This window comes from Hippopotamus amphibius, chromosome 1 (genome assembly GCF_030028045.1).
Source record: "Hippopotamus amphibius kiboko isolate mHipAmp2 chromosome 1, mHipAmp2.hap2, whole genome shotgun sequence".
Taxonomy (NCBI): Eukaryota; Metazoa; Chordata; class Mammalia; order Artiodactyla; family Hippopotamidae; genus Hippopotamus; species Hippopotamus amphibius.
This window is the reverse complement of record NC_080186.1, coordinates 46,843,723-46,915,811: the sequence shown is the minus strand read 5'-3', so window position 1 is coordinate 46,915,811 and position 72,089 is coordinate 46,843,723.

Below are 72,089 nucleotides of genomic sequence, written 5' to 3'. Positions count from 1 at the left end.
TGCCAAGGCCACACTTCACTCAGGCTACTCCCAGGCCAAGACTGAGCAAGCCGTGGCACTAAAGCCAATCCACTCCTGCCCCATGTGGAATTCCTCCAACTTTTGCTCAGAGACTCTGCATTGGCCTGGCCATACTCAGAACTGCAGTCAGAGATTCTACCTGATGCTCCTTCATTTCTCCTCTCCTTTCAAAGCTGTCAGACCTACATCACCTACCCTCTCCCATTCCCTCTATCTTTATCCTTCATAATCATTCCCCCAATAAGTCTCTATACATTCTATCTTGTCATCTGCATCTCAGAGGACCTTACCTGACGAAGGCCACATAACTAATAACTGTCAGAATAAGAGGCAGATGCAAAGGTATCACTCTTTCAGTATTGACATTAATATTACTAAAAGTACTAATGTTGATACTACTAATGATAAGTAACATAAGACATATATCATTTATTACATGTTTACTGTGAGCTAGATATTATGCTTAGACTTTCATGCATTATCTCACTCAGTTTTCATAACAACTCCATAAGATAGGTGTTATTGTCTGCGTTTTACAGATGAGAAGACAAAGGCTTAGAGATGTGATTAATTTACCCAGGTCACATAATTATCCAGTGGTATAGCCAGGATTTGCACTTGGGTCTGTATGGCTCTAAAAATTCTTAACCCCTCTATACATTTCATGTACTATACTGCTTATCACAAACCACTCTGCCTTCTTCCAGCTTTCATCACCTTGAATGCTTTAGGACTATGATTTGATGGATATTTTTTCACTTGAAGTTAGAATAAGCAACAACTATTTATAAAATGCCCACTCTGTGCCCAGGTTTTTGGCTATATCCTGAGGATCCAATAGAAGAAAAGGTCTAGTTTCTGTCCTCAGAGAAAATCATTATTAATTTGTCATATCATTAACAATTTAAATAAAAAGAAGTTATTGACATCCCTGAAACAAAAGAACCATCCAAGAAACTAGTGTCAAGTGACACTAACTACTCTTCTGAAAAAAATAACTTAAAAATAAACTCCAAAGTCGATGAAATTTCAAAACAGCAAGGAGTGCATATTAGCTGGAAAAAAGAAATTAGATCCTGAAAATTCTGTAAGATTTGGAAAGGCAGAAAGTGTGGGATACCAAACTGAAAGTGAATAACGAGTTTGCTAACTGGAGGGAAAGAAATTAGTCCTTAAAATAATGGCATACAGAGTGAAGTAAACCAGAAAGAGAAAAGCAAATACTGTATGCTAACTCATATATACGGAATCTAAAAAAATGGTACTGATGAACCCAGTGACAGGGCAAGAATAAGGATGAAGATGCAGATGCAGAGAATGAACTGGAGGACATGGGATTGGGGGTGGGAGGTGAAAAGGGGAAGCTGGGACAAAGTGAGAGAGTAGCATAGACATATATGCACTACCAACTGTAAACTGAATAGCTAGTGGGAAGTTGCTGTATAACAAAGGGAGATCAACTCGATGATGAGTGATGCCTTAGAGGGCCAGGACAGGGAGGGTGGGAGGGAGTTGCAGGAGGGAGGGGATATGGGGATATGTGTATAAATACAGCTGATTCACTTTGGTGTACCTCAAAAACTGATACAAGAGTGTAAAGCAATTATATTCCAATAAAGAGCTTAAAAAAAATAATGGCAGATTCAGGTAGAAATGTAACAAGTAATCTCTCACTTGGCATCACTTAAAACGTTTCCTCATAGAGAATATAATGGAATGTACCATGATGGAAATAATGTGCACTTGGCAGTCAGAACTGCAACCCACAAGTCTGTCAGCACGAACTGGTTAAATAATAAAATCGTGAATTAGGGCAACAAGGAGGATGTTTAATGATGCTGCCTGGGAAGTATAATGTTGTCCAGGTATCTCCCCAATGAGGGAGTCTGTTTTAATCTTGGACCTCAGTCAGGATCTTACCTTCCTAACTCAAGGAGTCTTAAAATATTCCTTGAAAAAAAATTTTAAGACAGGCAACCACATACTAAATCCTAAAAGAAAAATAATGAGGCAACTGGGCTGAGTACACAGACTACAAAAAACAGCTGTTGGATCCTATATTCAGAATCAAGACTCGCTAATTAATAACTCTTTACCTATCACCTGTTAGTGTCTTGGAAGCAAACAAAGCCTCCTTAACAATTCTTTAAAGAAACTTCAATGTTTAAAGTAAATACTAAAAACAGCATGAGCAAAGGTTAAGAATTTTCTGTAAAATAGTGTGGAGAGCTCTGTAGCAAATCATCAGTACCTCAGAATCAGGTTGTCTTAGGTCCACAGTGGCGGAAAGACTCAGAAAGAGATCAGAAGAATTTGAATGATGTCGTGATGAATTTAGACCAGACCAAAATAGAAATTGTTCCATTAGGCCTACCTAGTTAAGGCCTTCCTCCTTAGTGAGAAGGAACTGAATGTTATTTTCACGAACCTGCTGCATAACATGTGCTTCCCTGTTTAATTATGCTTTAGGCAATTGTAATGTAAGGTGCACATTCCATAAAGTTTTCCAGATTGGGCCATCCCCAAGTGTCCACACTGATGCACTGAGGAACTGGGATGGAATGAACTCTTGGGGAGGCAAAGGGAGAATCCCTGGATGAGAGGAGAGACTGAAAGTCTTGCCTATCAGTCTTCATTGAAACATGTTACCAAGACTAATAATCTGGTAGATAATTTTAATAGGAAGCAGCAAACTGAAGGAGGAACAGGGTAACTAAAATGAGAAGACTGGAACAGTGAGTGCTGGGAAGATGTGGTGAGGCAGTTTGGAAGGTGTCAGATCACACAGGGTCTCCTAGGCAGTGCTACAAACAATGGGAGGACATGCAAAGGTTTTTAAGAAGGGAAGTGACATACTGAATTTGCATTTCCAGAAGATCTTTCAGACGGCGGTGTGTATGATGAATCAGGGTAAGATATTGGATATCAGTGTATGAGTAACAAAGTTATAACAATAGTTCAGATAAGAGATAATGGTAGCTGGGTTGGTGGTGGTGGTGAAAGTAGAAAGAGAGATAAGTTGGTTGAGGAGAAAGGGAAAAGGTAAAATTGACAGAACTTGGAGGATGGGCAGGACATGAGGTTGAGGAAGAAGAAAGTGTCTGAGATGGCTGCTAGGTTTCTGACTTGCTTAATTGAATGGATGGCAGTGAATTCACTGAACTAGGGAGCACTGGAGGAGAATAAAGCTTGCAGGGAAAGAGCATGGATTTTTTTTTTTTTTTGAATGTAAGTTTTAAGTGCTTTGAGACACAAAAAATGTAGAAGGTGGATAATGTGTGTCTGGAGTCAGGAGAATGTACTGAATGGGGATGTAATAAGTAACTTGTATGGCTGCAGTTGACTTTACTGAGATTGAATGATAAAATGGAGTTTACCAGAAAGTCAAAGAAAGAAAGAACATTCCAGGTACAAGCAATAGAATTTGTAAATGACATGAAAGTGGGGATATTTTGAAGTTTAATTACTGTTGAAACTTAACACTGTACAGGGGAGAAAGAGAAATAAGAAATAGTTAATAGTGATTATCTCTGGGGAGGAGCTCGGAAAAGTAGAGGGTTAGAGGTACAGTTTTTTATGTTGCATGAATTTATTTCTTACACTGTGCATTCTTAGTAGTTTAAAAAACAAAAATAGAGTTACCATATGATCCTGCAATCCCACTCTTAGCATATATCTGAAGAAAACTCTAATTTGAAAAGATACACGCACCCCAATGTTCATAGCAACACTATTTACAATAGCCAGGACATGGAAACAACCTAAATGACTATTAACAAATGAATGTATAAAGAATATGTGGTACATATACACAGTAGAATATTACTGAGCTGTAAAAAAAGAATGAAATAATGCCATTTGCAGCAATATGGATGTACCTACAGATTGTCATATTAAGTAAAGTAAGTCTGGCAGAGAAAGACAAACATGATATAATTCATATATGGAACCTAAAAAAATGATACAAATAAACTTATTTACAAAACAGAAATAGACCCACAGATATAGAAAACAAACTTATGGTTACCAAAGGGGATAGTGGGGTGAGGTGGGGGGGATAAATTAGGAGTTTGGGATTAACATATACACACTACTATATATATAAAATAGATAACATACTGTGTAGCACAGGGAACTATACTCAATATCTTGTAATAACCTACAATGGAAAAGAATCTTAAAAATATATATATATAATGTATAATGTATAATATATAATATATAAATGACTGAATCACTTTGCAGTACACTCGAAACTAACACAACATTGTAAAATGTACTGCAATTTTTAAAAATTCCAATAATTACTTTTTAAAAAGAGTTTGATAAAATTAGAGAGGCACTTGAGGGAAGAGGAAATTTCTCTACTTGATTCAATTTAGGGACACCTGATATAGCTGTGTAGGTTGGGTTTCACGATATTAGGGGGTACCATTCACATAGATTACAATGTGTAGTATGAAGTCTAAACAACTGTGCACGGTAGCCTTGATTACAATTATTTCAGATGCAAAACATCTTTGAAGATAGCCAAATAGATAATTAAAGTCCCACAAGGGCTAGAAGAGGTTACACCTAAATTTAGACATGAAGAATGAGTAGGCAGAGGTCAGCTGAAGGAACGGTGGAGTTGGAGAAGGTAGAAAGGAAATAACAGTTAAAGTAGGAGGGACAGAGTGTCTACAGATTTGGCGTGACAACATCTTTTTCTTATCAAAGATTCCAGTTAATGGGAAATATCAGATTTTTAATGTTCCGCTCATTCTAAATGGAACTTCTAAAAACAGATTTTCTCTTAAACTTACTGCTATAGATTTAACATTCAAAATACCCTTTCAGATAATTGTCAATTTAGCCTTTTTGAAAGGTGCTATTTATTAAGACCCAGGTCCCAAAAGAACTAGATGTTTATAAGAAAATGTGGTTTTCTCAGAAAGAGAATCATGAACACAGGTATTTTCTCAAAATCACTTTAGTTCTTTTCTCCTTGATCTCTTAGCAAATCCTCTGTTATAAGCTTTTTTACACAGTGATATAATTATTTTTTTCTTTTTGTAGCCTTGTAGACTGTAAGCTAGTTCAGGGTAAGTCTCTTTTACTTATTTAAATGTGTAATGTCTAGCAGAGTATTTAGCATAGAGTGGGTGCAAATGTACAACAGATGAGTGAAGGAATGAATGGAAAGTCTAACAAGAGAAAAACAATGGTTTAAGAAGCAGGCAATGTAGTTTCTAATCTTGAGTCTCCTCTATGTGACTACTGGAAATGCACTTGGTTAATTCATAGCTCAGTTTTCTTATTTTCTTTGTTTAACTTAAACTGTTTGATACATCATGTCATGTGCTTAGTGACTGAATAAGGCATGGTCCTTTGGACTTCGTATGGGAAAGGCGTCACATATTTGCTAGATACCCAATATGTGCTACAACTTTCATCCCGGCAGATACACACACACACACACACACACACACACACACGGTCTCAATGTTAATCCTCATAACCATGCTTTGAGGTCGATACTGTTGTCACTTTTACAAATGAAGGAATTGATTCAAATATATTAACTGATGTCTCAGGTTCACACAGAGTAAGTAACTGCGATACAATCATAGGCTGTCACAGACACAAACCTTTCAACCTCACCATGTGGCCACTTGTTTGAGAAAGTTTAAAACAGTACACACACAGGGCATCACCATTGTTTCAGACATCAACCCAAAGGCACATATCTGTTTCTGTATGAAATAGCCAAACCGGTTTTCATACCAACCCACACAGGATGTGAAGCAACATATTGACTCAAATATTTATTAAGTGGGGACTAGAAGTTCCAGATTTTGCAAAGATTGTTTTGTTTTGCTTTTTCCTTGCGACCAGGCAACTAATAGCAAGTGAAGAAAATGAAATGTTGGCAGGCAACTTGGCTCAAGTAACAGACTTCTTTGTCATCCAGTCAGACACTGGAGATGGAAAAAAATCTGCCTGTTATCTTTGTCTGCTCTGTCCTGGCTGAAAAAGAGGAGATTCTTTAGAAGTAAAAGGGATAGTCTGTTCCTTAGAGTTAAAATGGACCCTACACACAAAGGCTACGCAATATTTGTAAGAGCTGGGGGGAAGAAAAGAGAAAGAAAGAGAGAGAGAAAGAATGAACGGTAGACTCATACAAGATTATTTAGATTAAGAATGTATCTTGTTACACATAATAGCCCATTTTCTAACCACGCAATGTTTGGGAATGCATGCGTGTAGAGTAAATGTGTTGGTGAGTTAAATATATGTGTATGTACTTAGTTTTTATCATAAATTAGTGCTCTTCTTTTCTCAGACATCTTTTTCCATTTGTCCTTTTGAAAAGAAATTTTTTTCCCTCTCTTTTTCCTTTTGACTGTCAGGAATCTCAGAACGGATCCCTATGCCTGATTATAAATTTCCCTTGGCCTGGGGTTTCTAATGTAAGGGATCTATTTAGACAGCTCTATTAGTAGCAGACCTCCTTCTATACCTTTTGTTGTAAGCTACAGCAAATCCTTGCTGGAGGTATAAAGTAAATTCTATTAATAGACTTGATTCTTTACCCATCCCAGCCAGTACATACTTGCCATTGCTTCATCATGGGTGAAGTGTTCTTCCCTGCCCCTTGACTTGAGATTTTGGCAGTGCAACTTGCTTGGGACAATAACAGAAGGTGGAAACAGTACTGTGCTTAGATTTTAAGAAGCTTCAGTGTTTCCTCTTGCCCTCTTACACGTTGCCATCTCCATGAAGACATGCTCAGGCCAGCCCACTGGTCACAGGAGGAGGTTGAGAAGCACGTAGAGAGGCATCGCCCTACCTGAGCCCAGCCCAGATCAGTAGTCAGCAGATCTCCGACATGTGCAGACACATAAGTGGTAATAAATTACTGTTGTTTTAAGCCACTGAGTTTTGAGGTACTTTTATTTTTATGCAGCAAGTTAACCAGCATAAAATATTTATATGTTAAATATACTTATATGTGTTTATAGTCAGTAATAAAGTTTTAGTGACTATGAGGACAGTCTTTTAATTTTGACAAATAGTATGTTATTTTATACTCAATGTCTTTGAACATGTTGTCTTTTTTGACTCAGGCTGGTTAATGAATTTGTATTCAACCTTTAAAACCCTATTATCAGCTGAGAATTCTCTGGGAAGCCTTGCCTGATATCCCTTGCAAACTAACTCACTTCCTTCTCTGTACTGAATGTATAGCTTGAATATATTTCTATTTTTTCCAGCTCTCTCTAGATTTCTGTGACACCCAAAGTCAAAGACTATGTCTCATGTATCTTTTAGCCTATTTAATAGACATATCAGACATTAAAATATTTATATAATTGAATATACTTTATGATCAATTTCCAACCAATACACTTATTGAGAATGCGCTTTCCAAGAAGATGGTCCTCCATGGAATACTGAATGTGTTGATTTTGAAAACAGAAAGCAGTAATGCTGCAAAAGAAACAAAGTACAGTATAGTACACAAAGTATAGTGCAGCAAAATATGTCAATGTAAATAACCCTTTCAAGCCCACACCTGCTCCCAGGCATCAAGATGATTGTTAATAGATACATCATAACAATCCTAACCTTCAGTGAGAAAGGAAGTGTCAAATTAATTTATTTCCATGAATTCCCAGAAGGCCTCAGTTACTTCATTATTCCTAATCATGTAGAATGAAATAATGTGATAAATGGAATAATGCAAATTATTTCCAAAAACATCAAATAAGCTGGGGGGGTGGCGTGGAACATAAGTAGCTCAGTAAAATGTCAAATGTAAGAAGGACATTTTATTTTTTGGTCTACATACCATGTATGGATGGAAAATAATTATTTATAGTTTAATATAGATACGTGACTTGGAGCACAGAATGAGCAAAGAAACTTGTTGACCATAATGGGCACACTGGCCCCGTCACGAGATTTGTTACATTGTCTAGAGAAATTACGATCAAGTGGTCCCAGCTTCCTGTCTTGAAATACATAACGCTGGTGATAGGGAAGGATATGGGGTACACTGAAACTTACATCTTATTCTAAATGCTTTGTAAGTGGTGAAGTGACTGTGCTCCATAAGATGGGACCAGAGTTTTCTGCACCAACAACAAAATAGTCTGATTAGCAAGGGAGTGTGGTATGAGAATTCTAATAATGAACATTTATTGAGCTAGGACTGCTCTCAGCATTTAACATGCATTAACTCATTTAAATCTCACAGCACTCGTTGAAGTAGTAATACTCTAATCCTCATTTTACACATAAGCTTTTAAGATTAAGTTAATACTTAATCACAGTTCATTCCTTTGTCCCTGATTTCTGAGATTCCAATCAAGTGAGGGATAAAACAAGGAATGAGAGAAATAGAATCAATATGTCATATTATTGATAAATATTGATAAGAAATGATAGCTTGATCAATGACAAGATTGACTTCCTATTTTGTTCCCCCAAGTTCAAATGTATATGCAAAGAATTACACAACAAATAAATTCGTTCTTCCTCCACTGACATGAAACAGCATCTATGTTATATACGTAGTTCTCATCAATTATTGGATCTGCTTCTGAGGTTTCTAATCTGTTCCATTGCTATACTTGTCTATTTCTGGGCATATTCCACACTGTTTTAATGACTATGGCTTTAAAATATGTCTTTTAAAAATTAAAATATAGTTGATTTACAATATTGTGTTAGTTTCAGGTGTACAGCAAAGTCATATATATATATATTCACATTATTTTTTGAGTATATATTTTTTAATATAATTCCCTGTGCTATGCAGTAAATCCTTGTTGCTTATCTATTTTATTTGTACCTGTTAATCCCAAACTCCTAATTTATTCCTCCCCTCTCCCTTTCCTCTTTGGTAACCACAAGTTTGTTGTCTATGTCTGTGAGTCTGTTCCTGTTTTACATATAGATTCATTTGTATTATTTTTTAGATTCTATGTATACATGATATCATATAATATTTGTCTTTGTCTTACTTACTTTACTTAGTATGATAATCTCTAGGTCCATCCATGTTGCTACAAATGGCAGAATTTCATTCTTCTTATGGCTGGATAATATTCCACTGTGCATGTGTGTATATATATGTATATGTATATATGTAATATTCCACTGTGTATGTGTATATATGTATATACACACATATACACATATATACGTGTGTGTGTGTGTGTGTATGTATCCTCTTAAACCAATCATTTGTTGATGGGTACTTGGATTGTTTCCATGCCTTGGCTGTTGTAAATAGTGCTGCCATGAACATTGGGGTGCATGTATCTTGTCAAATTAGAGTTTTCATCTTTTTGGAATATATGCCCAGGAGTGGGATTGCTAGATTATATGGTAGCTCTATATTTAGTTTTTTAAGGAAACTCCATGCTGTTTTCCATAGTGGCTGCACCAATTTACATTCCCAACAATAATGTCAGAGAGCTACCTTTTCCTCACACCCTCTCCAGCATTTATTATTTGTAGGCTTTTTGATGATAGCCATTCTGAATGGTGTAAGGCAATACCTTTTGATTTGTTATCTAATAATTAGTTATGTAGAGCATCTCTTCATGTGCCTATTGGCCATCTGTATGTTTTCTTTGAAAAAGTGTCTGTTTAGGTCTTCTACCCATTTTTGATTGGATTGTTTGGTTTTTTTTCAATGTTGAGTTGTACAAGCTGTTTGTATAGTTTGGATATTAACCCCTTGTTGGTTGTATTGTTTGCAAATATCATTTTTCCATTCCATAGGTTGTCTTTTCATTTTGTTAATGGTTTCCCTTGCTGTGCAACATCTCTGAAGTTTGATTACGTCTCATTTGGTTTTTATTTTATTTTATTTCTTTTGCTTTGCAAGAATGACCTAAGAAAATATTGTTACAATTTATTTCAGAAAATGTTTTGAGTATATTCTCTTCTTGGAATTTTTCAGTGTCATGTCTTATATTTAAGTCTTTAAGCCATTTTGAGTTTATTTTTGTGTGTGGTGTGAAGGAGTGTTCTAACTTCATTGATTTGCATGTGGCTGTCCAGCTTCCCCAGCACCACTTGCTGAAAAGACTGTCTTTTCTCCATTGTATATTCTCACCTCCTTTGTCAAAGATTAATTGACCTAGGTGTGTGAGTTTATTTCTGGGCTCTCTATTTTGTTCCATTGATCTATACATCTGTTTTTGTGCCAAAACCACGCTGCTTTGATTACTGTGGCTTTGTAGTATTGTCTGAAATATGGAAGGGTTATGCCTCCAGCTTTGTTCTTTTTCCTCAGGATTGCTTTGCAATTCTGGGTCTTTTGTGATTCCACATAAACTTTAGGATTATTTGTTCTAGTTCTGTGAAAAATGTCATGGGTATCTTGACAGGGATCTCGTTAAATATGTAGATTGCTTTGGGAACTATGGCCATTTTAACAATATTAATTCTTCCAATCCAAGATCATGAGATATCTTTCAAAGATTTCAAAGATTTCCTTGAATCATTTTCAACTTCCTTTATCAACGTTTTATACTTTCCAGCATATAGGTCTTTCACCTCCTTGGTTAAGTTCATTCCTAGGTATTCTATTGTTTTTTATGTGATTTTAAGTGAGATTGTTTTGTTAATTTCTTTTTTTGATACTTCATTATTACTGTAAAGAAATGCAACAGATTTCTGCATATTAATCTTGTATCCTGCTACCTTGCTGAACTCATTTATTAGTTCTAATAGGCTGTGTGTGGCATCTTTAGGGTTCTCTATATAGAGTATCATATCATCTGCAAATTATGATAGTTTTACATCTTCCCTTCAAAAGAGCAATATAAATGATCAATAAAACCAAGAGTTGGTTTTTGAAAAGATAAACAAAATTGAGAAACTTCTAGCCAGTCTCACCAAGAAGAAAAGAGAAAGGGCCCAAATAAACAAAATATGAAATGAAAGAGAAGAAGTAATAACTGATGTTGCAAAAATACCAAAAAATCATAAGATAATACTATGAACAGTTATATGGTCAACAAATGAGACAGCCTAGGAGAAATGGACAAGTTTCTAGAAATGTGCTGCCTGCAAAAATTGAGTCAAAAATAAACAACAATTTGAACTGACCAGTCACTAGAAGTGAAATAGGATCTGTAAACAAACAAACAAACAAAACAAAACCAAAACAAAACCAAAAAACCTCCCTTCAAACAAAAGTCTAGGATCAGATGCCTTCACTGAGAAATTCTACTGGACCCCCCTACAAAGAAGAACTTATACCTATCTTTCTCAAACTGTTCCAAAAGACTAAAGAGGAGGGAACACTCTCAAATTCATTCTATGAATTCATCATCATCCTGATACCAAAATCAGACAAAGACACTACAAAAAAGAAAATTACAGGCCAATATCTTTGATGAACATAGATGCAAAAAGTCTCAATTAAATATTAGCAAACTTAATCTAACAATACCTAAAAAGGATTATACACCATGATCAAGTTTGGATTCATTCCGGTGTTGCAAAGATGGTTCAACATATCCAAATCAACCAATATGATACACCACATTAACAAAATGAAAGACAAAAACCACATGATCATCTCAATAGATGCAGAAAAAGCATTTGATAAAATTCAACATCCATTCATGATAAGAACTCTCACCAAAGCAGATGAGAGGGAACATATCTCAGCATAATAAAAGCCATTTATAACAAACCCACAGCCAACATAATATTCAGTAGTGAAAAGCTGAAATCCTTCCTGCTAAATTCAGGACAAGATTAGGATGCCCACTCTCAACACTTCTATTCAACATAGTATTGGAAGTCTTAGCCACAGCAATCAGATAAGAAAAAGAAATAAAAGGTATCCAAATTGGAAGGAAAGAGGTAAAATATTTCTTAATAGCTGGTAGGACAAGTGCAATCACGTTCCTCTTCTTCTTCTTCCAATTATCTTGGCTATCCTGTTTTTATTCTCCCATTTGGATTGTATTATCATCTTGACAAGTTTCATTTTTTAAAATGCTATGAAATTTTAAATCAGTGTCATAATATACTTACAAATTAATTTGGAGAGAACTGCCAACTTTATGGTATTTATTCAATAATTCAGGGCTTATTTTGTGTCTATGTGCTTTTCTAAAAAAAGTCTCATCAATATTTTGATATACTAGTTTCATATTCCTAGGATAAAGCTTTTCTTCTTACTGAACTATAGTTTTTACCACTTCTTTTAGTAAAAACCTTAGTCTTTGTATGCCTGAAATTTTTTTTCCTCATTGTTTTTGAATAATGATTTTCTATCTTATGTACATTTTATTTTTAATGCTGTTCTTTTCCTTCAGCATGATGAAGATATTACTCTGTTATCTGTGTTGATGAGAAGGCTGCTATGAGAATGATTGCCATTTTGTAGGTAATCTTCCTACTTTTTTTACTCCATCGACTTCAAAGATTTTTTTTATCGTTGACATATCTGGACACAGACTTATTTGTATTTGTATTATTAGTATTGGAGTTCACTTTTTAAAAAAGATTCATATTGTTGGGCATTTCTTATCCAATATATCTTTAATAATTTTTCTGCAGTATTTGTTCAAGTGTTGTCATTTGGAACTCTTATAGGACATATACACCTATAGGACATACATAGGATATGTTGAAGACTTTCCAATATTCTTAGTTAAATTATCATTTCTTGTTGATATTCAATGTTGTCCAAATATTTTCACCCTTTTAGTGAGGATTTAAAAATAAATTTCAATATCTGTTAGTTAGATACGACACCAAAGTCATGATCTATGAAAGAATTGTTAAAAATAAGGCAGCAGGCCCAAAATGGGGTAGCTTATGTGAAGCTACACATCACCAAACCAAGACTTAATTACAGTTTTGGCTCTCTCAGGAGTAGAATCTTAAATGAGTCAATCAGGAATCCCTTGAGCATCACTAGTTAGGTAATTTGCCTGATAGACCTCTGTTATCTCCTATAGAAAAGTAATCTTGCAATAAATAATCTGCTTTTTGGCCTTGTATGACTTCCTTGTTTCTGCTCCCTTCTGCCTATGAAAGTCTTTTATTTTGTACAGTTCCTTGGAGCTCCTTTCTATTTGCTAGATTGGATGCTGCCTCATTCATGAATCCTTAAATAGAGCCAATAAGATCTTTAGCATTTACTCAGTTGAATTTTGTTTTTTAACAGATATAATTGATTAGGTAGATATCATTAAAACTTAAAGCTTCTGATCAGCAAAAGACAATGTCAAGAGAATGAGCAGACAAGACACAGACCAGGAGAAAACATTTGCAAAAGACATTTCTGATAAAAAAAAACCTGTTACCCTCAAATATGCAAAGAATTATTGATACTTAATAATAAGAAAACAAACAACTCAATTAAGAAATGGGCCAAAAACTTTAACAGACACTTCAACAAAGAAGACATACAGGTGGCAAGTAAGCATATGAAAAATGCTTCGTATGTCATCAGAGAAATGCAAATTGAAACAAGATACCACTACACAGCTATTAGAATGGCCAAAATCCAGAACACTGACTATACCATATGCTAATGAGAATGTGAAGCAATGGGACCTCTCATTCATTGCTTAGGAAATACAAAATAGTACAGACATTTTGGAAGACAGTTTGTCAATTTCTTATAAAACTAAGCATACTCTTACTGGATAATCCAACAATGACATTCCTTGGTATTTACTCAAAGGAGTTGAACACTTAAGATCACACAAAAACCTGCCCAGAGTCAGTTTTATTCATAATTGCCAAAACTTGGAAGCAACCAAAATGTTCTTCAGTAGATGAATGGACCAGCAGCTAGATATTCCATGTTAGACTTTCAAAATTAGTTATTTATTTTCATATTCCCATATCCCCATCTTGTAAATCTTCCTAGTTTTATTTTAATAACTTAATATTTATATGGATATCATTTATTCTTTACCTCTTTAGAGATCTTATTAACCTCAGAGTTATTTTTAATACATTATTGTTATATAAACCAAAGAAAATTAACTCCTATTTGCTGATTTTATTGGTGGTCTCATTTTCTTCATAGATTTTTGACATGCAAATTCTTCATGAGTAGTACTTACAGTAGTCATGATAGGTTAACTATATAAAAGCAATGCTCAAATACGTGAGGCTCAACACAGTATGAACTCATCTCTTTCTTATACAACCATTTAATTCAGGAGTTCAGATGGCAGCCCTCCGCACAGTGATTCAGAGACCCAGGCTCCGTCCACCTATGGTTCTGCTCTCTTCCAGGTTCTGTGAGTTTTTCCTTATTCATCCATGTGACTGACTTCCAGTCTCTTCAAATATAACTGAAGGTAGTAATAGTAACTACTTCATAGCTGTGAGCATTAATCATGTCACTATACTCAATAAATATGTGTTGTTAATACTAATAATCATTACACAACTCTATATGCAATAGGAATCACTGAGGTTTTAGGCAGGAGAGGGACGTGGCATATTCAAATTCAACAAATATTCGAGTACTCACCTGATGCCATACATACATGCTGAGAAGTAAATGAGAGACCTAACTCCTATCCTACTGGAGCTTATATTCTAGTAGGAGAGACACAATAAACAAGTAAGGAGAAGTATTTTAGAAAAGTCACTGTGGTGGCAATGGGGAGAATGAATTAGAGTGGCAGGTTGCTTGTGCAGTAAACCAGGTAAAATGTGCAAAGCCTGCACCAGGACAATGATAATAGTGATGTAGAGGAGAATATAGATTTGAGACTATTTTAGAGATAAACTGGCAGTTCTTGGTGACATTACCAAGGGTGGAAGGGCAGGAGCATAAGAGAGGAAGAGTATCGAATGAATTCCAAGTCTCCAATATTTCTAATTTGGGTGGTTCAGCAGGTGATGGCACTAAGATTGGTAATGGCAGGAGAAGAGTAACATTGAGGGGATAAAATAATTCAATGTTCTACATGTTGAGTTTGAGGTTACTATAGGATACCTAACTATATTTGGTCAGTAAGCAGTTCAATACATATTGTTTGTACAAAGCTGGAGAGCTGGATATCCTTTGCTTGTCTCTCCAGATCTACTCTCTACCAGGCTCTGTCCCTGAAAAGGCTGACCTGTATGACCAATATTAATAGGTTTCTTTTTGCCCTGTTTTTGCATGAATTTTGTCAAGAATGAATATGGTAAGAAATCAGGAGGAGAGTACGGTCAAGGTACTTAGGCTTCTTCCCAGCCACGATTCTATAGGTTGACTGCATCCCTTGGCCACAGGCCAAGGTTTCTGTCTTGTCAGTCTCTCCCTTTCCCTGTCTCTCTCAGGTTCTTGTAATTCTCCCCTTTTGCCCCTTTAGGCCTCAGGGTGGTAATGAACCTTGTAGTCATATCCAGGATTATAGTAGTTCCTCCTGGGCTCCCTACACTCACTATGATTTTGTACATCATCTCTATATTAAATTCTTTTTCAAATCACCCAATTTGAATGATCCAGGTATTTTCTGCTGGACGCTGCCTGATACAGTAGATACTTAGTAAGTAATCACTGAACAAAAAATTTACAAATGAATATATAGATGGGTGGATGAATCTGGACTTCAGAAAATGAATCCTCATTTGGCTATCTGGGTAATAATAAACATCATGAGATTCTTGAAGAGTCAGTGCAGAGTAAGGGGAGAAGTATACATTATCTGACTGGGGTGAGAAAGGACTTGGAGAGGCAGCACATTGGGTGGAAGGAAATTCCAAGATGCAGTGGATAATGTTGGCAAGATACGTTATTAAGTTATTCAGGAATTTCCTCTCACCTAGCAAAAAAATATATTGCTCTTTGGGGACGAGGGGTGAGGTGGGAGGAGAATCAAAGGTAGAATTAAGGAAGTTAAAAACAACACACCTATATTTCTTAATTAGCTTCAAGGGGGGAGTTTTTGCCAAGTATAATGATGCAGAAGTTGGAATGTCTTTATTCCTCAGCAGGGGAAGTAATTTCTCCTTCTACCACAACTTTTCATCCATTTTAATTGGCTTATATTTTTCTGTCAGAAACCTAGGCACTTCCAAACCAAATAGCGTACTTTCCCTATAACAGGACCAAAATAACTGCAAAAGACTGGATGTGCTTCCATTAAACAATCTTGGCAAGAAATGTTTGCCACATAAAACATGGATCACTCTCTCTTTCTGCTCAGAATTGTAGGCTGCATCTTTCAAAATGCAATGAAAATTTTAGAAAAGTTGAAGTTGGCCCTATAAATATCCTTCTAGGTATTCCTAAAGTAAACAAAGAAGGAAGGAAACCACCAAAACAGTTGTATAGGATGGTGTCCAGATTCTTGCCAAGAATATAGAACAAATGGCCACTGCCTTCACCCCATACTCCATACCTACCCCACCCCACTTTTAAAACACCAACTGGGTGATGCAATTAGTTAACTAAAAATGCACCAAATGAAAAACTATGAGGGTAATGGATATTTCACCATTTTGAATATGGTGATAGTTTCACAGGTATATATACATGTCAAAACGTATCAATTTGTGCACTTTAAATACATGCAGTTTACTTTATGACAATTATATCTCAGTAAACTTGTTGAAAACAAAACAAAATGAAAACAACACCATGTAAAATGGGAGGATGGTCCTGGTAGAAATCTAAGGGTTGGGAAATTGTGTACAGCTGCTTGGATAGACCCAGAATATACACAGTTTCCAGCTACCTTCTCCATATTACTGCCAGAGTGGTCCTTGAGGAACGTAAGTCAGACCTTGTCCTTCTCTGCTCAAGAGCCTCCAGTGGTTCCCACTTCTCCTTGAGTCAGAGTCAAAACTTTATAACCCTCCAATAACCCCATGAGGCCCTACACGTTCTACCCCGTGAATCCTCTGGCTGTGGCATCTATTCCTTGCCCATTTTGAGCCACATTGTTCTCCTTGTCATTCTTGATCTAGTATGGCCACCTCACCTCCCGGCCTTTGCACCTGCTGTTTCTCTGCCTGAAATATTTCTTCTATTCCCCAGTGTGTACATGGCTTACCTTAGTTCCTATTCTTCTAGCTTATTATTCAAATTTTACCTCCTACTGAGGTCTTCCTGGCCTCCCTATTGACAATGGCACTCTCCTGCTCCCACCTGGGCTCCAGTGTTCCCTAATTTCTTCCCTGCTTTATTTTTCTCCACAGTACTTTGTCATCATCTGACATTCTCTATAGTTTACTTATTTTTTATTGTTTTTCTTTTCATCCTCCCACTATAATATAAACTCTCTAAAGGTAGGGATTGTTGTTTGTTTTGTTTACAATAGCACCTGTGTATAAGTAGGCATGCAATAAAAAGGTGCTTAGAGAATAATTCATTCAAAGAAAAACATCCAGATTATTATGGATTTTATGTGTAATAAATACATTGTATGAAAGAGGAATAGCTTGGCATCCATTGGAATCATGCTAAAACTATTTTATCCTCTTCTAAAAATTCTCTAGTGAGATATGTCACTCCCAAACTCATGAAATAAAGAAAATAGAGAAATCCTAAAATTAATGTAATTCAGTCATATATTTAAATGCCCTTTACAACATCTCAGCCCATCTTAACTTGAACATCTCCAGTATTGGGTAACTTACTATTTATTTATTTAAAAAGTAGTTATAGTTACTATGAGGGTTAATTTTTGTGTCAACTTGGCTAGATTAGGGTACTAGGTGTTTGGTGAAACAATCTAGATGTTGCTGTGAAGGTATTTTTAAGATGTGATTAACATTTAAATTAATAGACTTGGGTAAAGCAGATTACCCTCCATAATATGGGTAGGCCTCATCCAATCAGTTGAAGGCCTTAAAAGAGGTCCCTTAAGGAAGAAGGGATTCTGCCGGCAGACTGCCTTTGAAATCTAGACTACAAGATCAACTCTTCCTTGAGTTTCTAACCTGCCAACCTGCCCTGCAAATTTTAGACTTGCCAGCCCCTAAAATTGTGTGAGCCAGTTCCTTAAAGACTCTCTCTCTCTCTTCCTCTCTTGAAGCTAATTAAGAAATGTAGGTGTGTTGCTTCTTAACTGAGAGAGAGAGAGAGAAATAAATGATAGATAGATGATGATGATAGATAGATAGATAGATAGATAGATAGATAGATGATAGATAGACAGACAGACAGACAGACAGACAGACACACTCTCTATTGGTTCTGTTTCTGTGTAGAACTCTGACTAGCAGTTACTGAGCCTGTGTTCTGAACCCGACATGAGTCTAGACACTAGGAAATGATGGTGAACAAGATGGCTTAGAGTGCAGTAAAAAGTAGAAAACTAATAAGTAATACAAAGTTTGGTCAACCTTATAAAGTGAAATCAACAGTGTACCATAAGAAACTCTAATAGGCTCAACTAACCTAGACAAGGAAGGCCTCACTTTAGAAATAATGTACCCAGTGGCCTATGAAAGAACTCAGTGATGGCAGGAGAGAGGGGAGAAGGAAGTGAGTGACTGCTGAGTCGTCTCTCTCCACCTTCGTATGGCTTGTGCAGAGGCGGTGCTGCGTGCTTCCTCAGAGGGAAGTTCCAATCTCCGCTCTGCCATTTATTTCCCATGTGACTTTGAGTAAATTACCTAATAATTCTGTCTGTTTCCCCATCTGTAAAATGTGGATAATAACAGTATATAACCCGTGGGGTTGTTATAATATTAACTGAGATAATTTAGGTAAAGCACTGAGGTCAGTTTCTGAGATATTGAATGTGATCAATAAAAGCTGACCAAATGGTAACCTTTTAAAAAACTGGGTGGAAATCCATATCTCTGTAATTTTCATCTATTGGTTTATTTCCCATCCCCTGAGACAAACAGAACTGGTCTACTGCCTCTTTCGCATGCCAGCCTTTCCTGTATTTCGGGCAACCATCATATCCCAGCACCAGGCTTGGCTCCCAATCTCTTCTATCAGTTAAACATCCCTGTTCCCTCACTGCTCCTCTCGTGAAATGGCTTCTAACCTCCTCACTGTCTGGGCTGCTCTCCTCTGAGTGCAGCTGGGGAGCCTCTGCCTTTCCCTGCCTGCTTCCCAGAACTGCCCCTCACGCTAATTGTGCTGGAACCATGGGACTGTCATCTTCCTTGTTCTGGGTCTGGCAGCACTATTTGTGCAGCCTCAATGGACTGCCCTGTAGACCCCAAATCCTAAGCTGGGTAAACTCATAGCTAATGAGTGCACATTCTGTCTTTGTCTCTCGGAGCATCCAGTCTTTACAGATTTTTTTTTTTTTCCCTCTCACACTTTAGGAAAATAGCCATTATATTTATTTATTTATTATGTTTATTCACTTATTTATTATGGTTCCATTGATTTGGGGACTTGAAAATTCTGATCATATTATCCCCTATTTGAACATCACTGTAGATTTCTTTTTTGCATCTATGTTATAAAGGGCAATGTATAAATCCAGCCTACAATATATGAGGCAAAGAGTTCTCAGTACTTTACACACAGTAATGCACTTACTCCTCACCAACTGATGTGGGAGATGCTCTAAGAGTATCTGATTTTACAGATGAGGGAAGTGAGGCTCAGAGAGTAACTGACTGAGCCCAGTTATCTAGTGAGAGGGAGAATTGGGGTTCACACCTGGTCATCTGGTTCTAGACTCCAGGCTGTGGACCCACTGTGAGATGCTAACTCTCCAGATGTCCCTCATAGCCCTGTTCCTTATCAGGTCCCAACCAAGCTTCCCAACATTGTGTCCCACCTGGTACATCCTGCCCCCTACTACCAGACCACACTCTGAACTCCCATGCACGCAACCATGCACACACAACAGTCATGCACACGCAATGCAGACAAACTTTACACATGGAACGTCTTGTCACTGCTTAGATATCACAGTCCTTCACATGCCTCTAGCCTGTTGTTCACATGATTCTTTGGGTAAGGAATATAACAGGTCTTTGGTGAACCCTTTCATAATAATAACAGTAACAACTAACATCTATATATAACTACATACCCAGAACTATGTATTCAAAGCACTTTACATATATCAGCTCTTTTAATCTCATGACAAACAACCCTATGAGGTCAACACCATTATTGTTTCCATTTTACAGATGAAGTAATTGAGGAAGAAAGAGATTAAGGACACACAGGTAGTAAGTGGTAGAGACACAGTTGTTAACCAGGCAGTCTAGTACTCTAAATCATTCACCTTTATTCTTCTCTCCAGTCCTTTTTAACCTGTCAATTCTGTTGGACAGAGAGATAGTTTTTTATTTAGCATTTTCAGCATTCGATTGTAATTGTTTATGATTTCCCCCAGTAGACTATGGCATCTCCAAGGGCAGGAGCTGCAGCATCCAGCACCGTGTCTGATGCTCAAAATCACTTGCTGAATGAATGTATGAATAAGATGTTGAGTCAGTACTAAATGAAGGGGCACAGAGGGTGGCAATTATCAATAAAAGGTAAAGAATGAAGAGATTGTTCTCCTTTAATCCTTTTCCAGAAAGTCAATATACAGGAACTTCTAAGAATCCAGGGTGAAAACAAACACAAAAGATAGACCTAAACCAAACCACAGATAAAAGAGAAAAATCTCTTAGCTGATAATTAACCTAGAAAGACTTTTAAAGACTTCTTCATTGGAACTTTGGTATAATATTTCTTATTGTAATGTAGAGCTCCACAACAGTCTCAATCTTACATCTGTTTTCTTACTTCATTTCCTTTGCTAATATCTCCATAACCTCAAGTTTGTGCAACTCCTTTCCTGGTGCTATATGTGCATTTGGGGCTCTTAGCCAGTTGCAAATATGTCCTGCTTTGAATATTTACACTGAAGTGAGCAGAACCTTTTTTTTTAATGGAGTAAGTGCCTGAGAACCTAGGTTACAATTTCATGAACCGGGAAAGCCAGCCACCAGGGATGGCAATTCAGTAGTAAATGACTTGTTAAGTATTTGACTTTGTTGAGACTTAGTAAGAAAGTCACTATAGCTACAGAGGTCCGCAACATTTAGTGGGTAAAAATAATCTATGGAATTTATTTACAGTGCAGATTCCCAGGCCCTAAGCCCACAGAGTTTCGGATTCACCATATCTGGGGTGAAGCTTAGGAATGAGAATTTTTAATCAAATGCCATAGGTGATTCTGCTGCAGGTGGCTGTCAGACCACACACTGAGAAAGGCCACTGTGATGGAAAGGGCTTGAGCTGTGTATTTAAAAAAAAAATCTAACTCCACATTAAGTAGTTTTAAACTTGGGCAGCTTTTTTAAACTCCTTGAGACTCAGATTCTTTATCTGTTAAAAGCAGACAATAGAGCATTCCTCTACACTACTAGATCATCAGGCCATGTTTCCACGGGATAGAAGTTTCAGTCACAGTCTATGTGAAGATGTCACTGGGTGTGGCAGCTGTGTTGTGGAGGAAGTATGGTGGAGAATTCACTCTTATATCGCCTTCATGAAAAAAATGTATAGATCCCCAAGTCACTCTAAAAAAAGCCCAAATATCTCCGACAAACTTAATTACCATAAAGAACTACTACAAGGAATTACTTTAACGTGACTTTATTTGCAAATTTACTTGAAATGGTTACATTTCAGGAAGAATATAACTTACGAAAGTGCACTCAAGCAACAATAGAAATATAAAATAAACCAATGGGCATTAAAAAAGTTGGACTACAATTTAAATGATCCCTATATAAAGTAAAAATGGGTCCAGATCCAAAAATATTAAATAAAATACGAACGTGTAGATTTTTTCTTTTTACGAAGACATCATGAGCAAGTAATATTTACTCAGGAAGCAGGAACAGTTCACCATCAGAAAATCTATTATATAGTATACTACATTGATATATTATGAGAAAAAATAATAAACAATCATCTCAATAGTTGTAGAATAAACATTTAATGTCCACTCAAAATGAAAACAGAATCCTAATCAACTCTGATTAGAAAGTAACTTCCTTAATCTGTTGAAAGTATCTATCAAAACTTACTAAACAACATGCTTGATGGTGAAACAGTAGAACCACTTCTGCTTCTAATCAATGTTGAAGTAAAGAGTCCTACACAATAAGATTAAAAGAGAAAATGAAAAACTAGGAACATGAATTAGAAGGGAAGAGAGATAACTGTCCTTATTTGTAGACAATATAATCGTCTTGCAAAAACTCTCAAGAGATCCAGACACTATATTAGATCTAATTAAATAATTTAACAAAGATATAAAATGGAGAGAGAAAAGATGGCGGCGAAGTAGAGAGACGTGGAGTGCATCCCTCTCCACAGATGCATTGGGAATGCACGGAAGGATGCAGTCATTCCCACAGAGAACCAGCTGAACACCAGCAGACGGCCTCGCACACCAGAAAGGGCTGCGGGCAGCCCGACATAGCCGGTAGGGAGGCATCTACAATGGCTCAAAGAGGGTGAAGCGGTGGAGCTGTGGCAGACGGGAGGGAGTGAGAAACATACTGAGGGTCCGCAGCGCAGCTCAGCGTTCCCGGACGGAGACGTCGATCTGCGGCTGAACGGAGGGTCCAAGAGCGGGAGCGTGGGAACCGGAGAGCTGGTTCAGGGTGAGAAACATTGTTGCCAGTAGGGTGACGGACCGAGAGGACAGGAGGGAGGAGGTCCACAGAGAGGAGTGCCCGTCCCTGAGAGCTGCCCGGCCATGATGGCGGCTGGAGGCTGCAGGCTCACAGGCGGGGAAGGGGGGGGGGGGAGGGGGGGGCCGCGCGCATAGCCTCTCCCTCTCTTTTGGCGCCTCTGCAACAGGCAGTGGAGAGACGCCCTGCGGGTCACCTAAGGTGCTCAGGGATAACAAGCACCCTCAGGCACTCGGGTGGGGCTAGATTAAAACCCCTTGCAACGCCAGCAGCAGGGAGGCTGCCGAGAGAAAAAAAAACAAACAACAGCATCAAAAAAGAAAAACCCCGAGAGAGGCCCAACTCTAAGACTTTCTGTATACGCCTGAGCCACCAGCGCCCTCTGCAACAGGCACCTCCAAGCCTGACTGAAACAACAGTGCGCCACTGCTCACTCACTCCCAGGAGAAGGAGCCACTATTGTACCCTCTCCCTCTCCACACACCGACGCTTACAGACGAACAATAAAGGAACCTCTGCTGGTCACAGAATAACGCAAAAAAAAACCCAAGGCAAGGAGAAGGACACTTACAGCTGAGACGCTAAGGAAACAGAAATAGTAGCATCAGTACCTATTGAACTGGTCCATTCTGGGATCAGTTCTGGATTTTTTTTTTTTTTCTTTCTCTCTCTCTCTTTTTTTTTTTTTTGATTTATTAAATACGATCTTAGCCCTAAGGGATCTACAAGCTTTATAACATATTTTTTAATGATATTTTTTATTCTTTTTTTTGTTTGTTTGTTTTTTGCCTTTTTATATACTTCTATATCTAGCTAAGTTTTTGGTAGTATGGACAAAATATCTCTCATACTTTCCTTTCATCCCTATCTTTTATACATTTCTATTCCTTTCTTTTTATTTGCATAATTCCAACCACATTACGCTCTTCTGTTCCCCTTTCTTCCAGCCTTTTTAAGTTTATTTTATCTTAACATACTTATAAGCAACACTATCGGTCTGCTCAGACTCCTTGCTCTATTCTCCAGATGACGCACTGCCGTGGTATTTAATATTAGGCTTTTGTCTTTATCTTAGTTCTTAGTACAGTTGTTTAATTACATTCTGAGAATCTCCATTCTCTCTGGTGGTACTCCAGCTCTTTTCTATACTTGATCCTAGCTTACAAAATTTCCCTGGATTGATGTTTGTATGTGTAGGGTGTTATTTGTTGTTTGTTTGCTTTTGCTTTTGTCTCTGATTTGTTCTGTTTCAGTTGTCAATTTCTGCTGGGTTTCTCTTGGAATATCTGATAGCACACTGGGGTTCTGTCAGGTCTTTCTAGAGCCTTATGTCCTAACGGATTCAGTAATTGTGTGTCTTATACATGTATGTGTTTCCTAGACTTAATATTCATTTAATCCAATACTTAGACATTAGTCTGAGGCTTGGACAGTCTTCTATAAACACCTCTATCGCCAGGACAAGCAACCCCAAAAGTTTGGACAACCATGAGGAAACAAAGAAACACCATGCAGGCAAAGGAGCAGGAAAAAAACCCACAAGACCAAATAAATGAGGAGGAAATAGGAAAAATGCCTGAAAAAGAATTTAGAGTAATGGTAGTAAAAATGATACAAAATCTCGATCACAAAATAGAGAAAGTGCAAGAAACAGTTCATAAGAACTCAGAAAAACAAACAGCAATGGATAACAAAATAACTGAAATTAAAAATACTCTAGATGCTCTAACCAGCAGAATGACTGAGGCAGAAGAACGAATAAGTGAGTTGGAAGATAGAATGGGGGAAATAACTGCCACAGAGCAGGAAAAAGAAAAAAGAATAAAAAGATTAGAAGACAGTCTCAGAGACCTCAGTGATAACCTTAAACGTACCAACATTCGAATTATAGGCATCCCAGAAGAAGAAGAAAACAAGAAAGGGTCTGAGAAAATATTTGAAGAGGTTATAGTGGAAAACTTCCCCAACATGGGAAAGGAAATAATTAACCAAGTCCAAGAAGCACAGAGAGTCCCATACAGAATAAACCCAAGGAGAAATACACCAAGACACATATTAATCAAGCTAACAACAATTAAACACAAAGAAAAAATATTAAAAGCAGCAAGAGAAAAGCAACAAACAACATATAAGGGAAAACCTATAAGGATAAGAGCTGACCTCTCTACAGAAACTCTGCAGGCCAGAAGGCAATGGCAGGATATACTGAAAGTCCTGAAAGAGAGAAACCTACAGCCAAGAATACTCTACCCAGCAAGAATCTCATTCAGATTTGAGGGAGAAATCAAAAGCTTTCCAGACAAGCAAAAGTTCAGAGAATTCAGCACCACCAAACCAGCCTTACAACAAGTGCTCAAGGAACTGCTCTAAGTAGGAAACACAAGAAAAGGAAAACACCTACAAATACAAACTCAAAACAATTCAGAAAATGGTCATTGGAACACACATGTCAATAATCACTTTAAATGTAAATGGATTAAATGCTCCAACCAAAAGACACAGACTGGCTGAATGGATACAAAAACAAGACCCTTCTATATGCTGCCTACAAGAAACCCACTTCAGACCAAGGGATACATATAGACTGAAAGGAAAGGGATGGAAAAAGATATTCCAAGCAAATGGAAGTCAAAAGAAAGCTGGAGTAGCAATACTCATATCAGACAAATTAGACTTGAAAGTAAAGACTATTAAAAGAGACAAGGAAGGACAATACATAATGATCAAGGGATCCATTCAAGAAGAACATATCACAATGGTAAATATCTATGCCCCCAATATAGGAGTACCTCAATACATAAGGCAAATGCTAACAGCTATAAAAGGGGACATCGACAGCAACACAATAATAGTGGGAGACTTGAACACCCCACTTACATCATCGAAACAGAAAATAAATAAAGACACACAAGCTTTAAATGACACATTAGACCATCTCAACTTAATTGATATTTATAAGACATTCCATCCAAAAACGACAGACTACACTTTCTTCTCAAGTGCACATGGAACATTTTCCAGGATAGATCACATCTTGGGTCACAAATCAAACCTCAGCAAATTCAAGAAAACTGAAGTCATATCAAGCATCTTCTCAGACCACAATGCCATGAGACTAGATATCAATTACAGGAAAAAAACTGCAAAAAATACAAACACATGGAGGCTAAACAATTCACTCTTAAACAACCAAGGAATCACTAAAGAAATCAAAGAGGAAATCAAAAAATATCTAGAAACAAATGACAATGAAAACACAACAACCCAAAACCTATGGGATGCAGCAAAAGCAGTTCTAAGAGGGAAGTTTATAGCAATACAGTCCTACCTTAAGAAACAAGAAAATGATCGAATAAACAACCTAACCTTACACCTAAAACAACTAGAGAAAGAAGAACAAAGAAGCCCCAAAGTGAGCAGAAGGAAAGAAATCATAAAGATCAGAGCAGAAATAAATGAAAAAGAAAGGAAAGAAACCATAAGAAAAATAAATAAAACTAAAAGCTGGTTCTTTGAGAAGATAAGAAAAATTGATAAACCATTAGCCAGACTCATCAAGAAAAAAAGGGAGAAGATGCAAATCAACAGAATTAGAAATGAAAAAGGAGAAGTAACAGCAGACACCTCAGAAATACAAAACATCATGAGAGACTACTACAAGGAACTATATGCCAATCAATTGGATAACCTGGAAGAAATGGATACATTCTTAGAAAAATACAATCTTCCAAGACTGAACCAGGAAGAAATAGAAACTATGAACAGACCAATCACAAGTACAGAAATTGAGGCAGTGATTAAAAATCTCCCAACACACAAAAGCCCAGGACCAGATGGGTTCACAGGTGAATTCTATCAAACATTTTGAGAAGAGTTAACACCTATCCTTCTCAAACTCTTCCAAAATATTGCAGAAGGCGGAGCACTCCCAAACTCATTCTACAAGGCCACCATCACCCTGATACCAAAACCAGGCAAAGATGTCACAAAAAAAGAAAACTACAGACCAATATCACTGATGAATATAGATGCAAAAATCCTCAACAAAATACTAGCTAACAGACTCCAACAGCACATTAAAAAAATCATCCACCATGATCAAGTGGGGTTTATCCCTGGGATGCAAGGATTCTTCAATATACGCAAATCAATCAACGTGATCCATCATATCAACAAATTGAAGGATAAAAACCATATGATCATTTCAATAGATGCAGAAAAAGCTTTTGACAAAGTTCAACATCCATTTATGACAAAAACTCTCCAGAAAATGGGCATAGAAGGAAATTACCTCAACATAATAAAAGCCATATATGAAAAACCAAAAGCCAACCTCGTTCTCAATGGGGAAAAACTGGAAGAATTCCCTCTAAGAACAGGAGCAAGACAAGTGTGTCCACTCTCACCACTATTATTCAACATAGTTTTGGAAGTTTTAGCCACAGCAAGCAGAGAAGAAAAAGAAATCAAAGGAATCCAAATTGGAAAAGAAGAAGTAAAATTGTCCCTCTTTGCAGATGACATGATATTATATATAGAAAACCCTAAAGACTCTACCAGAAAACTGCTAGCACTTATTGATGAGTTTAGTAAAGTAGCAGGATACAAAATTAATGCACAGAAATCTCTTGCATTCCTATACACTAACAATGGAAGAGCAGAATGAGAAAGTAAGGAAACTCTCCCATTCACCATTGCAACCAAAAGAATAAAATACCTAGGAATAAGCCTGCCTGAGGAGGCAAAAGATCTGTATGCAGAAAACTTTAAGACACTGATGAAAGAAATCAAAGACGACACAAACGGATGGAGGGACATACCATGTTCCTGGATTGGAAGAATCAACATTGTGAAAATGTCTGTACTACCCAAAGCAATTTACAGATTCCATGCAATCCCGATCAAATTACCAATGGCATTTTTCACAGAACTAGAGCAAGAAATCTTACAATTTGTATGGAAATGCAAAAGACCCCGAATAGCCAAAGCAATCTTGAGAAGGAAAAATGGTGTTGGTGGAATCAGGCTTCCTGACTTCAAACTATACTACAAGGCCATAGTGATCAAGACAGTATGGTACTGGCACAAAAATAGAAAGGACGATCAATGGAATAGAATAGAGAACTCAGAAGTAAGCTCAAACACATATGGGCACCTTATCTTTGACAAAGGAGGCATGAGTATACAATGGAAAAAAGACAGCCTCTTCAATAAGTGGTGCTGGGAAAATTGGACAGTAACATGTAAAAGAATGAAATTAGAACACTTCCTAACACCACACACAAAAATAAACTCAAAATGGATTAAAGACCTACATGTAAGGCCAGACACTATAAAACTCCTAGAGGAAACCATAGGCAGAACACTCTATGACATACATCAAAGCAAGATCCTTTTTGACCCACCTCCTAGAATCAGGGAAATAAAATCAAGAATAAACGAATGGGACCTCATGAAACTTAAAAGCTTTTGCACAGCAAAAGAAACCATAAGCAAGACTAAAAGGCAACCCTCAGAATGGGAAAAAATAATTGCCTATGAAACAACAGACAAAGGATTAACCTCCAAAATATACAAGCAGCTCATGCAGGTTAATACCAAAAAAGCAAATAACCCAATCCACAAATGGGCAGAAGACCTAAATAGACATTTCTCCAAAGAAGACATACAAATGGTCAACAAACACATGAAAAGATGCTCAACATCACTCATCATCAGAGAAATGCAAGTCAAAGCCACAATGAGGTATCACCTCACACCAATCAGAATGGCCATCATCACAAAGTCTGGAAACAACAAATATTGGAGAGGGTGTGGAGAAAAGAGAACTCTCCTGCACTGTTGGTGGGACTGTAAGTTGGTACAGCCACTATGGAAAACAATTTGGAGGTTCCTTAAAAAGCTACAAATAGAACTACCATATGATCCAGTAATCCCACTCCTGGGCACATACCCAAAGAAAACCATAATCCCAAAAGAAACTTGTAGCATAATGTTTATTGCAGCACTATTTACAATAGCCAGGACATGGAAGCAACCGAAATGCCCATCAACAAATGAATGGATACAGAAGATGTGGCATATATATACAATGGAATATTACTCAGCTATAAAAAGGGATGAGATGGCGCTATATGTAATGAGGCGGATAGAACTACAATCTGTCATACAGAGTGAAGTAAGTCAGAAAGAGAAGGACAAATATTGTATGCTAACTCACATATATGGAATCTAAAAATGGTACTGATGAACTCAGTGACAAGAACAAGGATGCAGATACAGAGAATGGACTGGAGAACTCGAGGTATGGGAGGGGGCGGGTGATGAAGGGGATGAAGGGGAAACTGAGACGAAGCGAGAGAGTAGCACAGACATATATATACTACCAACTGTAAAATAGTCAGTGGGAAGTTGTTGTATAACAAAGGGAGTCCAACTCGAGGATGGAAGATGCCTTAGAGGACTGGGGCAGGGAGGGTGGGGGGGACTCGAGGGGGGGGGAGTCAAGGAAGGGAGGGAATACGGGGATATATGTATAAAAACAGATGATTAAACCTGGTGTACCCCCCGAAAAAATAAAAAAAAAATAAAAAAAAAAAGAAAAAGAAACCGTGTAATAAGATCTGCTTATCAGAAATTCTCATACATTTCCATGTGTATAAAAAAAAAAAGAAAGAAAATGTAAGATAAATAACAAAAATCACTTCTATACAAGTGCAACAATCAGAAAAATGTAATAGAAAAATATAAATCCTATTCAAATAGTGATTAAAAACTTTAACTTATATAGGAATAAGTTTAATGAAAAGATATCCATGCCCATTATTATGAAATTTATAAAGACTTATTGAAGAATATAAGGAAAACCTGAGTAAATGGAGATATATATTATGTTCATGATTATATAGACTCACTGAAGATGTCAATTCAACATAATTAATTTATAAATTTAAACACAAATCTTAACACTGTTTTTTTACTGCATGCAAATAGCTAAGAAAATTTTAAAGAGCAAATAAGAGAAACAAAGTTCTTTGTCTTACTCTTCCAAATATCAAGTTTAATCATTAAGCTCCAGTAATTAAAACCATGTGGAATTAGCACAAATCCACATGAACAATCAGACCAATGAAAATAATACGGAACTCAGAAGCAGAACTATTGACACATGGAAACTTGATATATGACAAGTGTAGCATTGCAGATTAACAGAGTAAAAAGGATTATTCCAATAAATGGAATGGAAGCTATTACATATACTTAAAGGAAAAAATTAAATTATTTTTCTAACTCATACCGTACACAAAATTAATGATTATAAATGGATTTAAGTGATAAATATGGGAAGTGAAATCCTAAAACTTTTTGAAGAAACCAAAGAAGTACTAAATAAAAATAGATAATTGGTATAGTTACCCACATTTAAAACAAAATAAAATTTCTATTAAAATACATTGTAAACTGAGAAAACTAACAATGTATTTGGAGCCAATGTATACAATAATATAACTGGCAAAGAATTAGCACAAGAATATTCAAAGTATTCATATAAATCAACAAGGAAAAGACAACCCAATTTTAAAAATAGCCCAAAGATATGAAGAGAAGCACAAATGACCAATAAATTTAGAAAGATTTAGCTTTTATTAATAATCAGAGAAATGCAAAATAAAATCACATTAAGTTATTATTTTACACTCAAATTTCCTGACATTCAAAAACTTGTGATTTCTGAATATCTGCTTCAGGCTATGATAGAGTAAGAACAGACTTACTTTTTCTCTGCAAATAATTATAAAAATGAACAAAATAAATTTTTTAAAGTGTTTTATATTTAGCAACTATAAAACAATTCTTCCAATAAAGTGGACTGAAATTTGCAGAGAAGAGTCCTGGAGAGTAGAGAGCTATGCAGAGGACAAGCTTACCTTTTATTATATTCTCAATACAAAGCCACTGATGTGTAGGATAAAATTCTATGAGTAAGAACAAAGAACAACTGGGAGTGTGTAAGCTGCAAAATCCTCAGAGTTTACATGAGCTCTCTTCAAGTACCAAACAGCCAGAATGGAGAGACGTAATGGAATACCTGGGCCATTTGCTTGGACCAGAAAGACATATGCCCTAGTTGGGAAAAAATACCTTAGACCCATTCTAACAAAGTTAAAAAATAAAGCCTCATAAACTAAATCTTCTTTGAAAATAACATTAGCCACTTGCAGAATAAATCTCCACATTCTTTAAAGGAAGGCAAAAAATCTGGACACTCAATAATGTGACATTCACAGTATACATCAGCCAAGCAAAAATTAGTTCACAGACTTCCAGTTGTCAGTTCCAAAAGAAAGGAGCTTAGAAGTCTACACTCCTTTCCCAACAACAAGTAGAAAGCTGAACAGACTGAATAATAAACTCTTCTTGTATCAATAAGATGGGAGGACATAGGGCAAACCACTTCTCCCAAGACTGGAGAAGTGAATACAGGGAGTCACAGCTTACTGGAGCAGACTCACAACTGGACACTGCCTAGGAACCAGTACCAAGGTAGGAAAATCTCAACTAAAATTGATGAATTGCTGGACACTCAGTGTGGACAAGTCTGAGAGTTAAAAGGGAGTGTTATAGTGGCTCCCACAATATTGTGAGATTAACTCCAGGAACTTCATCAGAATCCCACAGTAAATATTGGAGAAAAATCCCTTCAGGTTTCCACCACGGAGAAGAGTGAAAATGAACCATTTTGAAATACACCAGAGCACTCTGCTCTTCTTAACAAGAACTGCCCTCTGGGGAAACTAGTTAACCAGAGCCTAACTGAGCTAGGGGAAGGAAAATAGCCAACTCCAGCCCATGCTAGCCATCCTGTTCCATTTAAGGGGTAGAATAAAACTGAGAAACATGTGTAAAGTTTACAGTCCACAGGGATAGTTTCACTGAAACACTGAGACATAATCATAGGACTACAGAATACCTCCCCTCCCCCCAGACTCACCACTACATTACTAAAGACCTATTTACAGGTGCTTCTCTTACATAGTATGTCATGTCTAGCTATCAAGAAAAAAATTACAAGGCATACTAAAAGACAAAAAACACAATTTGGAGAGACAGAACAAGCATCAGAATTAGACATGGCAGAGATGCTAGACCAAGAATTTAAAACAACTGTGATTAATATGCTAAGGGGTCAAATGGATAAAGTAGTCAGCATGCAAGAACAGGGCAATGTAAGCAGAGAGATGGAAATCCTAAGAAAGAACCAAAAAGAAATGCCAGAGATTAAAAAAAAACTAACAAAAACGGAGAATGCCTTTGATGGACTTATCAGTAGACTGGATACGGAACAGAAAAGAATCTCTGATCTAGAGCATATATCAATAGAATCCTTAATAACCAAAAAGCGAAAAGAACAAAGATTGGAAAAAATATTCAAGGACTGTGGGACATCTATAAAATGTGTAACATATGCATAATAGGAATATCAGAAGGAGAAGAAAGGAAAGAACAAAGAAATATTTGAAACAATAATGGCTGTGATTTTCCCTAAATTAATGTCAGGTACCAAACCACAGGTCGAGGAAGCTCCTAGAACATCAAACAGGATAAATGTTAAACAAACAAACAAACAAAAACCAACCCTACACCTAGATATAGCACTTCACACTACAGAAAATCAAAGTTAAAGAAGTATCCTGAAAGGAGCCAGAGGAAAAAGTTACCTACCTGAAGATCAGAATTACATTTGACTTCTCATAAACCATACAAGAAATAAGAGAGTGGAGTAAAATATTTAGTTTTGAAAGAATAAAACCCCACTAACCTAGAATTTTGTATCCAGTGAAATTATCTTTCAAAAGTGGAGGAGAAATAAAAGATTTTCTCAGACAAACAAAATTGAGAATTTGTTGCCAGTAGATCTGCCTTTCAAAAAAATTTTAAAAGCAATTCTTCAGAAAGAAGAAAAATTATATAGGGCAGAAACTCAGATATACATAAGGAAAGAAAAGAGTGTTAGAGAAGGAATCTTAAGTGTATATTACTAAGTGAAAGATGCCAATCTGAAAGAGCTACATACTGCATGGTTCCAACTATATGACATTTTGGAAAAGGCAAAACTATGAAGACAACTGAAAGGTCAGTAGTTACCAGGGTTGTATGTGAAGGGGAGAGATGAATAGATAGAGCATACAGGGTTTTTAAGGCAATGAAAATATTGCCTAGAATATTATAATGATCAATATATGTCATAATAGATTTATCCAAACCCATAGATGCACAAGAACAAGAGTGAACTGTAATGTAAACAGTGGCCACTGAGTGTCTATATTGTTTCAATGCAGGTTTATCAATTGTAACAAATGTATCACTCTGGTGAGGGAGGCTGATAATGAAGGAGGCTATATATGTATGAGAACAAGGGGTTTGTGGGCAATCTCTGTATCTTCTGCTTAATTTTTCTTTGAACCTAAAACTGATCTAAAAAATGTAAAGTCAATAAAAAAATTAGTACAGAAGACCTGACGTAAATATACATAACCCATATTGAATGGAAAAAAAGAAAACAACCCTAATACAAACATACTCAGAAATCACAGCTGTGATAGAATTAGCTGACAAGGACCTATAAATTATTATAGACTTATATACTTATAAAATAACTTATTTAAACATATATATGTCATTTATTAAACATATATATATATATAACTTTTAAAAATATATGCATATTTATGTCAAAGGAAAGCACTAAAATATAAATACAATGAAGAAGGAAACTAGGGATATGATAAAAATCAAGTGGAACTTCTGGAAATAAAAACTTAATATCTAAAATGAAAAAAGTTGTTGGATGGACTTAATAGCAGATTAAACACAATAGACAAAAGATCAGTGAAGTTGAAGACATACTAATAGGAGCTAGGCAAACTGAAGCACAGAGAGAAAGACTGAAAAACACAACTAGAAAAATATCAATTGGCCCAACAAACATGTAATTGGGGATCCAAAATAAAAGAAGAGACTGCAAGGAGAAAATAATAGTTGGAGAAATTATTCCCCCAATTATCCCAAATTAGATGAAAACTAGAATGCTAGAAACCATAGAAAGTCAAAGAACTGAAAAGGACAAAACCAGAGAAATAGAGAGACAGAGAGTGTGAGCTATCATAAGGAATTGGTTCATGAAATTTTAGATGCTGGCAAGCCTAAAATCTGTAGGGTAAGCCAGCAGGCTAGAGATTTAGGACAGCCAGTGTTTCAGACTGAGTCCAAAGGCTAGCAGGCTGCTATAAAAAGAAGAGCCAATGTTGCAGATGAAGTTCAAATGCAGTCTGCTGCAGAATTTGCTTCTGCTTGAGGGAGGCCAGTCCTTTTGTTCTCTTCAGGCTTTCAACTAATTTTATGAGGTCCACTCACATTATATAGGGCAATCTGCTTTACTCCAAGTCTGCTGATTTAAATGTTAATATCATCCAAAAGAACTTCCATAGGTACACCCAGAATAATGTTTAACAATATCTGGACACCACAGTCCATGGCCCAACTTGACACATAAAATTAAATCATCACAACATAGAATACTAAAATTAACTCAATCCAAAGGATTTCAGGAACAGGGAAAATAGAAAAAATAACAAACAGGACTGATAAAAAACCAACAGCTAATTGTAAATTTAAATCTAAATATGCCAATAACTATGAACATTGTATGTGAATGGCCAACAAAGTCCAACTAAGATGTGGGAGATATCAGATTAGATAATATAGACCCAACTGTGTGTCTAACAAGAAACCTACTTTAAATATAAATGTAAAGGTAGATTGAAAGTAAAAGGATAGAAACGGATATATCACGCAAACACTAAGCCTAGAAAAACTGGAGTGATGATGTTAATAACAAAGACCTCATAATGAGAAATATAATCAGGAATAAAAAGGGACATTTTATAATGATAAAAGGGTTAATTCATTAAGAGAACAACTACTAAATGTGTATATATGTTATAAGAAAATTCAAAATATATAAGCAAAACTGATAGAACTTTAAAACTTCTCTCTCAATAACTGATAAAACAGTAGACAGAAAATTAGTTGGATATAAAAGATTTGTAAAACATTTTCAACCAATTTCTCCCAATTTACATTTATAAAACACTCCACCCAGCAGCAATATAAAATACATTTTTTAATCATACATATTAATTCACCAAAATAGAACATATGACAGACTACAGAATTATCCTTAAAAAAAGTTTTAAAGGATTAAAATCATACAGAGTATTTTCTTCAGTTTTTAAGCATTGAATTAGACATCAATAACATAAGATAGCTCTACAAATTCCCAAATATTTGTAAATTAAAGAATGCACTTCTAAAATTACGCATGGATCAAAAAAGAAATCAAAAGTGAAGGATGAGTATTGGACATACCAAAAAATGTGTTTTCTGCCCTTTAGGTTCTCATAATCCAGCAGGTCAAGTAAATGAACTGTTGAAACAAAAATGGAAACTACCATAATAGAGCAAAAGTGTTATGCTGGCATAGATAAGGGAGTGATGCACTTTACACACTAAATATCAGCTAAGTGAGTAATTAAAAGGTGATTAAATTTGCTGACAAAGGCTTCCCTTGTGGCGCAGTGGTTAAGAATCTGCCTGCCAATGCTGGGAACACGGGTTCAAGCCCTGGTCTGGGAAGATCCACACGCCTCGGAGCAACTAAGCCTATGAGCCACAATTACTGAGCCCATGTGCCTAGAGCCCGTGCTCCACAACAAGAGAAGCCACCGCAATGAGAAGCCTGCGCACCGCAACAAAGAGTAGCCTCTGCTCTCTGTAGCTAGAGAAAGCCTGCGCAGCAGCAATGAAGACCCAACACAGCCAATAAATAAATTTAAAAAATTTACCAACAAAAGAGAACAGTATGTTTAAAGACATGAAGGCATAAAATGGCATGGCATTTTATTTACTGAGGCTAAAAAAAAAGAATGTGAGGAATGTGGAGGTAAAAGACAAGGTTGAAAATGTTGGGAATAGGTTGAATAATTAATTGGAGAGCGTGGACTTTATCCTTAGGCTGTTGGCAGCAACAGAAAGTGTTTAAAGCAAAAAAGTTGGGGTGGGGGCATGATTAGACTCGTGTATTTGAAACATAACTCTGGCCATCTTAAATACATAAGATGAAGTAGGGTTGGGTTGGGAAGGGGAAGGAGGTGGATATGGATGCTGAAGGACCAATTAGGAATCAACTGAAACAACCCAGAGGCAGGGTCCTGAGGGTGTAAACCGAGGCATCTAAGAATTTAAGCAGTGAAAAATATTCTCTTTAGTCTGAAGTTATGCATCTGAATCTCTTATAAGAATGCTCTTATAAGAACTCAGGCTCTACTCCTGAGCAAGCTGCTTTACTGTTCTAAGCCTTAGAAGCATCTTCTGTAAAATGAGAGTCCCTGAAGGTAAGAATATCAGAGACAGCTAGGCTTGTACTATCTTAGAATTTTGTAGTCATCTCTAAATTCCTGTTCCTTCTGCCTGGAAAATGCTTCACCTGAGTCTTCACATGTCTGACTCCTTTCTGTCTTTCAAATATGGAAAAGTTTCACCACTTCAAGGGATGGGCTTTCTCTGACCTCTAAATCAAAATAAATTCTATTGGTCACTGCTAAATCCATCATTATTTAAAATTTTTTTTCTTGATAGCACTTATTAATATCCAATATGTTCTTGTCTATTTGCCATCTTTCTATTTGTCTGCACCACACTAGGATCAAAGCTCTGTGAGAAGAGCGGTTATGTTCTACTGTGTCTCCAGTATCTAAAACCATACACCTAAAGAATGCTTATTAAGTATTTATTGTGTTTTGAATCTTATACAATGCTTTTCTTTTTATGAGTGTCATGAGAGTTGCCTAAGATCACACAACTGATAAATAGTAGAGAGAAATGAAAGTCCTTATCTTCTAACTTTCTGATTCATTGGTCTTTCACTGCATGACATCTGGTATCTTACCATAGGGCCATCGGGAGGATCAAATGAGATGATAAGATGAAGAGCTGTAAGCTGTCTAAGACAAGGCTTATGACTTAGAAGTAGTCCAAAAAGGAAACAATGACTTAGTGCTTCAAAAGACGAAGACTAGTTCACAAAAGATACTACGTATATGGGCAGTGTCAAAATTAAGAACGCTGGAAAATGTCACTTTATTTTAGCTCGTATGTTAAGGCTAGCATTACATGCTGCTGAGAATGAGATTCAATAGAGAAATATTCTATAAGAGGGAAGTGGATGGAGCAAAGGAAGTAGATATGGGTCTGTCTCATTGAAACACTATCAATGTCCTGAGGTGGGCAGGATTCCCAATTGCTTACATTTAATGTATTGCTTCCTCTTTTGGCTCCTGAGTAAAAGATTACATCCTCCGGGGTTGCTTCCATTTAAAGGGCTGAAGAAATAATATCTATTTGTGACTGAGAAGGAGAGAAAACACCCTAGGCAATGGATGACTAAGAATCTAAATTTGATTTGATAGAATATGTTAATCTGTGCATCTATTGTTTGCTCATCCAGTATTTATCGAATAATTAATAAATTAATTAATGAATAAATAAATATTACGAAGCACTATGCTATACCAGGTACCAGGCACTATACTAGATATGGTGATAAAGAGGTGAACAGGATAGATATGGGCTTTATCTTAGGGAGCTTGAAGGTAAGTGGAAAACACAGATTAAACAAATTGAAGTGTGATGAGTTCCACCTTGTTAAGGTGACTAGGGAAATCACCCGTCCTCAATGAGACTCAGGGCTAGCGAATAAAATATAGCTATGAAAGAAGGGAGTTTTTTGGGTCATCTGTCTAGTAAAGTAGAAATATAGTCATAATTTGATTTTAACACAAAAGTTTGAATTTTGGAACCAAAGTGAAGTTTGAAATGTAGTTTGTTTTTACATATATATTTTTTAAAGATTTGCACATTTTTTCACAAGCATTTATTTAAAATGTTTAATAGAAGACTATTTTTAGCTTTATGGATGTATTATTGACAAATAAAATTGTAAGATATTTAAAGTGTATATCATAATAATTTAATATACGTATACATGGTGAAGGATTCCTCCCTCCCATCTACTTAATTAACACATTTATCACTGCACATGTTTATACATATATATACATATATAGATATATTTTTAGTAAGAACATCTAAGTTCTTTTTTAGCAAATTTCAATTATACAATACAGTGTTGTCAACTATAGTCACCATGTTATGCATTAGATCCTCAAAACTTATTCATCTTATCGTTGAGTTTGTAGTCTTTAACCAATCTCTCCCTATTTCTCCCATCCCCCAGCCTCTGGCAAATAGTTTTTGACTCCATAAGTTTGACTTTTTTTTTAGATTCCCCATATAAGTGATAGCATGATGTATTTGTCTTTCTCTGGTTTATTTCATTTAGCATAATGCCCTCAGTGTCCAACATGTCACAAACAGCAGGATTTCCTTCTTTCTCATGGCTAAATAATATTCCATTGGTGTGTATGATGTGTGTATATATATATATATATATCACATTATATATATATATATATTTGCCACATATATATATCATATATGGATATATGCTACACACACATATATATAAGTATGTATGTGATATATATATATATATACCACATCTTCTTTATCCACTCACCTATTGAGGGGCACTTAGGTTATTTCCATATCTTTGCTATTGTAAATAATGCTGCAATGGGAGAGCAGATATCTTTTCAAGATCTTGTTTTTATTTCCTTTGTATGTATACTCAGAAATGGGATTGCTAGGCCATATGGTAGTTCTATTTTTAATTTTTTGAGGAAACTTGATACTGTTTCCCATATTGGCTGCACCAATTTACATTTCCACCAACAGTACATAAGGATTCCCTCTTCTCTACAACCTCGCCAACACTTATCTATTGTCTTCTTGATGATAGCCATTCTAACAGGTGTGATGTGATATCTTATTATGGTTTTGATTTGCATTTTCCTATTGATTAATAATGCTGAGCACCTTTTCATGAACCTGTGGCCATTTGTATGCCTTCTTTGGAAACATCATTCAGTTTCTTTAGCCATTTTTTTTCTTTCTTCCAGTTTTGTTGAGATACAATTGACATGCAGCACTATATAAATTTAAGGTGTAGTACATAAGAACTTGACATACATAGATCATGAAGTAAGTTTAGGGAACATCCATCATCTTATAAAGATACAAAATAAAAGGAAAAGAAAAAAAAATTTTCCCTTGTGATGAGAACTCTTAGTATTTACTGTCTTAACAGCTTCCATGTATTACATACAGCAGTATATTTTTAAGCTCTTTATTGGAATATAATTGCTTTACACTCTTGTAACAGCTTAAGAGGTACACCAAAGTAAATCAGCTGTATTTATACACATATCCCCATATCCTCTCCCTCCCGCGACTCCCCCCCACACTCCCCATTCCAGCCCTCTAAGGCATCACCCATCATCGAGTTGATCTCCCTTTGTTATACAGCAACTTCCCACTAGCTATCTAGTTTATAGTTGGTAGTATATGTATGTCTATGCTACTCTTTCACTTCTTCCCAGCTTCCCCTTCACCCCCCACCCTGCCAACCCCGTGTACTCCAGTCCATTCTCCACATCTGCATCCTTATTCTTGTCCTCTCACTGGGTTCATCAGTATCATTTTTTTTTTTTTTTAGATTCCGTATATATGAGTGAGCATACAATATTTGTTTTTCTCTTTCTGGCTTACTTCTCTGTATGACAGACTCTAGGTCTATCCACCTCATTGCATATAGTTCCGTCTCATTCCTTTTTATGGTTGAGTAATATTCCATTGTATATATATGCCACATCTTCTTTATCCATTCATCTGTGATGGGCATTTAGGTTGCTTCCATGTCCTGGCTATTGTAAATAGTGCTGCAATAAACATTATGGTACATGTTTCTTTTTGGATTATGGTTTTCTCTGGGTATATGCTCAGTAGTGGGATTACTGGATCATATGGTAGTTCTATTTGTAGTTTTTTAAGGAATCTCCAAACTGTTTGCCATAGTGGCTGTACCAACTTATATTCCCACCAACAGTGCAGGAGAGTTCCCTTTTCTCCACACCCTCCCCAACATTTATTATTTCTAGGTATTTTGATGACGGCCATTCTGACTGGTGTGAGGTGATACCTCATTGTGGCTTTGACTTGCATTTCTCTAATGATTAGTGATGTTGAGCATCTTTTCGTGTGTTTGTTGGCCATCTTCTTTGGAGAAATGTCTATTTAGGTCTTCCACCCATTTGTGGATTGGGTTATATGCTTTTTTGGTATTAACCTGCATGAGCTGCTTGTATATTTTGGAGATTAATCCTTTGTCTGTTGCTTCATTGACAAGTATTTTCTCCCATCCTGAGGGCTGCCTTCTTGTCTTGTTTATGGTATCTTTCACTGTGCAAAATCTTTTAAGTCTCATTAGGTCCCATTTGTTTATTCTTGATTTTATTCCTATGATTCTAGGAGGTGGGTCAAAAAGGATCTTGCTTTGATGTATGTCATAGAGTGTTCTGCCTATGGTTTCCTCTAGGAGTTTTATAGTGTCTGGCCTTACATTTAGGTCTTTAATCCATTTGGAGTTTATTTTTGTGTCTGGTGTTAGGAAGTGTTCTAATTTCATTCTTTAACATGTTGTTGTCCAACTTTCCCAGCACCACTTATTGAAGAGGCTGTCTTTTTTCCATTGTATATTCTTGCCTCCTTTGTCAAAGATAAGCTGCCCACATGTGCTTAGGTTTACTTCTGAGTTCCCTATTCTGTTCCATGGATCTTCCTTTCTATCTTTGTGCCAGTACCATACTGTCTTGATCACTGTGGCCTTGTAGTATAGTTTGAAGTCAGGAAGCTTAATTCCATCACCTCCGTTTTTCCTTCCCAAGATTGCTTTGGCTATTCGGGGTCTTTTGCGTTTCCATACAAATCATAAGATTTCTTGTTCTAGTTCTGTGAAAAATGCCATTGGTAATTTGATAGGGATTGAGTTGAATCTGTAAATTGCTTTGGGTAGTACAGTCATTTTCACTATGTTGATTCTTCCAATCCAAGAACATTGTATGTCCAATTGTTTATATCGTCTTTGATTTCTTTCATCAGTGTCTTATTGTTTTCTGCATACAGGTCTTTTGCCACCTTACGCAGGTTTATTCCTAGGTGTTTTATTCTTTTTGTTGCAATGGTAAACAGGAGAGTTTCCTTAATTTCTCTTTCTGCTTTTTTGTTATTAATGTATAGGAGTGAAAGAGATTTCTGCGCATTATTTGTATCCTGCTACTTTACTAAATTCATCAATTAGTGCTAGCAGTATTCTGGTAGAATCTTTAGGGTTTTCTATGTATAATATCATGTCATCTGCAAAGAGGGACAATTTTACTTCTTCTTTTCCAATTTGGATTCCTTTTATTTCATTTTATTCTCTGATTGCTGTGGCTAAAACTTCCAAAACTATGTTGAATAATAATGGTGAGAGTGGACACTCTTGTCTTGTTCCTGTTCTTAGAGGGAATTCTTTCAGTTTTTCACCATTGAGAATGATGTTGGCTTTTGGTTTCTCATATATGGCTTTTATTATGTTGAGGTAATTTCCTTCTATGCCCATTTTCTGGAGAGCTTTTATCATAAATGGATGTTGAACTTTGTCAAAAGCTTTTTCCACATCTATTGAGATGATCATATGGTTTTTATCCTTCAATTTGTTGATATGATATATCACATTGATTGATTTGTGTATGTTGAAGAATCCTTGCATCCCAGGGATAAACCCCACTTGATCATGGTGTATGATCTTTTTAATGTGCTGTTGGATTCTGTTAACTAGTATTTTGTTGAGGATTTTTGCATCTATATTCATCAGTGATATTGGTCTGTAATTTTCTTTTTTTGTGACATCTTTGCCTGGTTTTGGTATCAGGGTGATGGTGGCCTCATAGAATGAGTTTGGGGGTGTTCCTCCCTCTGCTATATTTTGGAAGAGTTTGAGAAGGATAGGTGTTAGCTCTTCTCTAAATGTTTGATAGAATTCACCTGTGAATCCATCTGGCCCTGGGCTTTTGTTTGTTGGGATATTTTTAATCACTGCCTCAATTTCCATACTTGTGATTGGTCTGTTCATATTTTCTATTTCTTCCTGGTTCAGTCTTGGAAGATTGTATTTTTCTAAGAATGTATCTATTTCTTCCAGGTCATCCACTTTATTGGCATATAGTTCCTTGTAGTAGTCTCTTGTGATCTTTTGTATTTCTGTGGTGTCAGTTGTTACTTCTCCTTTTTCATTTCTAGTTCTGCTGATTTGCGTCTTCTCGCTTTTTTTCTTGATGAGTCTGGCTAATGGTTTATCAATTTTTCTTATCTTCTCAAAGAACCAGCTTTTAGTTTCATTGACCTTTGCTATTGTTTCCTTCCTTTCTTTTTCATTTATTTCTGCTCTGATCTTTATGATTTCTTTCCTTCTGCTCACTTTGGGGTTTCTTTGTTCTTCTTTCTCTAATTGTTTTAGGTGTAAGGTTATGCTGTTTAGTCGATATTTTTCTTGTTTCTTAAGGTAGGACTGTATTGCTATAAACTTCACTCTTAGAACTGCTTTTGCTGCGTCCCATAGGTTTTGGGTTGTTGTGTTTTCATTGTCATTTGTTTCTAGGTATGTTTTGATTTCTTCTTTGATTTCTTTAGTGATTTCTTGGTTTTGTAATAGCATATTGTTTAGCCTCCATGTGTTTGTATTTTTTATAGTTTTTTTCCTGTAATTGATATCTAGTCTCATGGCATTGTGATCTGAGAAGATGCTTGATATGATTTCAATTTTCTTGAATTTACCAAGGCTTGATTTGTGACCCAAGATGTGATCTATCCTGGAAAATGTTTCGTGTGCACTTGAGAAGAAAATGTATTCTGTAGTTTTTGGATGAAATGTCCTATAAATATCAATTAAGTTGAGATGTTCTAATGTGTCATTTAAAGCTTGTGCATCCTTATTTATTTTCTGTTTGGATGGTCTGTCCATTGATGTAAGTGGGGTGTTAAAGTCTCCTACTATTATTGTGTTAGTGTCGATTTCCCCTTTTATGGCTGTTAGCATTTGCCTTATGTATTGAAGTGCTCCTATGTTTGGTTCATAGATATTTACAATCATTATATGTTCTTCTTGGATGGATCTCTTGATCATTATGTAGTTTCCTTCCTTGTCTCTTTTAATAGTCTTTAAAGTCTAATGTGTCTGATATGAGTATTGCTACTCCAGCTTTCTTTTGTCTTCCATTTGCATGGAATATCTTTTTCCATCCTTTTACTTTTAGTCTATATGTATCCCTTGGTCTGAAGTGGGTTTCTTGTAGGCAGCATATAGAAGGGTCTTGTTTTTGTATCCATTCAGCCAGTCTCTGTCTTTTGGTTGGAGTATTTAATCCATTTACATTTAAGGTGATTATTGATATGTGTGTTCCAATTACCATTTTTTTAATTGTTTTGGGCTTGTTTTTCTAGCTGTTTTCCTTCTCTTGTGTTTTCTACTTGGAAAAGTTCCTTGAGCACTTGTTGTAAGGCTGGTTTAGTGGTGCTGAATTCTCTTAACTTTTGCTTGTATGCAAAGCTTTTGATTCTCTGTGAATCTGAATGAGATTCTTGCTGGGTAGAGTATTCTTGGCTGTAGGTTTTTCTCTTTCAGGACTTTCAGTATATCCTGCCATTCCCTTCTGGCCTGCAGAGTTTCTGCAGAAAGATCAGCTGTTATCCTTATGATTTTCCCTTATATGTTATTTGTTGCTTTTCTCTTGCTGCTTTTAATGTTTTTTCTTTGTGTTTAATTTTCATTAGTTTGATTAATATGTGCTTCAGTGTATTTCTCCTTGGGTTTATTCTGTATGGGACCCTCTGTGCATCTTGGATTTGGTTAATTATTTCCTTTCCCATGTTGGGGAAGTTTTCCACTATAACCTCTTGAAATATTTTCTCAGACCCTTTCTTTTTTTCTTCTTCTTCTGGGATCCCTATGATTTGAATGTTGGTGCACTTAATGTTGTCATCAAGGTCTCTGAGACTGTCTTCCATTCTTTTTATTCTTTTCTCTTTCCTGCTCTGTGGCAGTTATTTACCCCATTCTATCTTCCAACTCACTTGTTTGTTCTTCTGCCTCAGTTATTCTGCTCTTTATACCATCTAAAGTATTTTTAATTTCAGTTATTTTGTTGTCCATTACTGCTTGTTTGCTCTTTAGTTCTTTTGATTCCTTATTAATTGTTTCTTGTATTTTCTCTATTTTGTTGTCAAGATTTTGTATCATCTTTACTATCATTACTCTGAATTCTTTTTCAGGCAAATATCCCATTGCCTCTTCATTTATTTGGTCTTGTGGGTTTTTTTCCTGCTCTTTTACCTGCATGGTATTTCTTTGTTTTCTCATAATAGTCCAAACTTCAGAGGTTGCTTGTCCTGGCAATAACAGGGTTTAAGGAAGACTGTCCAAGCCCCAGACTAATGGCAGAGTGTTGAGCCAAACAAATACTAAGTCAAGGAAACACATACATGTATACGACACACAAATACTGAATCCAATAGAACATAAGGCACTAGAAACCCTGACAGAAGAACCTCAGTATGCTATCAGACAATCAAAGAGAAAATCAACAGAAATTCAAAACCAAAATAGAACAAAACAAAAATGAAAACAAAACAAACAAACAAACAAACAAAAAACATGCACGCACACACAAACACAAATCCAGGGAGATTTTGAAAGCTAGGATCAAATATAATAAAGAGCAAGAGTACCATCCAACAGACTGAAGATTCTGAGAATGAAATCAGACAATTATACTTAGAACTAAGATAAAGACAAAATCTAATAATGAATACCAGAGCTGTGTGTCATTTGGAGAATAAAACAAGGAAACAGAGCAGACTGATAATATTGCTTATAACTATATTAAGATAAAATAAACTAAAAAAGGATAGAAGACAGGGCAACAGAAGAGCATAGTTTGACTGGAAATATGAAAAGAAAAAGAAAGAAATAGAAATGTTTAAAAGATAAAGATGAAAAGAAGGTAGGAGAGATACAGTCAGCACTACAAAAAACTTAGCTAGAAATAGAAATATATAAAAAGGCTAAAAATAAAAGTAGAATAAAAAGTAGATTAAAAAATATGTTATAAAACATGTAGATCCCTTAGGACTAAGACTATAATTAATTAAAAAAAATAAAAAAATAACAAAAAAAAACAAACTAGAACTGACCCCAGAATGGATCAGATCAATAGAATTAATACTAATATTTCTGTTTCCTTGGGGTCTCAGCTGTAAGTGTCCTTCTACTCGCCTTGGGCTTTTTGTATTATTCTGCAACCAGCAGAGCTTCCTTTATTGTTCATCTGTAAACACTGGTGTGTGGAGAGAGAAAGGGTACAATAGTGGCTCCTTCTCCTGGGAGTGAGTGAGCTGTGGTGCCCTGCCTGTGTCACAGTGCCTTGGGCAGCTCAGGTCAAGAAAGCAGCTCCAACTGTGGCTCCTACCCCTGCTATGACTCCACCATGGAGCCCTGCCTGGGTCACGGTGGCTCAGTCGGTTGTGGCGGTGCCTGTTGCTGAGGGATGCCAGAGGCTCAGGTGTAAACAGAATGTCTCTAGAGCTGGGCCACTCTGCAGGCTTTTGGCTCTCAGCTGCAGGCTCTCTTGGCCAGCCCTACCCGGGGGCCTTTGTTATCCCTGAGTGTATTAGCTAGGCCCAGAGGGGTTCTTTCTTTGTCCACCACAGGTGCCAAGAGAGAGGCTACACCTGCATCTCCTCCCTCCTGCTTGTGAGTTAGCAGTATCGAGCCGCCACTATGGCCGCCCAGCTTTCCATGGTAGGCACTCTCCACTGTGGATTTCTTCCCTCCTGTCCTCTCAGTCCATCTTCCCACTGCCAACAATGTTTCTCACCCTGAACCAGTTCTCTGGTTCCCACATTCCAGCTCCCAGACCCCCTGTTCAGCTGTGAATCAACATCTCAGTCTGGACATGCTGAGCCATGGTGCAGACCCTCCTTGTGTTTCTCACTCTTTCCCATCTGCCACAGCTCAGTTGCTTCACCCTCTCTGAACAGTCCCAAATGCTCCCCTTCTGATCCAGGGAAATTCCCCATTGGAGAAGGGGTTTCCCCATCAAATAAGGGATGTTTCCCCGAATTCAACAATCTCCCCTCTGTTTCAGATCCTCCTGCCCTAGGGTGTGGGACCTGTCCCTTTCCTTTCTTCTCCTCCTCTTTCTCCTTTCTTTTTTTCCCCTTTGTCCTACCCAGTTATGTTGGGGTCTTTGCAGTCCTTTCTGGTGTCTGAAGTCATTTGCTGGTGTTCAGCTGGTTCTTTGTAGGAATTATTGCATCTTTTGGTGTATTCCTGATGCATCTGTGGAGAGGGATGCATTCCACATACTTCCTCTTTGCTGCCATCTTTCTTCTCCCCTCTCCAGCCATTTTAAAATCAGATTTTCTTTTTCTTTTTTGCTGTTGAGTTTTGTGTGTTCTTTATATAGTCTGGATATTAATCTATTATCAGATATATGATTTGCAATTATTTTCTCCCACTCTGAGTTGCCTTTTTATTTTGTTGATGGCTTTCTTTGCTGTGCAGAAGCTGTTTACTCTGATATAGTCCCACTTCTGAAATTTTTTTCTTTCTTGCCTTTGCTCTTAGTGTCAAGTCCAAGAAATCATTGCCAAGACTGTTGTCAAGGAGCTTATTCCCTATGTTTTATTCTAGGATTTTTACAGTTGCAGGTCTTAAATTTAAGTCTTTAATCCATTTTGAGTTGCTTTCTGTGTGTGGTGTGAAATAGGGGTACAGTTTCATTCTTTTGCAAGTAGCTGTCCAATTTTTCTAAAATGATTTATTGAAGAGACTATCCTGTCCCCATCACATATTCTTGGCTCCTTTGTCATAAATTAATTGACCGTATATGCATGGGTTTATTTCTGAGATCTCTATTCTATTGCATTGATCTATGTCTGCTTTTATGCTAATACCATACGGTTTTGATCACTATGACTTTGTAATACAGATTGAAACCAGAAAGTGTGATACTTCCATGTTCGGTCTTCTTTCTCCTCAAGATTGTTTTGGCTATTGGGGATCTTTTGTGGTTCCATATTAATTTTAGAATTTTTTTGTTCTATTTTTGTGAAAAATGACATTGTAATTTTTGATAGGGATTGCACTGAATGTGTAGATTGCTTTGGATAGTATTGATATTTTAACAACATTAATTCTTCCAGTCCATAAGCATAGAGTATTTTTCTATTTACTTGTTTCTTCTTCAATTTCTTTCATCTATGTTTTATAGTTTTCAGTATACAGATCTTTCACCTCCTTGGTTAAATTTATTCCAAAATATTTTATTCTTTTTCATGCAGTTGTAAATTGGATCATTTTCTTAATTACTGATAGTTTGTTGTTACTACTGGTTTTTGTATATTGGTTATTTTCATAGTGCAACTTTATTGAATTTGTTTATTAGTTGTAACGGGTTGGGGGTTGCCTTTATTTTTTATTTATAATATTTCATCTACAAATGGAGACAATCTTCTTTCTTTCTGATTTGGATGTCTTTTATTTCTTTTTTCTTGCTTAAGTGCTCTGCCTAGGTTTTATAGTACAATGTTGAATAAAAGTGGTGACAGTGAGGATCCTTGTCTTGTTACTGATCTTAAAGAGAAAGCTTTCAGCTTTTTATTATTATGCTGTTAGCTGTGAGATTGTCATAAGTGAATTTGTTTTGTTGAGGTATATTCCCTTTATACCTAGTTTGCTGAGAGTTTTGTCATGAATGGTTGTTGAATTTTGTCAAATGCTTTTTCTGCATCTATTGAGATGATCATATGATTTTCATCTTTCATTTTGTTATGTGCTGTATCACATTGATTGATATGCCAGTGTTGAACCACTCTTACATCCCACTTGATCATGGTGTAGGATCCTCTTAATGTATTGATGAGTTTAGTTTGCTAATATTTTGTTGAGGATTTTTTCATCTATGTTCATCAGGGATATTGGCCTGTAATTTTATTTTCTGTGCATTTTGTTGTTGTTGTTGTTGTTGTAGGAAAGATTCAAGTCTTTCCCTGAATATCAGCCATCTCCAATTTGATGCAGTATTCCACTTGGCTCTTATTTTTAAACTAACTACACAAACGTGAGAACCATTCCCAACTGGCTTCATAAAAGCACAGACCTGATGCCTATCTCTTTGGGACATTGGAAGCCAAAGGAAACATATCCAGCCCATGATGCTGCTTTTCTACTCTGAGACCCACAGGACAAAGGGTCTCTCTTCTCTGATGAGGTAAGGAAGCCTCTTTGCTGTTGAATACCTATAGACTTGTCACAGAGGTAGGAGAGTTGTCACAGAGGTTGGTTTGTTGATAGTAATGTGGATGATGCTACCCTCCATCCCCAAGTGGAGCAAGAGAGTTCAGGTGGTTAGCTACCCAAAGTCACAGGTTTGCAGTTATCATATTACTTGTAAAGTTGAAATGCAGCAGGAGTGGTTGAGCAATAGAGAGTTGTGGAGATTGTTAATACAGCACTACATCCCACTGGGCAAAATAGATGGGAAGTCAATGAGGATACCACTTAAGTTTAAGATATACAATGCAAAGAAAGCAAGAATACAGGAGCAAGAGACTGAAGGAGGTTGTCCAAATAAAAGGTCCCAATCCCTTGCCTAGTTTCCACACCTGAGCCAGTTTTCAGGCTGAGAACTTGTTGACTTGAAGATATGGCTCAGTCACTGTGAGGAAAAACCCTGCCATACCACAGCAAGTGTATACTGTGTTAATTCCCACAGTCCTTCCCCAAAGGAAATTTCAGAAATTTATTTCATTGATTAGAGAAAGGGGAACTCCAAAACCATAGAGAATTATCACAGATCCCCTATTACAGTGGGGAAATATAAGAGCCCTGCAAATGGAATCCTGGCCAAAGGTTGGCTAACAATCAGTCCACAGGCCCACCTAGTGGTTATTTCCCCAGCCTCTGAATGTATAAATAGATTAACATAGTTGGCAGTTAGAGTAACCCCTACATTAGGTCTGTGGGATTAGAGTTATCATAATGGAGAAACCAAGGAGAAGACTCTGACAATGCCCTTCTCACCCTAAGATAGCAAATCAAAAATAGTATCACCTTCCTATGGGATGGAGGAGATTAGTATCACTTTAAGGATCTCAAGGATATATGGGCAGAGGACCCTATCATATTGAATTCACTAATATGGTCCCTGTTGAAATCAAATAGGTCCTAGAAAGTGACTGTAGACTACTGGAAGCTCAATCAAGAAGTGGCCTCAATGCTGCTGCTGTATTAAACATGGTAGAGAAGACTAATAGGGCCTGAGGAAGCTTGACTTGGTGAATGTGTTCTTTCCCATTCCTATCAGAAAAGAAGATTTTTAAAAGTTAGCATTCACAAGGAAGAGATAAAATATTCATGTACAGTTTTGCCACACCCATGTTAATTTGTGCATTGTCTATTACAAGACAGTCTAAAGAGATTTGAACCTCAAGGATGTGCCGTGGAACATCATATTGATGGCATCATTTGGATTGAGTTGAATGAGCAACGGTATCTAGTACAGTGGAGGCCTTGGGAAGACAAAGGTGCTCCAGGAGGTGGGAGATAAAGACTGCAAAATTTCAGAGATCTGCCACTGTAGTAACGTACTTAGGGACTCAGTGGTCAAGGACATGCTGGGGCATGCACTCCAATTACAAGACAAACTCCTGGATCTGGTACTTGCTACCAGAAAGAAGGAAGTGAAAACACTTGGCAGGGTTCTTCAGGTTCTAAAGGCATCACAATCCACACCTTGGAATAATGCTCTGGCCATATACCAGGTGACAGGAAAGGCTCCAGCTTGACTGTGGAATACCAAGTGCCCATGTGTCTAGGACTGCCATTAGTCACTGGATGTGAGCAGCCCTGGGAAAGGTTTGACCTTGGGTGAGGCAGCATGCAGCAGCTGAGTTGATCCCCAAAGGAGCTGACAGCTGAATTCTGTCTGCTGACAGCACCCCCAGCAGCTGGGGCAACAAATCCTTTCTTGAACGGGGATCTGGGCAGTACATCGCCATGTCCACCACGTAAGGTATAGAATAATGGTTAAGAGCTGGGCAAGACAGACAAACTTAACTTTGAAATCTGTCTTCTTCACTTTCTAAATGTTTTAGCTCAGGACATTTATTTAAACTAAGACTGAGTTTTATCATCTATAAGGTAAGGATAAAAATAGTACTTGGATTATGAGACTATTGTTACATACAAATGAGGTAGCTTATGCTAAGAACTTAGCAGAGTGCTCAAAAGTGCCACCTATCACAGTTATCATTAATTATTTGTAAGCTGAGATTAAGCAGTTAAAATCATGCATGTGTCAGGTATAATCATGATTAATTATGCCTTGATTATTTCTCCTTTTTTTTTTCCTTTCTAATTTCTTTCTAAATAACATTTCAAAGTCCCCATATGGTTTTCTTTTGATGAATGTTTGGCACTGAGGAGAAAGGTAATATCTGCAGAGGATTAAGAAGGGAAAATTCTTTGTTGTGTTTGCTTACTGCATCAGTAGCCCTAGCAACTCAGCTACAGGTTGGCTCTGTAAACACGGCCGTTCAACTTAGATTTATGCCTCACAGGTTGCAGACATGCATTAGAATGAATTCCCCAGGCTTCTTGCTATCCTAACACTCTTCTGAGACACCTAAATATTCTGATCAAAGGTTTCCACTTGCTGGAGAAGTGGAGCGTGGTTTGACCAAATCTAATTTTTGTGTGGATATGGGTGTGTTTTCATTTCCCCTTCCATAAAGAAAAAGAAAGAAAGAAAAAGGCGGGGGGTGGGGGGCAGCATATGTTATTTCTTTGCTGCCATTTGAAACAGCCAAGTTGAGAGCCAATTTATTCAGCTTAATTCATTCCAGATTTCTCAAGGAATAAACAGTGTTCTTGAGAATTCTCAGATGTATGGCCAGTAGAGATCCAGTTGCCCAGGAGAGCTAATGTCTACATGCAGGTACCCCTCAGTCAGGGTGCGAGCCACTGGGGATGCGGAGGGTGGGTGGAGGGGGTGGTGGTGGGGGACTCGGGGGACACTTCCTGGGATGCCCCCAAGGCCCCAGAGCTGTATGATGTGACAACTGCTTTGCATACCTAAGCATTCAGGTCCCTGGAAGCAATATTAGGTTTCATTGTTTGAAGCTCACATAAAATTTGAAAAGAGAGAAGAGATTTCGCAGGGAGAGAAAAACAAAAAGAACGTTACTTACACCATTTTTCTATGAGTCCTACATATCTTTTAAGACCTCCAAAGATCCACCTTTTCTATAAAGACTTCCTAGATGATTCTAGGCTATAATGATAAAGAATTCCTGTTGGAGCTGTTTCAAATCCCATTTCTCAGGTGAGGAAATAAAAACTTTGCTGTTCGCCTAACACCCCTCTTACTGAGAACATCTAATTCATCTAGAAGAAAATTACATCCTTCTGAGGCAGGGGTTGTAGGTTCCAATTCGACTTTATTTTTACTTGCTCTGTGAATTTAGGCAAATTAGCTTTCTGAGCCTGTTTCCTCACCTGAAAAATGAAGACAATTACTTCAATTTGTCAGAGGACATACATGCATGAAACAGTACAACTCTCATTGTTTTAATTTTTGTTGCTTCATCGGTATGAGTTTGGTTTCCTCCAGTACATCATAAGCTCCTTGGAGTACCAAGCACCATAGTGAAAAGGCCAGTCTGTGTGCTGTTTGTGGCCAGATCCATTCCCTACTCTTTGCTTTGTATCACTGCGGATGACTCCTGAATGGCCCAGGCTCCTGGTTAGAAAGGGTTGGGCCCTGGAAGGCACAAATCGGAGATAAGAGGCAGAGGAGAAAAAAAAAAAAAAATCCAGATTATCCTCCCTCCCCTCTCTGGCTCACACAGTTTCTCTGGCCTTGGCTGTGTCTCTTCTCCGGCCACTGGTCTGTCTGGGTCCATCTGTGTTCGGCTTCTTTGCCCTTTCACCCTTGTAAACAGTTTCCTCTGAGCTCAATATGGAATGCTTCCTGGTTGAACCTTGACATATATATTGAGTATGGAGAAGGTACTCAGTAAATAATTGCTTCAGATGTTTAAAAAGGCATTAAAGAGTCCTGGTAAATATAGTGTATTGGAACTCAATAAATCCTAAGTATGTGCAAAGTCCCCATTTTATACATAAAGAAACTGAAGCACAGAAAAGGGAAATGACTTCACCAAGGAAATACAACTAAGAAAATAGACAGCATGTATGCTCTCATGACAGGCATTTCTACCAAATCTGTAGTGCACATTCTTCCTAGCACATAGCCTGATATAGACAGGATGCTATAAATGTTTATCAAATGGAACTCACTTGATGATCAAATGTAAATTCCTTGCAGTAGGAGACAGACAGAGACTATAAAGATGCTAATACATATCGTAGTATCCAACTTATATTTAAAATATTGGCATTAAAATTTGACATACAAATTTTCTGCCAACACTCTGGAAGACAAATGTTATATGGTTTATGGCTCACATAAGCCACAGAACAACTTTGTGGGGTAGTAGGCAAAATCAGTATTTATTAGGATTGTTTTATAGTCAAAGAGGTTAAAGTCATGGGATTTAAAGTGACTTGCTCAAAGTAAGGTCCCAGTCTGAACTCAAATAGATCTTCTGATTGCAAAATGAACATTGTTTCAATTACACTCCCCCATGCTCCCTATCTAACATCTGAAGGAGATACAACATCTGGAAGCTATAATATATTTAGCCATTATGGCAACATTAAGAAGTTAGAAATATCCTTCTCAAACTGGGTTACTTACAGCTCCAGGGGACTCACAGGGGTGTCCTGGGGCTACTTGAAGCCAAAAAATAAACCTGCTAGACCTTCCTGAGCATGAAATTTATTTGATGGCTTGAGTGAATATGTAAGTACTTTAAATAAAAATTTGTTTCACATTAAACTGACATGATTATGAGGAAGAATACACAATTCTTGCAATTTTATTATAAAATGCAATCCCTGAAAGCATTTTTTGAGTTTATCATTGCAGTTTTAGGACACACTTACATTTCTGGGGAGGTATCTTCATTGTCCAATCAAGAGATACTTCAGTAAGAGTTTAAGAAATACTATATTTTTTTTTTTTTTTTTTTTTTTTTTTTTTTTTTGGCACACGGGCTTAGTTGCTCCGTGGCATGTGGGATCTTCCTGGAGCTGGGATCGAACCCGTGACCTCTGCATTGGCAGGCAGATTCTTAACCACTGCGCCACCTAGGAAGCCCAAGAAATACTATATTTTTAAGAGTATCTTTTTAAAAAATCAAAGTAATATATGTACATAATTAAAAAATCAAATTGTATAGAGGGATTATAATGAAAACCAAGAGTTCTTTTCTTTCCCACCTATCCTCGTGTCCAGTCCTACTCTCAGAAATAGCAATGTATCATGTGCTTCTGTGTTTTTCAATTTTTAAAAGTGTTTTACTATTTCTTAATGAATCAACTTTAAATATTATCCATTATCTTCCGCCTATGAAAATGAGGATTTACCTCACTTAAATATTTCCAAAAATATCCCCTTCTTTCTGTGTGCTCACCTTTTCATCCTCTTAATGGTGGTTTGGGGTGAACAATATCTTAATATTGTTATGATCAAACTTATCAATCTAGTTTTTGTGCCCTACTTTCCCTGTGTCAAAGTCATGAAGATATTCTTCCATATTATCTTTTGAAAGTTGTTTTGTTTTGTTTTGTTTTGCTTAGAGCCACAATCTATCTGGAATTGATTTTTTCCCATGGTGTACATTTTCTGAATGAAAGAATATATTTATAGCATAATAACCAACAAAAGGCTCACTGTCACCATACAGAAAGAACACCTACAATTCAGTAAGAAAAATACCAACAATCCAGTAGAAACATAAACAAAGACTTTGCAGATGAGGATATTCTAATGACTAAACAATATATGAAAAGGCACTTAACTTCCTTTGTAAACACAAAAATACAAATTCAAGCCATAATGATAAAGCATTGTTTATTTAAAAAAAAACATAATGAAGTCTTATAATTACAAATCAAGAAGTCTTATAATTACAAATGTTGGCAAGGATGTAGAACATCAGATACTCTCCTGCACTTACAGTGGGAATATAAATTATTAAAGCCATTTTGAAAACTATTTGACATTATCTACCAAAACTGAAAGTACACATACCCTATAATCTAGCAATTCTACACTTTGATACATACCCAACAGAAACATATGCACATAAACACCAAGAGATGTGTTCAAGAATTTTATAGTAGTAGTATTCATAATAGTTTCAGATTGGAGACAACCCCGAAGTCCGCAAACAGTAGAATGGGTTAATACTTGGTAGAATACAGTTTAACTTTGAACAACAGGGGGATTAGGGGTGCTGACCTTCTGCACAGTCAAAAAGGTGCATATAACTTTATAGTCAGTCCTTGCTATCCGCAGTTCAGCATCCATGGATTCAACCAACCCTGGATGGTGTAGTGCTATAGTATGTATTTGCTGAAAAACAATCTGCAGATAAGTGGACTCATGCAGTTCAAACCTGTGTTATTCAAGGGTCAATTGTATTTTTATAGCAAAGAAAGTGAAGAACCTCACAAACATAATTTTGAGCACAAAAAGGCGCGCACACACACACACACACACGCAGCATATGATCATATTTCTATGAAGATAGAAAAACCAAGCAACAAGATGGAAATAAGTATTGAGATTATTGATAATGGGTAACAAGGAACCCAATATAATGGGTGTGTTAGTTTCTTAGGACTGCCATAAGAAAATACCACAGACTGGGTGGTTTAAACAACAGAAATTTATTTTGTAACAATTCTGAAGTTTAGAAGTTTGAGATCAAGGTGTCAGCAGAGTTGCTTTCTTCTGAGCCCTTTCTTCTTGACCTGTAGATGGCTGTTTTCTCCCAGTGTCTTCACCTGGTCTTTCCTCTGTGCATACTTTTGTCCAAATTTCCTCTTCTTATAAGGACATCAGTCATATGGATTAGGGCCCATCCTAATGACCTCATTTTAACTTTATTACTCCTTTAAAGGCCATATGTCCAAATATAGTCACATTTTGAAGTACTGGCGGTTAAAAGTACAACATTTTAATTTGGGTGGGGGGGTTGGGGGTGGTGGTGTACAATTCAGCTCATAACAGTAAGGAAAGGATATAACCTTATTTTTGAGGGCTGGTAATATTTCACTTCTTAACCTGGGTGGTGGTAACAGGGGGGTTTAACTTAGTGGTGATTTATGGCAGGGAACATTCATTTTGTTTTCTTTTTTGGATGTATATTATACTTCATGATACAAGGATTAAACATGGATACAATTTAAAATGTGAACTAGTTTTGCTGAGGCAACAAACAACCCTAAAATCTCAGTCATTTATAACAGTAGACATGTATTTTTCACATTACTTCTTGGTGGTTGTATATCAGTTTTAACCTTGATCCAGCTTTTTGGGGGGACATGCCATTCTTGTGGCAAAGAGAAAAGAACAAGAGAGTCAGTAGAAAATAATGATGTCCCGTCAAGCAAAAAACAAATGTGTAATGTGATCTCATTTTGTAAAAACATTGGTGATCATTTGCCAAGTATACATCAGTGGAAAGGGATAATGACTCCTTCCCTGGGTGGGAGGCACTGTATGTCAACAAGAAAAGATTAAAAATTCTCTTGTGGAGAGGTAGGAGGCAAATAACCTGGAACAACCAAACAATCTACCATAAAAAGTCAATAGAAAGTTATAAACCTGGAAGAAAATATTTGAGATGTAGATGATAGGTACATTTTTGATTAGTCAAAATATTAAATACTGTTAAAAATGGAAGTGTAGGACGAATTGGAGATTTTGTTTTATAACCTTGAAGTAGAGAAAGTCTATCTAAGTTTGATATAAAATTCTAAAGTCATAACTCTAAAAATTAAAGACTCTGAATTAGAAAAATTGCAATGCACAAAGTTAAAAGACAACCTACAAATATTTAAAACTTGAATCACAGGCAAAAGGGTATATTTTGAGACTATAATGTACATCTACAAATTAATAAGAAAAGGTCTAACAACTTGACATTTTACCAACTGTAAAATTTTCATTTTATTCAATATTTATTCATGTGACATCTTCACTCCTGGGGTCCCAGACAACCCAGATGGATAATTCCAAAAAGAAAAATGAAAAATGAAATGAAAATGAAGTGAAAAAGGCTCAAACACAGGAAAAGATCCTCAGTCATATTTACAATAAGGTAAATGTAAATTAAAAGCATGAGACACTATTTTTACTCACCTATCAGATTGGCAGAGATCCAAGTGATTCCATTCCTGAGTATGCATCCCATGGAGAGCACATGTACAAACATAAGCTTATAGAAAGATATTTATTAAAGCATTGTTGTAAGAAGGCAAAAGATGGAAAAGAAGCCTAATTTTACTTCTATAAAGCAATGGGTAAAATAAATTATGGTACATCTGTACAATGGAATTATATGCAGCCATTAAAATAGACACCTTGGTGTTAACTGAAATGGAAAGATCTTCATTGGGGAAAAAAAAAGAAGAGAAATGCAGAAAAATTTGTATAGAAGTCCACGTTGCGTGGAAAAGAAAACACACTGATAACTATTAACTGCCTGTCTCTGGGAGGAGAACTGAATGGAGAGAAGACAAGCCAGGGAGGGAGTCTTACTTCTCACCCTCTTATACCTTTAATTTTTGTATCATGCGTCTGTATTACCTAATTGCAAACAGACAACAAACAAGCAACCTAACAAACATGAATGAACAACCCAGAAAAACTTAGAGAAGTGCATATAAAGAACTCAAAAGATCCCAGGAGTTATAATCAAGTCAGTCTGGGTTTAAATCCTAGCTCTTATCCATGGCCCTTGGTTTCTCTAAGTTCTGTAAAATGTAAACCTGTAAAAGAAAGATCATAACACCTAACTAGCAGCATTGTCGAGAGAATTAGAAATAACGAGCATGAAGGGTCTGGCTCCAGGAATAGTAGCCATCGTTACTGAGTTTGGGTTATTTCACAGCTGGGGAAATTAACAGCCACGGAGAAGACTAAGTGTATTCCACGTCACACAGGATGTTTAACACGGAGTGTTCAAGGCACAGCTTCAGGTTTTGGACTACTCTCTCTCGAGCCAGCTGGAGACGAGGGCAACTCTCTTCAGGGCAGAACAGAACTGGATCTGCTTGGCGGTTCAAAGTTTCAGGTGCAATAGAGCAGCAGCAATAGGTCTTCCTGGCTGGTTTCCCTTATTACCATAGCAAAGAATTCAACCAGCATTTGGCTGAGAGGGGGAGTACTCTGGGTGGTCTGGGGCCCCATAAGTGTGTTGCTAGATTAAAATATAGTATGCTCAGTTACATATCAATTTCAGATAAACAAGTAATTTCACAATACAGGTATACCCCAAATAGGACAGCAGTGCTTACATGCGGCATACTTGTACTACAAGATTATTTGTTGATTATCTGAAATTTAAAAGTAGGCATCCTGTCCTTTTCTTTGTTAAATCTGGTAACTCTATCTACAAGTGGAGGTACCCATTGGAGAAGTCTTGTATTCACTTGGTAAAATAATGCTAAGGTCCTCAGAGTACTCTTGGAGAACCACCCCTCCCTAGACACTCTGCAGCATAAAATATTAAGGAAGGACTTGAGGTAAAGGTGGAAAAAAATGGAGGCAGAGGCAGCACAGCTGTGCCCAGTTAACCCACTGCCTAAGGTTGCTGCCTCAGTTACTCTCAGCTTCTCCTTTTCTTCCTTGATGGGGGGTGGGCTTTGAGGTGGAGAGCGAGAAGAGGGATGGGAAGACAGGTGTTTTTCCCCTTCCTGACGATGCGCCATTCCTTAGCGAGCATGCGCCAAGGATGCTGGCCTTTAAAAGCGGAGGCGGGGGCGCCGGCTGCACTGTAGACCGGCCGCTGAGCTAGGGGGAGATGGGTGTCCTGCTGATTTTTGTAGGTTAGCAGTTTTGTAATCAGATGGTTGGGTGATGCGGGGAACTGGATGGAGGGTGGTGAAGAAACGGCATCGGCTTGCTTTCTCTTTCTTTCTGCAAGAACTTTCTCAGTCCTACCTCCAGGACCTAAAAGACTGTTCTACTGAAACGACTCTTTTCACTTTGGCTTTTCTTACAAAGCATTTTCACCTCTTCAGAAGAGTTAGCTCTTCACCTTTGCCCTCTACCTCGGTTCTGAACAAGGCAGCTCTCTAAGTGGGGAGACTGCACAATTCTGAAATGACTCCTTTCTCCTTTCTGTTCAGGCTTTGCCTAACCTGCTTTGAGCGAGGTGGAAGCTCGCCTGCGGGACTCTTTTCAGTCTCCTGAAGAGTGCTCGCCACGTCCTTAAGCAGGAGGAATCCGCTTCTGGGGAGACTCTCTCTGGAGGAACTTCCATGGCAACTGCTGATGCTCCCACAATAAGGAAGGTCAGGCTTTTTCTCTCCTAAGAAATCGAACACACAAACTGGTTGGCTGTGCCTGTCTGCCAGCTTAGAGACTTTTGTGGTAGATCTGGCTGCTGCTTTCATGGGAAGGCTGTTTCTAGCTATATGCATCTTCATAGAGCTCTGTTCTCCTATACTGGGGTTTCTCTAAGATTGAAGGTCACAGTGTGGGTTGGGAGCCAAGCACATCTTTTGGGGGGCATTGTGTTCCCCATGATTAATGCTTTCCAAATGAACAAGCAAGAGCTCAAGTTGAATTGTAACTACTGTACTGCTTTTGGGGGGCTCGACTGTTCTGCTGAAGTCCTGGCCAGGTAAAATGGCGGGGCTGATTACTAACAAGCTACTAGAATCCATTAATGGTGGTTAACGGCCAAGGACCAGCTGAGTAGAGAGAATCAGGATAAGCTAAACTTGACGACTTTTCTAGAGAGAAAAAGGGTTGAGCATCTCTGGACAAGCAGACTACTTACCATTTAAGTTCACTGGACCTTACTAATGAAGATACAGAGAGTTGGATGTGAAATAACACCCAGATACCGTGTAGAGGAGTAAATGGCTGAATGTGGGTTTATTTTGGGTATTCTAAGGAGTTCAGGGCTAGCCTTAATGCTTAAGTGGAGATGACTGAACAGCAAGTCAGTAAACACAGAAACAAGCATTTTGGGCTGGGCATGTTAACCTGCTAAGTGCATGTGCAGGCTGCTTCCATCGACTACTTACATTTTAAGGGTAGACGTCTTAACTTGCCTATCACTAGGTCACTCCTTTACCCTATGTCTTGGATCTTAAAAGCTCTGGCATTCATTCTGTTGAGTCAAATATTCTGAAACGGTATCTTTCTAGCACCAATAGCTCAGCTGAAGGCACTAAAGAGGCCTCATTTTGCAACATGTAGGCGCCTGCAGCTTCCTAGGCCCTCGGTCAGCGGGAGGACTGTTAAGTGAATCATCTTCAGCTGGGACTCCAGGTAGTTGCACAAGCCTAATTAAAACAATTTGAGTCCAGCAGTCCAGTCTGTAATCTTGGGGGAGCGTTTCTCTAATCTGTTTGAGAAATGGTATTTTAGAAACCCAGGATCTCAAGACAAATGAGCATAACTTAAGGGGATAAAGCCTTCCAATAGTTTTGATATCTAGTGTCAAAGCTCTTAAGAAGAAGTTGACTTTGCCTCTTTGACTCTGCCTCCCCACTTTGCACAGACTCAAGTTTCCATAGCCCATGGCCAAGAGCTCTTCCAACCCAGTGACTTATTTCAGCCAAGTAGAATTGGGGGGACCAGCTGGTAAAACTATTTGAGGACTGGACTGATTCTCATGACACGAGGTGTTGTAAGACTTATAACAAGTTTATAGACCTCCATGGAAATCTGAGTCATTTTTCTTATCACCTAAATGAAAGTTTTAAGGTGAAAAGAGTGTATGGAGGTAGTTATTTGGCAAATAAGGGACATCTGGGCTATAGCCAAGCAAGTAAACTTCAGCCGCTGGAGGGGGAAGGGAAACTTAAAAGAATTTCAGAAAGTGGTTGGGCAAATTTCTTACAATAGTTGCAACTAAACATCCAAAAGCTCTCAAATATTGCTACTTGATTAGGCTGTAGAAAGCTGCCTGGAAACATTTATAGTCATCTAGGATGGCTACATATTTTAAATAGCCAGTGCCTAGTACCAGCACTTCCCATGAGCATGTGAAGGAGAAATGGTTGTATGACTGAACTTGATGTAAACACTAACTCAATTCTACGAAAGGATTTGAGAAGAAAAGCTCAAGTTAAAGGAAGTTAGGGAAGCGGTGAGCTGCTAGCTGGGCTTTGGCAGATGGGGAGAACTTGGCACACACCAGGCGTGAAGAAAGGCTAAGTATGGCTGTAAGGACGAGGCTGGAGGAAGAATTGGGGGCAATCTGAAATTCACTTTAATGCAGAAGACATAAAATCTGAAACCAGAGTATTGGAAACACTTTTAAAAGCTCCGTGCTAGAAGCTGTCTTCAACTTCTGGTGGTAAAATGCTTTCATCTCTGTTCTGAAAACCTTGGGTCCACTTTACTTGCATGGTGCTGTAGTTGGCTCCAGCCTGGAAGCTAGCCACATTGGCCTGAGTGTGCTGTAAATTCCGTGCTGTGCCTCAGGTCAAGCTGGTGCCTTTGCTTGTAAAGCTTTCTACCTCCTCTCCCTGGCATCCTCACACTTTGTATCCAGTTCCAAGGTGACTATGTCCTCAGCTTTTCTGTAGTCATTGAAGGCTTAGGAGTATGATAAGCATGGGCATTGAAGCTGGATCTCGATACAGCTCAAAGTACTGTGTGACTGGGTTAATCTCAGACTCTATTATTACATCTTTAAACATGTGTTAAGTTGAATTCTGTGATAGCAAGGAACTCCTTGCCTGGTTGCTACTCTGCGTAAGTAGGTGCTCAAAGTTGGTGATTCTGTTCAGTTTAGTTACTTAAACTTCTAACATAAATTGAGTGTAGCAGAGAAAGATACTAATACCTGAGGGTAGTCACTAGAGCTTGTGTCATAATGCTGATGCCTGAAGAAGACACATATGGAGCAAACACAGAACAGGTCTATGACAGTGTGGTAACTACTCGTGTTGCATCACTGAAGATAAGGAACCTAGCAACTGCCTCAAAGTAGGCAAATTGTCTCCAGATTCTAGAACCCATAAACAATTAGCTGGCTACCTTTGCTTCTGCATATGTCTCATCTTCCCTACTGAGCTGAATTTGGGAAAACAACTCAAACCCACCCTTTACTGTTCAGCTAATAGGTGAGTGACAGGTCCATGGAAGTTTGAGGACAAGATCTATCCTAGCTCTAGCTGTTTCCCAGGCTGTAGCAATGAAAGATTGTAACGCAGGAAATACCCAGCATTCCTGTGTGGTTTGGGGTCTCTTTGAAACTGAAATATCCTAAGAAAAAGAACAGCTGACACCAAGTACAGTAAGACCATTCAAATGTGTCTAAACTTGAGGTCCAAGCCAAATAAGCACCTGCTTTCTCCTCTCCTCCCATTGGACCAGCAGCTGTCTGGTCATGCTGCTGTGCTTCAAAGAATCTCAGAAGAACCAATTCTCTACAGATAATCAAACACAACTTACCCATGCTAAAATCAAGATAGTGCCAAGAGCCATGCACAGGGAATGTACTTGGCAACTTGCTGTTAAATGCCATGTAATTGTCTTGTTCCCTTTAAAGCTACAAGTATGGCCAGTGCTACTGGACTGATTTTTTTTTTTTTTTCCTCATTGTTGGGAACTTAGTCTCTTGAGATATGGAGGAAAATACTGTCTAATCGAGAGTAGTATATTATCCTAAGTAGGAAGGTGGCCCCCAAGAAGCAGAGGCCAGTGTTCAAGGTGGGCATAAGTTCATTGAACTCATAGTCCACCTGGTTCCAAGCACAAAACAGGCTATTCTTGTAACGGGAACTTTGTAACATAACCCATCTTGGTGAAAGGAATTTTTTTTATATGTTGCTGTAACAAATCATGCCTCTTGTGGACAAGTTGCACTTTCTCCTGGATGGGGATGTATTCAAAGGTTTAGGTAGTAGCCCCAAACCAGAAGTCCCCCATTACGTAAGGAGCCTGGAAGTGGTCACCCTATGCACACAGCTAGGAAAACTGAACAAACTGAAAATTGGCAACTATTCATAAGTCCATCAAACTAAGCTCATAGAGATACAGGCTGGGACCTGGGACTCTTTGCTGCAGTGCTTGTACCTGGACACATCTCAAGCAACAAAACACAAAGAAACTACATGGGACTAAAAATAACTGCATGACTACACAGTTAGGGTAAATTCTGGACAAAAGTTAGAGACCAAAAATCTCAACTGCCACTTTTGAAGAACCTGGAGCAAAAGCAGAGTACTGCACATGCCCCCTGCACATGGCACCACCTACGGGGTGGGCAAACCACCTAAGCCACCGGTCCAGTCCAACCCCTGGACACACCACTACCCTCACCCCATAGAAGGCATGAGCTCACCCCTCCCTTAGGGAGTGAGCAAACACGGGAACCTATTTGTTCTTGCTCCCTGCCCTGCTGCGTCAGGGCCCCAGTGAAGCCTTGCCTGAATTTCTTGTCTGGCCTCTGATCAATTTCTATTGATTAAGGAGGGCAAGAACCATTGTTGGCAACAACTGGGCAAACTGTTGCTCCCAAAATGGAAGAGACAGGCAGACACAAAACTACTACTTACCCGAGCAGAGACTCTAGCCCAAACCTTCCCAGGACCCAGTACTGGAGTAGGAAACCTAACTGTTGACTGCTGCTGTGGATAAGTTTGCGTTTAAAGGGGGCCTGGTTTTGGAGGACCCACACTTCTGTAAGTTTTACCTCCAGAGCCCCTACCACGTTCTCCCAGTGAAGATAGAAAAGTCCCATATTCTCTCAGCAGAGGAAGCACAGGGGTGGACAGCAACAATCTTGAAATGTCAGTGTGTTGTTAACAAGGCCTGCCTTCAAGAGAAACTCTTACCAAAGCCTAACCATCTCGGGGGAAAGGAAATACCCAACACCAGCTCCCTCTAGCCTTCCTTCCTCGCATAAGGGGGGATGGGGCACATTTGTGAAGAGCACAGCCCAAGGTCATGGGCTACTTAAAAGGCTGAGACCTAATTGCAGGACCACAGAACTCTAGAATGCTTCCCTGTCCCTCACAACTTAGCCCTACATCATTAGGTCTCCAACGTAAAAGCAGGGGAACACAACAGAAAACTACACATGTAGACCTTATTTAATGAGTCTCTGGGAATCCTGGAGACAAAGACACCAGAGGAAAGTTTAGCCTGACACACAACTACAGCAAACAGTAAATATAGTATAAACTCCTAGCCAGTTACGCAACCTCACACTAAAGGCCTATTTGCCTCAGGTTATACAGTTCGTAATCTCCAGCTTTCAACAAAAAGTTACAAGGCAAAGGAAGAAAACAGTCTGAGGGGGGCGAATATCAGAACTAGACTCAGATATGATAAAGAGTTGGAATTAACAGACTTAAAACTGTGCTAAAGGGGATTTAAAACTAAGTGGCCAGCATGCAAAAAGAAAACAAAAAATGAGTAATATGAGCAGAAACGGAAACTAAGAATCAAAAAGAAAGGCGAGAAATAAAATAGACAAACAGAAATAATGCCCTTTGGCTTCCTCCATAGAGTAAATATGAATGAAGCACCAGCAAGCTTGAAATGTGAATAGAAACTTCCAAAACTGAAATATGACGGAAAAAATGAAAAGGACAACAGAATATCTCAACTTCAGGACAACTACAGGTAGTGTAACATGCACATGATAGGAATACCACTGAAGGAACAATGAGAGTTTCCCCAAATTAATGCTAGACACAAAATCAGATTCAGAAAACTCAGAACATCGAGCTGGATAAATTCCAAAATATCAACGTCTAGGCATATAATCAAGCTGTAGACAATCTTGAAACTAGGAGGAAAAAAACATACTTGTCTATAGAGGAGCAAAGATAAGAATTACTCTGGACTCTTCAGAAACCATGCAGACAAGAGTGGAGTGAAACACTTAAGGTACTGAAAAGAAAAACCATCTAGAATTCTGTATCCAGTGAAGGTTTCAGAAGTGGAGAAAAAGAAGTTGCCAGTAGATCAGCCTTGAAAGAAATGTTAATAGAATGCTTCGGAAAGGAGAGAAAGAGTCATTCAGATATATAAGAAAACAGCATTAGAGAATATAAGGTAAAATCTTATCTAACAACACAGATTGTTCAAAACAATGTATTTGGCAGCTAATAACTTATGGCTAAGTAAAATGAATGACAAATACAAGACAGGAGGGAAGAATTAGAAATACACTAAGATAATTGCACTACCCATGAAGTGGTATGGTGTTCTTTAAAAGAATGGGATCTGTTGTAAATGTGTACTGCTATCTCAAGAGCTAGCACTAAAATCAGAATTATAATGTACTAAGAAAAAGCAATAACACAGAATGCTCAATGAAAACTAGAGAAGGCAGAGTGGAAAACAAAAATGAAAAACAGAATAAAGGCAACTAACACAAAACAGTAACAAGTATTAATCTAACTTGTCAACTAAATGTCAATTGTCTAAATATACCCATTAAGACTGTCAAAGTGGATCAAAAGACTACCATATGTTTATGAGAAACTCAATTTGAATACATATTTCAATTTGAATACATAATTCAAAAATAAAAGGATGGAGAAATAGCCATGTTAATGCTAATCAAAAGAAAACTAGCTATTTTTCCTTCACAAAGCTGACTGTAGAGCGAGAAAAAACTCAGAGGGCATTATATAACAGAGTCAATTTTCCAAAAAGATATAACAATCCTTAATGTGCATATGCCTAACAGAGCATCAAAATACAAAAAGTGAAATCCAATAGAACTGTGAGGAGAAATGAATTTATCTATTTGGAGACTCCAGCATCCCTCTATGGATAATTAACAGATCCAGCAGGCAGAAAATCTGTGAGGACATAGTTGAGCCGAACAGCAGTATCCGTCAACTGAATCCAGTTGACTTCTATAGAAGACTTAATCCAGCAACAGCAGAATATACATCTTTAAAGGTCATGCACAGCATTCATTAATACCACATTCAGGGTTGTTAAAACAACATTAACAGATTGAAAAGAAATTATAAAAAGTGTGTTCTTAGAGCACAATGGAATTAAATCAACAGAAAGCTAGAAGATGTCACTACTTGGAGATTAAACACTTCTACACACGGGCTTCAAAGAAATCTTAATTTTAAAAACTTTGAACTAAAGTGAAATAAACTTACTAAAACGTGTGGGATACAGCAAAAGGAGTATTTAGAGGGAAATAATACTGTGTGCATATCCTAAAAGGTTTAAAAGTCCCATTAATTTTATTGAAGTATAGTTGATTTACAATATTAACTTCTCCTGTATAGCAAAGTGATTGTTATACATACATCATTTTTTCATTCTTTTCCATTATGGCTTATCACTAACATATTGAATATAGTTCCCTGTGCTGTATAGGACCTTGTTGATTATCCATTTTACATGTAATAGTTTGCATCTGCTAATCCCAAACTCCCAATCTACCCTTCCCCCACACCCCCTCCCCCTTTGCAACCACGAGTCTCTTCTGTATGTGAGCCTGTTTCATAGATAAGTTCTTTTGTGTCCTATTTTAAATTCCACATATAAGTGATATCATATGGAACTGTCTTTCTAACTTCACTTAGTATGATCTCTAGTTCATCCATGTTGCATTATTTCATTTTTATGGCTGAGTAGTATTCCATTGTGTGTATATACCACATCTTTATCCATTTATCTGTCAATGAACATTTAGGTGGTTTCCATATCTTAGCTATTGTGAATAGTGCTGCTATGAACATTGGTGTGTATATATCTTTTTGAATTAGTTTTGTCCAGATATATGCCCGGGAGTGGGATTGCTGGCTCATATGGCAACTCTATTTTGAGTTTTTGGAAGACCCTCCATACTGTTTCTCATAGTGGCTGTACCAACTTATATTCCCACCAACAGTGTATGTGGGTTCTCTTTTCTCCACACCCTTTCCAGCATTTGTTATTTGTAGACTTTTTAGTGATGGCCATTCTGATCAGTGTGAAGAGATACCTCATGGTAGTTTTCACTTGAATTTCTCTAATTGGTGATATTGAGGCATCTCTTCATGTGCCTGTTGACCATCTCTGCTGTGAGAGGCAGCAGTATCTAAATGGACTCAACACAGCTCCCATTTCACCTTTATAGATCTTTTTGCTAAGCAGTGCTTAAGGATACCTATTTCTATGGCAACTGTTTGCCAAACTCTTAAATCAGAGTTTGAGAACATTAAGTCTAATATCAGTTTGCTGCCACGAAGCAGAGATCATCATGGATTGACTTACTGGGGAAATTTTTGTGGAAGAAGAGGAGGGAGCACGCATAGAAGGGGAAAACCTGCACAAAGCTGTGCTGGACTGAAACGTGTGAAAGAAGAAGGAAGATCAGGAAGAGTCCCAGGTTGCAGTGAAGTTCTGAGAATCTCTGCAGTCCAAAAACACATACTCAACTTCATTCAGTCATCTATGAAGACTTGGGTTTCTACCTTTTTGACCTTTGTGAACAATGCCGCAACGAACATTGGCTCAGAAGTATGTGTTCAAATCCCTGCTTTCAATTCCTTTGGTTATATTTGAGTAAAATTGCTGAGTCACACAATAATTCTGTGTACTCTTGCATAGTAGCTGCACAATTGTGTTCCCCCAGCAATGTAGAGTTCCAGTTTCTCTACATACTCGCCAATACTTATTTTCCTTTTTTCTTTAAAAGCCATAAAAAGGGTGTAAAGTAGTATTTGATTGGGCTTGGATTTGCGTTTCCCTGATGACTAGTGATTTTTTTTAACATCTTCATGTGCCTACTGTCTATTCATATATTCTTTGGAGAAACATCTATTTAAGTCCTTTGCCCATCTTTTAATATCTCTGTTGCAGTTCTTTTTGTATTCCAAATATTAATGCCTTATTTATGACTCCAAATATTCTCTCCCATTCCATGGGTTGCCTCCCAATATTTAAATACCTGAAACATGTCACTGGCTCGGGCCTTTCCTTTCACTGGAGTGTTTCCCCAGGTCACCACTGGCCAGCTCTTCAACTGTGCCACCACATTGAGACATGGATTCCATGTCTTACATTTAAACCTGGGCGTAGTTGTCCTTTCTGGCCAAGTGGCGAGTCCCCAAACCATTCTGCTGCTTGTCTTCTCATACCATTCCCAGCACCTCCCTTACTCGGATCCTCGGAAGCCAAGAGAGGATTGGAAGCTTATTACGGGAAGTGGATGTGAAATTAGAGTTAACAGGAGAAAGAGAAAGACTTCACACTCTGTACTTCTGACTCATGTGATTGAAGGAGAAGCAGGATTAGGCAGGAAGAATCTGACCATAGCTCAGTTCTGAGAGAGCCTCGGCTAGACAAGGGAGCCCCAGAGCAAAGTTCGCCTGTTTGGAGAGCTATGTCTCACAGCTGGCTGGCTCGCTCTGAGCCCAAACTGCCCTGCCTCTGGCTGAGGGCAGCAGGTGCTGCACAGCTTTGCCGGTGATGCCATGGTGGTTATCACCGGAGGCTGGCCACATGCCCTTCTGCAGGTTCTCTTAATGGAAACATCATGGCACACCTCCGGGGTCACAAGAGTTGACTTGGGAGTGCTAGCTCACTGAGTATAGAAATACTGACTCCCACTGCTCATCTCCACTACGGTGGACTTCCTTCCCCAGAAAACTTTAGATCACTGAAAGCACTTCCAGATGAAAGTCAAAGTTTTCTGACTTATTATATTCGTAAGATTGTATCCAGCTAATCATGTTGGCTACTACTTGTTCTGTTCTTACATGGGAGATAGCCTGAAATGTCTCAGGAATTTGTATTTACTCTGAAGCACAAGGCTCTGTGAAAGGGGTAATTTAAGGTGGTTAGTCAGGAAAAAGCCAGGCCTATCCTTTGTATTCACACAGGGTAATGGCTTAAGGTTTGCCAAAGTGGTAACACTGCATGGCAGTGAAAATTAGTTTCAACTAAAGAGTTTTGGGTTTTTGTTTGGTGAGAAGACCCCTTAGAGGCTACCAGTGAGGTAGTTTTGGACAAATACTAACAAGTCAAAAACAGGAAGAGGTAACTTAACGATGTGTGATAAATGATGCTGGGAATAGTCAATAGCCCATTGAAGGTTGAAAAGCTGGAGATACCTGAATGCCAAGAGCTTTATTTCACTTCACCATGCTGTACATTCTCCCCTCGGGAGGCCAGGGGAAAGGAAGAGTTACATGAAATGCAAAAGGGAGGTCTTATAGGTCTCGTATCCCATTTGCACCTTGAGTTTTTGGCTCATCAATGAAAAGGATGGAAAATATTACCCATCTTTTCCTGCTCAGAAGGAGATTATTCCAGGATACTGAATTCTTGAAATTCTCCAAATAGAAATGCAAGGCCCCAATAAGATATGAGGCATCATCTGACATGCAGTTCATGTAAAACTGAACAGAGCCGCTGACTAATCAGTTGTTCACATGCAAACTGTCCCCCCAGGACTGACAGTGATTCCATTTGGTGTTCTTATAGTTCTGGGAAGCAGAACATAGATGTTTCTCTTCAAATGTTTATACCACAATAGAAATACTCAAATATTGCAAGTCATAAAAGATAATGTAAAACAGATGCCTTTTACCTTTTTGAAAGTTTAACTTGGTTTTGATCAATGATGAGATTATCTTAAACATAGTGAAAGACACAAATGTTCAGGTTTCCTCATGACTACCAAAAGTTTTGAGAAAAAATTGTCCAGCCATAATAAAGGAAATACTTTTTTGGAAATATGGAAACTTAGAGTACAAAGCAAGGAAGCAGACTAACTAGAAAACATGCTTAGAGCAGTGAGCATATATCTATCTCAACTTACATAATTGAAACTTGGGGCTCTAGAAAGGAGTCGTCTACAAACCTAGTTAAGACATGAATCACTTTCTTAGGGGAACTTGAGTTTGTTGTATGAGTTACTGCATGATACGTATCTTGTTAATGTTACCTTGCACCCGTTTAGAAAGGAGCAAATAACACTCCTGTTCTCTATGCCAGGCATTGTAGGGTATCATCACAAATGCATGTGGTGGGTGCTATTAACATGCTCACTTCACAGATGCGTAAGTTGAATAGAGTAAGGAAATGGCCTCTTCTCATATTGTTTGAATTTAAACATACGATCGAACTTCAGAGCTATTTCTCCTTACTACTCCACATTCATGTCAAATGCCTACTGGCTCTGGAAGCTCGTGAATTATGTAATGTCATGAGTTACCTAGTTATTCCCTATGTATTTTGACCCTAGGAGGGCTGTGAGGAGCCTCGTGGTGTTGAGTCAACTGCAACTCTGGCGTTTTGGTCCTGTCCCACACTGTGGACTGTAGAATTAAGATCTCAATGATGATAGATGGCATAACGCAGAGACTTCCAAGAGGGACAGTGTCATACTCTACCCAGGGCATCTTGAAAACTTATGGGGGCCATCTTAGTTGTCACAATCATTTACCAATAATGGCAATTATTAGACTGGGCACCAGAAACTCCAGAATGCTAGACCTCAGGATCTCAGTAATTAGCAACCCAACTCAGTGCATGACCTTGTGCAGGTGAAAAACTTTTTAAAATCTGAGTTTCAAACTTAGCTAGTGCACTGGTTACATTCCCCAAGAATGCAACATCTCAGGGCAAGTTTAGCTTTTGGTAGTTTTGAAAAGAAAGTATGCTGGAAAGCCATCTTCATGATAGTGCCACTAGGGTTATTTGTGGCCACCTCAGTGCATTTGTATTGGTCTGCATTTGCAGTGTCACCTCCTGAAGTTCCAACATAGAGGTACAAGCATATAACTACATCATTATGTGTTCTAGTATTGTCCCTGAGAAACAATGCATGCCTTCCTCTCATCAAATCATATCGTCTAGAAAACACATTGGATGGAAACGTGGATAAGAGGAATAAGAATATTTTAAATGGGAAAACTAAAGCATTCCCAGCCTGTCCAAAACCCTAACCAATTTCTTCAAATATAACTAAAATACCCATAAACATAACAATCCACCAAGTATTTTTATGATAATGCTGTTAAAACACCTATAAAACCAAGTTGTCCACTAATGATCTCAGTATATATTTGTATAATAGCAGCAATACTGTCCAGTACTAGATACGGAACTAAGATCTTCGAACATTGCCAGGAGAGAACCTAGACCCGCGAAGAGCTAAATGCTCGGGAAAAGTGGGGAAGACAGTCCTAGAGCACAACCCACTTAAATGTGAGCACAAGGTATGACTCTACTAGGAGATAATGAAGATGAGTTGTGTGCAAATCATGTTTCCTTGAGTGAAGATATTTGCAGGTCAACAAAGGGAACTTGAGTAGTGGGTCTCAGTGAGGCATGCCTGAGGATGACAGTAAAAGCATTGCTTTTCTTTTAAAGGTGTGTAAAAAATTTGTTCCGTTTCAAACTAAAAGGAACGTAAAAACTTCATTTTTTTTTTTGTTCAATGAATTTTCCTTTCACTAAAAGAATGCTTTTCATGACTTTCAACTCAAAAGACTTAACCCGGCTCTGACAATTAGCAGTCATGTGGCTTTGGCAAAGTCATGTTAACTCTTCAGTTCTCCCATCAGGTCTCTCATCGATAGGAGGGAATGCTACCCTCTAAGGGTGTCTGAACTGAGTATAGTGTTAGAATACAAACTATCACCCACTAAAAGCCCAGTCTCTCCACACATGAAGCAGATCTGTTTATACTCTAAGCACTGTTGTCCTAGATCTTTGCTTTGATCCTTGTCAGCATATACTAATCCTCTCGGGTCCCTCCAGACTTGCTTGGGTAGTAGCTTGCAACTGAGGTTGTCCAGAGGCAGATGGGAACTAGGACAAGCTGATTCAAAGCCTTTGGAAGAAAGATTCCTGCTTCATGAAGCTATACTGTCCTAGACCACCTCACATGGAAAGAGAAGCCAGGTCTTCTATAGAGTAGTATAGCATTGGTCCCATTTTGTCCATGAACTCCTAATTTTGGCTGTGATGAACTCATTCTAGTATTGGTGTTTGTGCTTAGCTTAACTAGAGCTCACCTATCTGGATGCTATCTCTACAGTGAATTCCTTTTTCTATGTAGAATAACAGTCTCTGAATTAATAATATCTAAAGCAAACTGAGATGGAAAGCCATGCTTCTGTCTTTAATAAAAAAAAAAAAAAAAAAAAGCTTTGGCAGAGACTATCAATCAGTGGTCACCAAAGGTGGGAGAACTTGAGACTTTCTTCACTACTTTGTAATACATTATGAAGGTTTTTCAGTCTAAGTTTGAGTTTTATCAAAACATTTGGGTCTGAGCATATCTTGCAATGTGCAACTTGAGAGCTCAGGTTGGGGGGTAAGGTGAGAGTGGCTTATCTCAAAGAACCTTCCCACAGATTAAAAAGCATTAAAGCCTTAAAGGAACCCTCAAAGTTACCAATACCCTCCTGGGGCCATGTGCACCAGTAGACTCTGTAGTCTCATATGCCTCGCCTCTGGCAGAAGAAGTTTGATTACTCTTAGCTTGCGTGGTGATCCGTTTATACTCCCACAAACGCTGTGGGTTTAAAAAAAAAAAAAAAAAAAAAAAAAAAAACCTCCCCACATCACACATCCTCACCACCACTTGTTTCTGTTTGACTTTTTGCGAATCTTGTGGGTGTGAAAGTGTACCACAAAAAGTTAACTTCCTAAAAATACATGACAGGTGAAGTCACAGTGTGGTGGCTATAAATGGTGTGACTTTCAGAAATAAACTTAATTCTGAGCACAATTTTCCATATAACAATGTGCAACCTTCAACTTACAGAGTAGTTGTGTTCCTGGGAAATTCTACACATATTAAAACCATATCCACAAACACTTTATGCAAGATGGAGTGAGGTTTTTAAACTTGAATAATTGGTTTTCTTCCCTTACTCCAAGGCCTGAGACAATTTAGTCATGTGAAAAGCAGGACAGTTCTTTATTCCTCAGGACTTCTGTCATGTGCCCTGCAAGACATCTAATGTGGCTGTCTCCAAACTATGTCTATAGCATCCCCCAATTACTTTGACAACATATCCCTCCATGTATTTCCAAGACTTAGTGGCTATACCTACTCCACTGAGAATTAATCCTTTAAGGCATCGTATACCAGTATAACTAAATTGACATCAGTACAACATGAGGAAGTTACTTCTTAAATATGCTGGAGGATTGTTGATCATATCTTTCCTTTTTAATACTCTTGAAGTT